The sequence below is a fragment of the Toxotes jaculatrix genome, chromosome 13 (genome assembly GCF_017976425.1).
Source record: "Toxotes jaculatrix isolate fToxJac2 chromosome 13, fToxJac2.pri, whole genome shotgun sequence".
NCBI lineage: Eukaryota > Metazoa > Chordata > Actinopteri > Toxotidae > Toxotes > Toxotes jaculatrix.
In genome coordinates, this window is record NC_054406.1 from 7,546,015 (window position 1) to 7,603,958 (window position 57,944).

General features: G+C 42.1%; 1 protein-coding gene across 1 annotated transcript; it reads right to left on the bottom strand.

Annotated features, from left to right (window-relative positions):
• Window positions 1-1,112: 1,112 nt before the first annotated feature.
• Window positions 1,113-57,273, bottom strand: efna3a (ephrin-A3a). The gene is made up of 5 exons (XM_041053737.1): window positions 57,150-57,273; window positions 8,910-9,211; window positions 8,548-8,613; window positions 6,790-6,867; window positions 1,113-1,455 (listed from the first exon to the last, which is right to left on the bottom strand). The coding sequence occupies exons 1-5, from the start codon at window positions 57,257-57,259 to the stop codon at window positions 1,337-1,339; spliced, it is 675 nt and encodes a 224-aa protein (XP_040909671.1). The 5' UTR covers window positions 57,260-57,273; the 3' UTR covers window positions 1,113-1,336.
• Between the last annotated feature and the right edge of the window lie 671 nt (window positions 57,274-57,944).

Below are 57,944 nucleotides of genomic sequence, written 5' to 3' on the forward strand. Positions count from 1 at the left end.
AAGCACATTTTTTCCTCAGGCACCTGCCGCACTCTGGCGACTGTTTGGGGTCGTTTCCATGGTGACTGTGACTGCTGTAATGGCCATCAGCACTGATTGGCTGGGAACCTCCAGAGTGGAAAAGGAACAGACGGCGTTGTCTGGGACTAAAAGGGAAACTTGCTACTGAGAGAGGTTTTGAAGAATTGTAAATTAGTAGTATTCTGAATGACTCCGCTGATTGCTGTGAGGAGAAAGGTTTGACATCCGGAAAATCTACGCCAAAGTGCTGAAGGTAAATGCATCGGAACAAAACACACATCTACCACATCTACCACGTCTAAGTGCCGTCAAATTACTAGTCCAGGGTCTGTATTTTGCTAGGGTTGTTACAGCGTGAAGGCAGAAAATGCAGACAAAGGACTAGTTCTCAGAGGGCACTTGCTATCTTCTAAGAAACGCAGGCTTTGCATCTGTACCTACCACAAAGCCGGGGGTATTTTTGATGTCTGGAGAAAATGGATTCTTGAAAGGCCTGTGGATATCCTCACAAAGTCTTTCCCTTTTCTTAAGGAACACCTTGGGCTCTTATTACCAACAGCTTGCTCACCCCAGTGTGAAAACATTCCTCAGTGTTCAGGACAGTGGCAGCAGTTCTCATCACTGACTGATTATGTAAATATCCGGTATAGCCCAGCTAAGATCAGACCAGGTACAGTTCCAGAGTCCAGCTTGCTCTTTACTACATCAAAGCTGAGTTTAATCCATCAGCATACTTAGTCCTTGGTCCAAGGCTTAAAAATCCACTCCAAAGTCCACTCCTGTTACATTTGCCACCGTCTTCAAAGCTTACAGTCACAAAAACCTTGCATTCATCAGTTTAAGACAGTGCATCTTAAATTCCTCAGATTTGATATCCATGCTACAATAAGAGTGTGTAGTCTACATCCAACTCATTACAAGTCCACTTTCTCTCTCACCTGTTGGCTGTGCGGCAGCAGCACAGAAGTCTGTTTCTGAATATTGGTTGTGGTCTCCATGTTGTGGCAAACACACCTGCATGGAATGCTGTGGTAGTCATATGATAATGATGTCCAACAACACATGGAGTGTACAAAATACACTGGTGTAAATATGACAGGAAAAAGGCCTCTCCTTTTTTTTAAAGTCCAGTAAAGTTAAGTTCAGGGATTTGTTTTTCTGTGTTCTTTCAATATTATGGTTCTGTTGCACCTCTACTTGATTCTCTTCTGTGTTTCTGCCAACTTTCACATCAAAAACTCACCGTAGGTGGATACAAAGCCCTTTGGACAAGGCGGTCCAGCTATGCATGAAGTGTCACTTTGGGTGACAGTCGCTAGGACAAGAGCACGGCACACACGAGCAGCATCGCCACGGTGAGAAGAAGGCGGTCACGTGATGGGCTGCTGCCACTGACACTTTTCTCCAGTTTGGGAACTTCAGGGTTAAATTCATCTGGAGAGAAAGGCACAGAAAGAGAAAATGAGAAAGTGAGAAAAGAGAGGAGCGTGAGCGTGAAAGAGCGAGAGAGACAGTGTGTGTGCCAGACAGAAGGAAACGAACCATTACTACATTATTAATTCATCAATCTAAAGGCAATGTGTGATGCATGCAAATCGTGCTTTAACATATGCAGAGAAAGAGACATGATGCAATTATCAACAAACCACCAATTATCATCAGCACTGCTACATATGGCCATTTCCCCTGTGGAAGGGAAAATTAAAAACACTTTTGTTTCTGATCTGTTTTTTTTTTTTTTTTTTGAGTATTCCTCTTTTCACGCTAATGATGTTTTTATCCTAGAGGGATTTCAATCAAACCAAATTACTATGGCCTTGCCATTGATTAGACACAACAGAACATTAGCTGGAGGGGAAAGATGGAGAAAGAGCTGGGAGAACACATTTTGTAATATTCGGTAAAAAGTGGATTACACTGAGTCATTATGCTCTGTCTCGACATAATGTTTCCCATTATATCTGGAGGGTTATTACATGCCAAACTAAACTAAAAGGAACCAAACAGAGCCCTGCTGCTTACAAATCCATCACCGTTTTTAGGACAACCTGGGCTAGCTGCATTATGCTAGTAAAACCTGTTTTTTTCCTATCAAGTAATCTAAGTAAGTGCAGAAGAAAGCTGCAATTTCTTACTGACGCCAGTCACATTATCCCGCATCAGACATAAAAGAGAGATGTAGGTAAAGACAAGGGGTGGTGGAAGAGTTTAAGGTCTTGAGATGTGAGATACTGATGTTAAATTTTGGAAATAATGTTGATATAACATCTTAAAATGACACTGTATAAAATGCTTGTTTTGATACAGGAAAGGATATATCTATTTAACAAATTGTGCTCCAAAACTGACAAAAATTTTGTGTTTGTCTACAAAAATCCCAATGCTTTTACTTAAAGATCTGTTTTTTTAATGTCCAGGTGCATAATAATTCTAGCCGGCATATTGTCTTCCATAAAACCACTTGGTAGAATGCCTTTAAACTGTTGTGTCACTGTGACTTTAAAGCCTTGCTTGGGGTTTGCTAAATATAATGGAGATTAATTGTCTACAAGTAAAAAACAAGGAAGGTGATAAGAGATAACAGACAGAGATGACAAACCACATGACAGCTGATGTTTGGTGAATGTACGGAATTTTGTTTTTACTCCCTCACAGAGTAAACCAGCCAGCCACTCTGGTTTGTCCTGGTTGCGTGTGACTCCAGCCCACGTCAGAATTGCTCTTAAGAAAACACAAGGTATCTGTCTGCAAAGATGATGACACACGACACTGACATTCACACCAGAGCGCACTGGGATGAACTTAAACAGAAAACACTAAGTGAAGGCAGGTGGGAGAATATAAAACCAGCACTGACTCAGGTAGGGCCCACAGGTCACAGCGGCGCCTTCACACCATCCAGTTTGTCTCGCCAAAAGGTTTCATCATACACATTTCAGTGGTAAAGTGTACAGTCTTCAACCACAAGACAAGAAACTGTTTCTGCAGAAGAAACGTGTTCTTCCTCACCTTTAAGTAAACAAGTTCATGTAGCAACAGTTCCATTTCCACAGCTGCTTTGTGAACAGATTCCTCCAGACTTGTTTGTGGTAGCCATGAGCTTTGACAATCACAAAGCTGCACAATATGCACCTCTTCAAAACTCTTGCTATTTAGGGAGGCTGCCCTTGGAAGATGAATGTGGGGGACGTCGGATGCCTCAGGCCATAACAAGTTATCAAAGGTCCTGAGTATGACACTTAACATCCCAGTACAATTGTGGGATACAGCAATCAATTTCCGAGTGCACAATCAGTCTTGTCTGTATGGGGCAGAACAACAGATGAGCATGCTAGGGCAGCGCTCCTGTCCACGGTAAATCGCCCAAGGCATTTACAGTGAGATAAGAAGCATCAGCCCTAGACTGTCGATGAGAGGAAAAAGGTTGTCTGGTCTGATAAATCCTCATGCCAACTACGCCACATCGATAGGAGACTCGCAGTGAGGCGTAAGGAACAGCAATTGTAGCAGGTTCATGCATTCATGACCATCAAGCACTACTGAGGGAATGGGTATGAAGATAAGACAATGCTCTTGGTCACAGAGAGACTTGCCCTGGAACGGTGTGAGGAACATTTAGGTGAAATCACAATGCACTGATATTGTTCCCACTACAACCTTAGGAAGTAAAGAACAGTATATGTAGAAACGAGAACGCACTCACCAACCTCTGGAAATTGTACAAAGCACTGATGTCTCTGTGTTCTTAAAGCTTACCACTGAAAATGTAAGATTTAAGACACAGAGGCTACAAGCCTGGTTTCAGACCTCTGAATTACTGCCCACATCTCTGGTACATTCAGCCCGGTGTCATGCTCATTGCTGGCTTTTTCCACCAACTGGAGAAACCTAGAAACCCAACCCAGACCGATCAAATCTTTGTGGGTGGGAGTAAGAATAGTTACCTGGTTACATCCATAAAAAATAGCAACAGAGCAATTACATCAAGTGTGGATGAGATTGAAACAGCTATAAGTTTATGTAAGATGATTTACAAACTTACTTTACTTAGGAGGCTAGGAGTGTACGTGTCTATGCTAGTGTGACAGCTCTAAAGGAAACAGAGTTTCGGTTCTTCTGGCCACTGAATGTACAGACTGCCCATACTGGATAAAGTCTTTAGGTTTGGTTGGTGTAAAGACTGATTTTGAGAAAGCCTGCTCATAACAACCCCACTCAGAACAGATGAACCAAGGATGCTAATGTCTATTGATGCATCTTAAAATGACCTGTTTCCAGTTCCAGTGTTTTCTGGTCCACTACCTAATTCATGTTTCAGGCTTTAGCCCAACACCGCTGCTGCAGACATTCAATATAGGAAGAAAGTGTTTACAGGCAAGTATGTCACAGATGGAAAAATGCAGAGTACACTAAGCTTTCCTGGAGGAAATGATAAAGTTATGATTAATTCAAGCAGGAAGCAGCAAGACTGATGCTGAATTCGTGTAGCTCATTTGTGGAAATACTGTAAGCAGTTTGCTATAAGATGCTCTACCATAACTAATCTGTGCTATTCATAATTTATGTTGAAAACAGCTACAAGCAGAACAGAGGTGTGTTGGGAGGGGTTTAGAATATAAAAAAATCAAAAGAAATCCAGTCAATTCACACTTAAAAGATAATTCCGGTTAACACTGGGGTCTTGTTTAGTGGTTTATTTTGTGTAGAGGAATCACCAAAGTAATTGTGGAGATCTGGAAACACTTTCAAGTGTGGCAAGAAAGACAAGTGAGTCAGATGATCTGACAGGTTGTAAACAAGCCAACGGTGGCCTGTTTCATAAAAGCGCTTCTCAGGCCCTGCTTACACGCACGCTGCAATGGTGGCAGCGTGCGTATTTCACAAATGATAAACTGTGATGAGTGTTTACAGCAGACACCCTGGGTAATATTTTTTTTTCTCTTCGTTTGGCTGGCCAGGGGATTTGTTTTGATCATTTTGATCATTTGAGGATGTCACCAGCAATGTTCCTAGATCTAATCAATTAACTTGGTGAGAAAAGCCACATTATTACCCACAGAAATGATGGGCAAAACTACAAAAATAGGAATTATCCTTAAAACAGCATGTTAAATAAGGAAAATGTGACGTAGAAGCAAAGCTAATAATAAAGTAACGAGGATGGCAGCAAGTCCAAACATAAGTGGAGAGAGAGGAAAGCTTTGTTGATGCTAAGCCAGTCTGTGGGCTGGTCTGGTCCTGAGGGTGAGTCAGATCGTGGGTGTCCAGCGGTCAGCAGGGCCATCAGGGGTATGGGTTGTTTTTAAATGTGTGTGTGAGTGCGCATAAATCTGTGTGTCCTGATTTTGTTATTCCTCCAAATGTATTCAGCAAAATGCATCACAACGCCGGAGGCTATGATTTTTTATGATTCCCTGCCAGTTTGAGTTTTTTATATTAAATTCTACGTAAGCTCGAGCCTGAGTTACTGCTGAGCAATTCGCCCACCACTGAGCTTTTCTTTCTTCCTCTGCCCCTTCTCTCTGCAGCCCCCTTTCTCTGCCCCCACTCTGGTTTTATCTCTTTTTCTGCCTGTTTCTCTCTCTCTGCCTTATCTGTCCCTCTTTCTGTCAGGTTTTCTCCTGCTGCATTTCTCTTTCACGGCCCCCTTCCTGTCTTTTATCTCTCTGACTTTTTCTATCTCACTTTGTTTCTCCCTCTTTACAGCCTCCCCCTGCCTCACTCTCTCCCCCTCTTTCTCTCTCTTCTATCTCTCTCACTTTTTCTGCCTTCTCATTCTGTCTCTCTCCGAAGGTACTCATTGCTGATGGCTCAAGAGCTCTTTTCACTCTGTCTCTGCTGGTCTCAGTTTCCATCTCAGGCAGGTCACACTCTCTTAGCCCTCGTCACACACTGCCTACAGCTCCCAGAAACAAGCATATTAAATGATTCCCAGCAAGAGGCTTTTGTTTGAGATGGGAATGGAGAAAGAGAAAGAAAAATAGAGGGTTTATGTAACCACTCAGCTGCACAATTGACTTGCTTGCTGACATGCTTTCTTCTTAGGTAAACATGGACCTTTCATTCCCTACAAGACCTCTACTGACCTTGTGGATTTTGTGCAGAGGAAAAAGGAAGGTTGTGTATATATGTGGTATACTGAAGGAAGCAAAGGTTTTTGTAGATTATTGCATTAAAAAAAATAGATATGATAATAGGATAATTCTAGTTTGGGTCTTACTTTCATAGTTTTGTCCATTGTTCTTGTCTTTAATAATAAGACTCTGCTCACCTCACGTCAGCAGCTGAGATCTGGGAACGTGGTGACGTCAATAAAAACAAGTCTGATGGGCTAGTACAAGCTGCTAAATATAGGTTTTAAACAACACATTAGAGTCTTGTTATGACTGAATTAATGTAACTGACGTGTGTTGAATGTAATAATAAATAGTGAAAATACTGTGCATACTGTAAATAAAGTATACACTACATATAAGAGTGTCAGCGTACGCCAGTACTGTTGAATCACTTAACTTGCAGTATTCATGGTCTTTCCCCTGTTGCACAACACTCAAAAGCAGAAAATAAAGGTTCTACTCATCACCCAGCTTTGGCCTGCGGATTTTCTTTTGCCAGCCATAGAATAAAAAACTAACAAATGGTTGCTTCCTTTCCACAATGATTGGTACACAAATCATGCTTTGCTGCCACAGCCAAATATTGACCAGCATCTGGCAATTGGCTGCTGTTCATTTTCAGCAACACAGAAACAAATGTCGAGTCACTCACCAAGGTTGTGTATTTTGATGTTTGGCCTGACTGTGTAGTCGGGAGAAGTCTGACTGGAGTCATCATCTGCCTGGGAGACTGAGAAACACACCACACAAACACACAAAGACAGAGAGACAAAAAACAATGAAGAGGAAGAAACAAAAAGCGTAGAGAGAAAAAAAGGGACAGAGAAAAGCAAAAAAAAAACACCTCATTAAAACGGCAACTCTGAGTAAAATGTACATTTTAGGCACCATTAAATTGTGAACAGTTATAGCAGCACAAGGGGGAGTAAGTGTGCCCCTGTCACTGATAAAAAACCATGAAGAAACCCTGGACTGTGAATCCTGACTTCTTCCATCTGAAGATTAAAAGCATTTGAAGCCAGTGGACAGAAATCATTATTACATTCACTGCTCGTCTAGACACTGAATTACATTCAGTCTGCATTGCCAAATTATCCATGAATGAATGATGTGTGGGTTTGTTGATGTGCATGTGTATACATCTTTGTGTATTTTCTGCTTTTTTTTTTTTTTAGCTAAATATAGGTGTCTACATGCGCCTGTGATTCTGATGCATAGTTAGAAGTATTTAAAACCACAGAGAATTTACATAGAAGCTGCCAGCAATTAATTTGCAGTTCTTCACAGATGTAAAGCATATGACATAAATATTCACATCTCTTTCTTATGTTCAAGTCTTGTAGGGGTTAAGGTGGGAAACATGCAGAGAGAACGAAAGCGGTCTGGAGGCAGCTGAAATCAGCAGCGTTTTTGATAGCAAGCTGTTAAAATGACCTTGCTGAGTAAAGGTTGTGGATCGTAAACGGACTAAATGCACCCAGGCACAGCTCAACCATTCATGCGCATACACATACACAAACATTTAAAAAAAAAAAAATTATGGCCGGCATACCACCATGTGCAGACACACACACGTGCTCAAACTCCTCCACCTCGAACACACACAGCGATGCACACAAACACACACAAAAGCAAATGGAGGCATGGCAGACACATCAATAGATTAGCCGTGACACCGGGATGGGGAGGGTGGGTGTTAAGGTGATGTGTACACAGGGGCTGACACTGGCCTAAGTGTGCGATGTATTAGTGCTGACAAGGTTAGAGGAGAGGGGGAGGCTTTCAGCACTGGGCTCCCTGATCAAAGGCCTGCAGGGGAGAGAGCAGGCTACCAGAGTAAAAATAACACACACACTATACAGAGCAGCAGGCATCAGAGAGCCAGAGAGAGAAGAAGAAGAGATAGACAGTCAGGGAGAAGGAGGGGGAGATGGTCAAGAGACCTGAGGGAGAGAAGGATGTAGAGTGACAGAGAGAAGGAGGGCAGAAAGAGCTGGATCTTGCAGCTGAATCTGTTTTTTTTTTCTTTTACATCTTTTGTACGGCTTCACGAGAGCATGTCATTCACTGAGTCAGATAGAGCATTACTGTAATAGCAGTGAGACAGAGAATAACATTAAGCCATCACTCTCAAAGCGCTGCTTCGAGGGAAAAGACGCCATCATCAAAACCTCGCCAAGACAGCACGAGGCAGAAAAGCCTCTCTCTGAGACAAGACTGTCAGATCTTAGTTTTTCTCTCCCTTTGTCTGTTTCTCTCTTTGTTTCTCTGTGTGTTTGTGTGCTTGGGAGATACAAAGAGACAGCAGGGGAGAGGAAAGTGGAGATAAAGTGACACAAAAACTGAATTGTAATTGTATTAAATGAGTGGGAGAGACCTATAGAGGTAAGACAGAGTTATTAGGTCTCACCGGTGGAGCAGCAGACGAAGACCCTCAGTCTCAGGCAGCTGTGGCCGTGGTGGTGGGTGGGCGTGGCTGAAACAGAGAGAAAACACACGCAGCATGTCAACCTTGTGCCCTCTGCAGGCCACAACACCCTGAACAATCAGCTGTGAAAACTGCAGCGCTGCAACTGAGCAAGAGCCTGTCCCCAGCTAAACTTCCAGAATCTATTAGAAACACCCACACACTGTCAATACATGAGGGTGACAGCAACTGAGAAGAGAATCTCCTCATTATAATCTCAGATTAAAATATTGAACGTGCAGTGTTCTCAGGATTTTTATGTTCATGACACTAAGCCGGGGATGGTGTTTACTGGCCTGACTTACAGATGTAGTAGTACTCCTGGCCCACATTGAACTCGTAGCCCAGTGAGAAGGCGCTGTAGCGCTGGAACTTCTCAGAGAACTTGATGGGCGCGTGAGGCGCATGTGGCCGGTTGCACTCCCAGCGTTTGAAGCCCAGCTGGGGGTCGCAGGTGCGGTAGCCGCGGTAGCTGACCATGTAGAGGATGTACTGCTCAGCCACGATGCGCTCAAGCGTCCCTCGCTGGCTGGTGTTGTAGTGAGGGCAGTAGATGTCCAGGTAGTCATTGACGCTGACCTGCACCGTGTATCCCTCCCTTCGTAGCCTGGATTAAAAATGCAGATACACAGAGGAAGAGAGACAAAGAAGTGGAATTAAAAACAAAAAAGAAATGTAGCTACGGCTGCAAATAATGAATTGTTTTATCCATTAAAGGAATATAATCTTTCCAATCTCTCCAATAACCTTTGGAGACTTGTCAACAGCATGAGGTTCGCCAGGCAACCAGACTCCAGGAAATCTCCCAGCCAAAAAATAGTCCCACACATATCCACCCATAAAACTGCAACTTGTTGTTTTTACACTTTCCAAACCAACAGAACATAACACGTTAATAAGTGAGTTTTAGAGGTGCTCATAGGTGGATTTCTGTACCTTTGGAGAGGTACCAGGCTAGCTGTTTCCTCCCTACTTCTAGTCTTTAAGCTAAGCTAAGTTAACCAGCTTCATATTTAACTGACAGATAATAGAATTGTATGAATCTTCTCATCTAACTCTTGGCAAGAAAGCTTAGATACATATTTCCCAGAATATAAAAGCAATCCTTTAACCTCACAATTATCTTTATAATTAGTCCAGTTGGCAGTTAATTGTCCAGTTAATATAACGTCATAAGATGGTCCATCCGAAATCCATGGTGATGTCTTCAGATTGTTTGTTTCTATAATAACCAACAGCCAAACCCATATAATGCTTACTTTATAATTATATTAAAGAACAGAGCAGCAAAGCCTGAGAGGAAACAATCAGCACACATTTAAAATTCTCACTTCAAAAATAACAGATTATTAAAATGTTTGTTCATTTATACTCTGGCTCTTGACCAAATAATCAATCAGCTAACCCTTACAGGTACAACTGGTAGCACAGCAGCAACACAAAGAGGCTGGAGAGCTATTGACTTCTCCTTCAGTGTATATTAACACCCTCTCTTCTTCAAGAGATTAACTATTACACCTTTGTCCACCTGCATATAAAAACACACATTCTCTCCCTAAATGCCTCCTGGCGAGAGCTGAGAACGGTGCTGAGAATGATAATCTGCACTCCTGTCTTTCTCCCCTGAGCCAGCTTCAGGCCAGGTCATTGAGGCAGAAGGAGATCCTGTCAGTGGCGATGTATGCTCTGGCCGCAGGGGAAGCGGCCTGCACACAGTACATATGATGGACCAAGCTCCCCTGGCAACAGCCGCTGATGGACGAGCAAGCTGTTAGCAGGCAAGGAAGGCCACTCAGGCTGAGCATATGTGTATGTGAGTGATGTACATGATGGTAAAGTAATCCTTTAAGACTCCCGAAAAATCAACTGAGGCGATGATGTGGTATGATTTCGTGTTCATCCGCCACGCTGTGAACTTCACTGTTTATAATACTGAGTATACTTATTATGTAAATTACACAATCTGTAATTAGACAAAGTAGAAGTCATTAGAAGGGCTCCTGCAGGTGAGCTGATGAGATGGGAATTGTCCTTGGCTGCAGTGATGTGTAACCTGCTCCAACTGGCTGTAATGACTCATTTGCACCAGTAGGTGGAGGTATTGTGCTGTATTATGTTTAAAGCCTCAAACCTCCCCTCTTTCTCCTCTGCACTCATTTCTTTTCCTCCTGGTTGTCTCCCTTTTTCTTACACATTTTCAGTTACACACATACAAAGGAGCACACACTTGCACACACTCACAACTGCCACAATGTGCGTACATATTGTACACACACACAAAGCTGGGGACACGCTCACACAAACGTATGCTTTACAATACGTTACTGGGTCAGGCCTCCATAGAGATTATCATTCAATTACAAAACCAGGATCAGAAATGTCCTAACACCTCTCTCCCTTTCTGTCTCTCTCTCTTTCTGTCTCGCCATCTTTATCACTGTGGTGCTACAACTGTTCTGTTTTTCTGCATTCTCTCCTCCACTCCCATCCTTTTTTTCATCTCCACTTCTTCTCTTCGTTTACACACATGCTGTGGCAGATGAATATCAGTTCTCTTAACCGGTTTTCTTTTGGGGCCATCAATCTTATCTGTGCTTTCTATCCCTACTGCTCAGATGTGAGATGACAGACTTTTGTCTTGCAGTGTTGCGGGAAGAGACAACACAGCTATGCTTCAAAGGGACTATATTTAGAGAGGGGGGTTGGTGGTGGTAGGGAAGGGGAGGAAGTTTGAGATGGGGGGAGAGAGGAGAGGCAAAGCTAGACAAAGAGGTACAATGGGTGTGGAATAGAGAGCATGATAAGTAGATAGAAGATGAACATTGAATGTTGAATATGAAAACATGCGATGAGGAGAATCCTGGATGCAAGTGGCATGTAGAAAGTCAGAGAGTGATGCAGTCAGTGAGAAATAGGTGAGAGCTGAATGCAAGTAGGCAAGAGCCGGAGGAAGAGAGGGCGTGTGTGTGTGTCTGAGCACTCAATAGTATTTATGGATGAAAGGCACTGGGTACTACTGAGACAGTACAACAAATGCAGCTAACTCGCCACAAGTGCATTTGTTCTTGTCATTTTAAGATTTACTAGCTGGAGAGAAAGAAAAACATGTACACGAAAGGCTAGAGATATGGGCAATAATATCTCATTTGGTGCATCCATGTGGCTTGAGTGTACAAGCCAGGAATGAATGTAGGGATCCAATGATTATAATTTTTAGATTAATCTATTGATCATTTAGTCCAGAAAACTGCTTGTTGTGTGTAATCCACAGAGGAAAAGCCAACAGAATTCAATTTATAAAATTACAAAACTGGAAAAAAAAAGAAGCAAATCCTTAAATTTGGAAATGTTTAGCTGGTTTGCTTGGTATATAACTTAAATAATCAGCAGTAATTGATTGTCAAAATTGTTGTTGATTCATTTTCTGCTATTAAACTAATTGTTTCAGCACTAGATGAACACATGACCCCATTATTTCACTGTTTTGGTTATCACTTAGACCTCGTTAGATGTAGCTAGGCAGTAGGAGGACCGTTTGTTCCAAAAGTAACGTCAGCAAGAGAGGATGCAGGAGAAGAAAGGAAGAGGAGGAGGAAAAATGACTCTGTAGGAGGAAGAGAAAGTAAGGTGTTGCAGCAAAGAAATACAGGAGGAAAGGACACTAAGAGGGTGGAGTGAGAAGAACAGGCTAGCTGGGTGAGAGGAGGCGGGGAGTCCCTCTAGGTGTATGCTGTTATATAAGCACTCCACTTAGTGGCACAAGACAGAAAGGTTGCAGGGCAGAGAGAAATGGAGGGAGGAGAGGAGACAAGAAACAGAGGAAGGGGGTGAGAGGAGATTTAATAACTTACGGTGGAGGGAGGAGGGGAATGGGTGAGAGAGGAAAATGCACTGAATGATGACAACAAAGAGAAAGGGACAGAAAGGGAGGCTGAGGCCTAGACAGAGACATAGTGCTCCCCCAGGGATGAACATATATGTGGTAAAAGTGCATAAAAAAGACTGATGGCTCTCATTCTCTCGTTGTCTCTCTTTTCCTGCACCCTCTCACTTCCTCTCTTTCCGCTGTGCATTGTCTCTGTGGTGGATTTGCTGTCTCATCATCATTTTCCTATGAGTGGGAGTGTGCAGCTAGTTAGTAAAGGCTGCACAAGCTGGTGAAGACTGCCAGGGGAGGCAGATAGCAGGGGTGAGAGAGGGAGAGAGAGAACGAGCGAGGAAGACTGAGATAAAGATAGCACCGCTGCACCTTTCACATCTAAAAAGAGTGTTTGGAGAATACTGCCGGTATCAATAAATAACAATGGTAAGTTAGCGCTCCAGCTAAAGACACTTAAAACATATGCTGGACAGAAACAGAGCATCTTTCACAACCACAGAAAATCTATAATTCCTCTAAAAAACACACAGTACACAGTAATTTTTAATAACAAAAATAAATAAAAATAGGAAAGAAAAGAAAATATTTCACTTTCCACATGAGTGATGAGTGCCAATCAGTTTTTGTTTTGCTTTGCAGAGCTTAAAACTAAACCAAATCCACGTCCTCTGTATAATAAAAAATCCAAGTCCTGGATAATAACTTTGGCAGATTGCATCAAAGTGAAAGCAGAAGCAGAATCACTGCTGACTTTCAATGAAAATAATACCAGAGCAACTGTATTTGTTTTATTTTCTCTTCTGACATGAATAGATATGAAAAGTGTAAATCCGCTGAGGTGTTCTTCACAGTCTGAAGTTAGTGCTGTTTGTTGTGCTGTGGGTTTGCCCCACATTACTGCCACGGGCTCCAACTGTTTTCAAAAATCCATTAAAAACAGCTGCAAGAGACAAGTTGTTGCTTTTGACAAACATAGTCCAACAGTGAAGTGAAAAAGACAGAAATAACTTCACACTGTGGGAAAAAAAAACACTTGTGGCTTTCAACTCTTCATAGGTATTAGTGATGATAGCAGTGTTATCCTTTTCAAATGTATATCAGCAACTGTTGGGAGACTTGCTTTTAGGGAATAACATCATAAGGGCACACCGGGAAATGAAAATGTTCCCTTTTGAAGTTTTGTGCTTTATTTGGCCAGATTTTCTTTCTCGATTCATTTTCTCGCAAAGATATCCTTTTCCCTCTTGCTTTATGTGCTTGTATATCTACAAAGCAATTACGAACAGAACTATTCTGTGTCAAAAATAGCACCAAGTCTGTGCAATGACAAAAGCATTTTTTGCATTAATGCTCTTGTTGTTGCATAGACTATCACTCTCTACACCAACTGTAAGTAATCTATGTCTAATTAAACAGTACAAGGTTGTATTTTGGTTTCTGCATTGTTTGTCATTATTTCTTGCCATGAAAAATAATTCTATTAAACTTTTTGTTAAAGTAATTATGTGAAATCTTGTACTGGCCATGTACCTACAGTTATGCTATTCCGCTGTGTTTTTCACTGTTGTAGAAGCTTCTCTCAGCAAAGATGAGGTCAGCGTGGCATCGTCATTGATGACCTTAAAAACACTCTCTCTGGGGTAATCAACATCAGCCTCATCAGGAGGATAAACTACCGATGCACGAAATGGCATGACTTAAATGCCATTTACCAATCGTCTGTTTACCACCGACAAGACTCCTCCAATCGAGTCCCCTGGCAGGGACGAGCTAAGCTCTGCTGTTTTTCTCTGTACCTCAGCACCAAAACTCATTACTCGTGCACGCACACGTGCACAAAAGACACTGACAACCATCAGACATGCAAGCAAGCGCACGCATGCACGCACACATACAAACACAATATCTCCTGTGAGTTGTCGCTGATTGAGTTAACGCTGCAATTAACAGGCCGATTTACAATGTTTCGATCCAAAATGGAGGATTGGGGGAGAAACAAGTGCTGAGCCAGTCTGTCGGAAGAGGCAGAAAGTGCAACTCTCCTCTATTACTATGAGACCACTGGGAGTCATCCACCGGTTTCCTCCGCAACCTCTGTCCACTCTGGCCTCAGAGAAATTGAGGACCATTACCTTTTCATATTTACCCATTTCTCTATAAACCTCCCCACAGTTTGTTCTCCGACCTTCCACCTTTACTTCTATCATTTGAAAAGCTCTGCCACACTTTTTTCCTTGCCCTTTTTTTAATCAGGGATTTTTTTTTTTTTTTTTTTGAAAAACGTTTTTAACATTTACCGACATCCACCCTGAGGCTCTATCCTGTAAATCTACAGTGCCAATCTATTGACCCCCAGCATCACCTACAGTACACAGCTCTGCTGAAGTAATTACAAGTCTTGCTCAAGGACATCTTGACAGCAATCACCTTTTCAAACCAATCACCTTAACAGCAGTTTATCAATTCAAACCAATCACAGGTCAGCTTTTCTGTTCCCTAACTGACCCAGTGTGGACACAGCATGTTTTCTGCTGTTTCCTAATGCTTGTGTTCAATGTACAGTAAACCAAACTGCATCCATCTGAGACAAGGGCTCATCAAATTTTAAAACACAAAACAGTGATGTTTTCTAATGAATACTGACTGTTAATATATCCACAGTGCTTTAAGATTAAACACTGAAAACTGAGTAGACACTTTCCACTGTCCACGCTGAGATGCCAATGCTTCCCAATGAATGAATCACTTCGGTAATTAATACATTTGTGTTGATGTTGCCTGGTCATGACATTCGCACTGCATGCCAACAGCAATCAGTCGAAACGAAACACTAAATGCCCAGTCGCTGCTGCTGTAGTTCGAACATGCAGACAGTTACAGATTTCAGCTTTGAAGAGATATTTTATTGATCTCCTATAAACGAAATCACTTTGCTTCCCCCTCTCAGTGGGAGGTCACGGAGCAGCTTCAGCTAAAGAACAGCATCCAGCAGCTTGTGGGGCCAATTCTTGCCGACACAGGGGCTGAGAAATGGATCTTTCAGTTAAAGGATGGTCTCTCTGCTCACTGTTCCACCCTGCAGTTCAGTTGCATGGTGTCTCTGTCTCTCCCAGCCTCGCTCCAGGCATGCCTTTAGTAAAATGGGTGGGTGGGCGGGGGGAGCTGGAGGGACCCTTTCAGAAATGTAAAGTATTAGCCAACTTAACCGAGGCAAATGTACCTATGAGAGGGTCCTGCAGTGTCACATACTGAGGAACACATAATTTCTGGCAGAACCCCTGGATTTATAGCTGGTGGAGGACATGATGCAGGGATGAGTTAGGAGCCAGGAAGAGCAGTGTAGAAGAAAAAATATCTCAGCTACTACCTGTCAGTTATTCTTTTTTTTTTTGGCATTCATTAATGAATCCTTTTGTTTATAAAACACCAGAAAATGATGAGAGATCTCTATCACAACTTCTGACAGCCCAAGGGAACATCTGCATCCAACAACTGTACAAAACAAAATATATTCAATTCACTGTGATTCAGAATACAGAAAAACAGAAAATTCTCACACTTGAGAAGCTGGAGGCAGCAAAGTGTTTGGAATTTGTTCTTGATAAATGCCTTTTAATTAATCATTTTATTATCTTATTTTTTTGTCCACTAATCAATTAATTGTTTCACTACTGTGAAACAATTGGTACACAACATTATATTTGATATTTATGTATGCTCATATTTGTCTTTACTGTGCATAGTTTTACCTCTTCAAGCCTTTAGGTTGAACTGCTCGCAACTCTTGTGCATATGAAATGTTTTAAACAGGGTCTCAGGTAGACATAGATCCATTTAAAGAAGTTATAAAGCAAAAAGTTTGGGAGACACTGGCCTAATGCAAAGGGCACTTCTCGTTTGCTAGCTGGCTCAGTGGGCATGCTTATTTGAATTGTGGCAGTGAGGGAAACAAAACTGATCATGATCAACATAATAACGCCATTTCCACAGCCCCAACCTCTGATTAAATCACTAGCAAAGCGTTATGGGTTGCTGCCAGCTCGTTTGGAGGAAATATGAACAAGCGTACATTTCATTGATTAATCTATGTGGCTTAAGCTGCTCTTTACTTTCTAGACAACCACAGAGGAAGTTTAAATATCAAACAGAAATATGGATGACACATTTGAATATTAAACTGTGGCTCTCCTCCAACTAGACTCTTTGCATAAAATAAATATAAGAGAGGCCACTAGGCATCTTTTCTTGCTTTTATTACAGTGGAATCTTTCCAAGGACCACTTGGGAATGTTTTTCTGGCAATAATTGGCCCGTGGGCTTTGAGCTTTGCATTGGTGCAGCAACTCAGACTGGCAGTAATCTGGCTTACACTTTAGCGAGCACTCAAATCTAGCAATAATACTCCCTATTTTAATGACTAAGGTTTAGTTTAATGCAAGTGGGATTTTGAGTGGCCAGAGTGCTATAGTCTCTGTGATGCCCAAAGATCTGGTCATAAATAAAACAGTGAAATGGAAAAAGAAAATGGGAATCACTTCTCTCTTAATGACGGCACACTGAAACCCTCAGAGGCATCAAGAGGTGATGTCAGACTGTGCTCACGGGCCTTAAAAAGTCATCCATCCAGCTGAGTTCTCTGTGTGATTATATCCTCTGACAAGCTGCGATAACAAGAGTCCATCTCTCTCAAGGTGAGGCTCTAATTGTATCTCACTATTAAAGGCTTGATCGCCTACATCTGCTCTCACTCTCTCCACGAGCCCACTTCTCATTTGGTGTCTCTCACCCAACCTGCTTCTGCCCCTCGTTCACCATTTATCTGCTTTGCAGAACAATGTCCTCAGATAATGAAAAACACAACTCATTCTCCTCTTTCCTTCCTTCCTTCTAGTGAAGCCTGTTCTCCCAAAAAGACGCAACATTCATAAATGGAGATAATGGACCAACCTTGTGGTAAATAATTGTGTGCATGTGTAAGGACGCAAACAAGAGCCCAAACAATATTTTATTTTACCGTTACTTAACCAGGAAGTCTTATGAGATACATAAGACTGAACCCCAAATTGCCCTGATTGTTGTGACACCAGTGTGTGAGAGTGTGAATGAGTGTCTGTATGAATGTGTGTGTGAATGGGTGAACAGTATGTAGTGTAAAGCACTTTGAGTGGTCGACCAGAATTGCCTATATAAGTGCAGCCCTCTTAACATTTTCAAGAGAGACCTGGCCAAAATGGCAACATAAGATAAATGTCACACAGTTAGGTAAGGGAAGGAGATGGCATTGAAATGAATAAAACATCTATGGCTGTGATTAATTTACAGGAGGATTAATATAAAGGAAAGAGAAAGATTTTCTTTTTCGTTGCAAAACATGAGGAGTGTGAATGAGTTGAAGATGTGTATGAATCTGGTTTGATAATTTTTTTCATTACTTCTTTTTTAGTGATCTTACAAAATGAGTTCCTTCTATTAAATAAAACACTTGCTCCATCCATTATGTTCAAAACTATTTCCAGTGGTGCCCTGGTGGCCTAACCACACAACCAAGACTACAGCTGTCAAGTAAAAAATGCCTGAAAAAAATAAATCCATCACACTGACAAAGCGGTAATTATGTACAAAATAATTAAATCAGTGCCATTTCTCTCAAACAGAACAGACATATATTTTACCACATTATCGTATATTCCTTTTTATGGTCTTTTTGCTATTCTGCTAAACATTTGTTAGGTACCTTCACCTAATGGACCTCATAACCATATGGTGCCTGCTGCAATATGTATGCAATTTGAAAAACAATGAATCATGTGCAAATTAGACAGTAAAATGGTCTAAAAATGACAATAAATGAAAGTAAACATCTTCAGCGTGCAGGAGAACAGTGAAGATGTTTAGATCTGATCTCACACGTTTTGTTATGAACCTTTTGCAATACATTTTGGAGGTAGCTGAAATGACACTCAAACTGTACAATCAACATCAACAATCAATTTCTTTTCACCTAGAATTGCTTTTTGCTACAACCGGTCCATCTGCCCAAAGTGGAAATGAGACTGCTGGAAAGAATTTTGACAAGTTCCCACCTGAGGTGTCGGGCACACCGTGGCAATTGTCACAAACCTAACTTATTACCTGTGAGAACAGACCAATTTTGATTTTGTTTGTAGTGTACTGCCTCTTAAACGTAAAGGGTGCTGGACTTAGAGAGCGAGAGAGTCAGACAGCCAGGCACAGAAAGTGCGATAGCAGAAGGGCTGTGACACACAATAGACGCTCTCATCAAGATGAATTCTCCACAGTACACGCCCTCAGCGAGGGTGCCAGGCAGCTCCTGCTAGCCCGCCGTGGACATGTCCAAAAACAAAGTGCTTATCTCGCCCATCTCCAACTGCCTGACTACTGACAGAGAAGAGGACACACTCAAGAAAAAGACTAAGAGGGTTCACACACACATACACACACACACACATCAGCCCAGTATTCATGCATCTAAATAATAAACTGACAAATAAGGCATCTGAACTGAACACCATCATGAAATATGAGCAAAATATCATGCAAAAGTAAATCCACAGAGAGGCTTGTGAGCTTCAAGACAACAGAGCCACTTCTATTATCTTTATAAAGTTCAATATGCAAGCTTTGAAGCTCAGTGTGTGAGGGGCTCGGCTTCTCTCACAGGAAGTCAACCACAGTAGGGTGTTCACTTTCAAAAACCTCACTCTTTAAGCCCTTACTCTGGGCTGGCACACATATCACTCTCTCAGCGAGCACGAAAGAGAGGAGAAAGAACAAAGGCAGGAGAGAGGGAGAAGGGGAGAGGTGGAGAAGAAGAAAGAAAGATGAAGGAAAGTAGTTCTGGGTCAGATTTAGACTGGACGATATTCAGACAGCGCCAACCTAATGGATGCCAAGAAGAATAATCTGGTCTTTTATCTCTAAGCCATGGCAACTGCATGGTTTCATGTAGGTACGCAGCCCCCCATAAAGACCACAAAACACACACACACTCGTTCACTTTCAAAACCATAAAAGAAACCTCTAAGCAAGGTGAACACAACCCCTGATTGCTGAGGCCTAATATAATTAACTTACACCTTTCTTTTAACGGATAAACATTCTCGTATTACGTCAATTCTGGCTCATAGTATCCCCATACACACCAAACATAAAGAGGCACAAATGCACAAACACTTCCTAGTGGGCCTCCATAAATAATTCACCCATTTTCTTAAAATAACCCATCGCCCTTTTAAAATATATTCTCTTTTCTTTGTGCAAACAACCCTCCAGCTCGCACAGCAGAGTGGTCATGGAGTAATTATTTACACGTTCTACCAGAGAGCACTGATAAGAGCTCGTATGGAGGGAGGGAGAGAGAGAGCTACTAGGGAGGGTAGAGTCTGCTCAGGTAGCATGTCAATCTGTGGCCCATTAGCAGGTGATGCCAGCCAGGCATGTTCAAAGCAGCTCCCAAGATACGACAGACCTTTCACTTCTGAATAATTGACTGGCCACAGCCCACATCTTCTCGCTCCCCTCCATTCTTCTCTGTCTCCTCTGCGTCACCTGCGCAGTTTCTCTCCCTCTATTGTTCTTTTTCCCCTCCACGTCCCATCTCTCTGTCTTTTGTGTTTTCTTTCATACCTTCCTCGCCTTCTGCTCTATCTTGCCTCTCCCTTCCATCACTCTTCTTCTCCCAAGGCTATGAATTGTGAAGGTTGCCGGTACATATAGGCACTTATATAACCGAGGCGATAAAGAGGGGAGCATCCTGAAAGCATTCGGTGTGAGACATCCTTGGAGAGGCGACATGTCTCACAGCACTACATGAAGTCATGAGATGGTGTATAAACAGCAGGGTACTTTTAAGGACAATTTTCGTGACATGTCAACACATTTTACGCTTTTTGGATTTGTCTTTGTCATTGCAGTTAGGGTAAGCGGTTGGTCAGAAATGACATAATGTGAAACGACAAGCAAAAAAATGCACAGCGATAACACATGAAATGAGAAGAACATGCTGAGCATGCTCAGTGAAATGCATGCAGACAGTGAAGGGAGAGAGGGACTGGGAGGACTGGGTGCAAGAGGCTGTAATGCCATAGGTTCATACTGCTTTCTGTAAAAACTTCAGGTAGATTGAGAAAAGATTTGAGTGGACAGTTGGCTGCCTTGAATCCTGAGTAGGCTCAGATGAGGCTTCACACAGATAGACCTGGAACAGAGTGAGGGATGGCAAGGGATGGGAGGGAGGTTGTCATACCACACAATAATACTCAAGGAAATCCACCTGCTCTCTCAATAGCCACAATACCTCCTCCTGAATATGGAAAGCCCCCTCTCTGGAACAACTTTGTGATGAGGCACAATACATTATCCTGAGGAATCAAATCAAATTCAAACGCCCCCCCCCTCCCGCCTCCCTTCAACGTGCAGCGCAGCATCTGGCTCGGGCCATTAATGAATGCCGCCTCATGCCATCTCCTAATGGAATTGCCTTGTCTTGGAGTTCACTGCTGTGACACCGGCTCAGCAGTGGCAAAAAGATTACTAGAAAGATTAAAAGACAGAATAAACTAGAGGCTGCATATGACAGGCAGGCAGGCCCCAAGATCACACATTAGATAATTGGTGCAAAAAAATCCCCCGTCTCTGCCTCTCCTCTGTTTTCTGCTGGGGTTTGGAAATGGTGGGCAGCAGATTCCCGCCTGGCGTGCTGTCACACCTCTGCAGTGAAAACTGTTTGAAGAGGTTGGAACAAAGCCTGTGTGGTGTATGTTATGTCTGTGTGATAATGTTTCTTTTGTGGACCCAGTGATGAGCCCAAATCCAATGGCATAGTTAGTGATTCTTCACGCAGCTGGGTAGATTTGGGAATGATGCAGCGTCGACATACACAGACAGTCGCAAATTCACACAAAGGCAAGAACACACACTTTCTTCCTCAGTCCAAAACAAACACCCTCTCACTCCACTACACATGCAAGCTTTATCTCCCTCTTTTATTGTGCCAGTGCATCTCTCTCCCTCATTTTTTTCCACTTTGCTTCACTCTACACTATCTTTCTATCTATCTACGATGTGTAGTTATCTCTCCCTCCATCTCGTCCCCTCTCAGAGCAGCCCAGCGAAGGACTTGTGCCCTTTCATAATTCATGGAGTTGTTCTTATGGCTCAGGCAGCCATGTCGGATGTGAATCTGTGCGCCTCAAAGGCTCACTCTGCCTACACCGCCTCAGCCAGAAGGGTTACTGCTCGAGCTACTGTGTTCAGGTACCATACAAGACTAAATCAACACGCTCAATCACACCTGAGTCATACAGCACATGCAGATTCTCTGCTTGCTTCAGCCTCCACAGAAAAAAACACCTTTTTTCAAAGTCAGTGTGGTATTCTTTTATGTGGCCAACAATAGGTCTGGGCAAAAATATATAATCATTTATGGCATGATGCAAGCTTTTGTCATAAAACTGTGATTAAAATCTAAAAAGAATTAGTTTTTATTTTACACATATGAACAGTTGAATGCTTAAATCTAGGTTTTGTTATTTTATATATGATTGTATTTGTGATTTTGCTTGCTTTTTCTATATTGTGATATATATATTTGATTAGTAAATATCCATAAACCTGAATTAATATATATATATATATATATATATATATATATATATATATATATATATATATATATATATATATATATATATATATATATTTTTGTGAGAGTGAAAAATACAGTAAAGTCATAAAACCAAAGCAACACGCTGAAATGTGCAGAGCAGAGGGGAACTGCAGAGTGGGTTTGTCAGTATAGAGTGACCCCTTTCACATTATACTTCGTAATTCAGCCATTGTTAACATAAAACAGCTTCAAATATCCCTGTACTGATTTCAACCATAACCTGCCCTAGTCAACCACTTCTCTGACAATACCTGTATTCTGTACATCACATTCATCGATGCTGTCGATGAATGTAAAACATTAGCAAAATTAGCAAAAATAAAATCTTTGAAGTGTACACTTGCAAGCACACATCCATGCACATGAAAAAACACACACATTTTCAAATAATGAAACACCACGAAACAATCAAAAACTCAAAGTGTTCTTGAGGTAAAATGACAGATTTGATTGGTCACTTGATTGGAAGCTGAATTAAGCTGCAGGGTGTTTGGGTCTCGCTGTTCGGATCCGCAAGTAAAATGGTGCATGTGGCAGGAAAACAAAAGATGAGAGTCTCTGCTAAACAGGCAGCTGAATTAGTATGTTCATGTGTGCTGTATACTATATACACACACAAATGCACGCACACACACACACAGATGAACACACACATTTGCCTGTGTGCAATCCCATTAAGCACACAGCACCTCCACTGCTAAGCACTCACAGCTGGGCTTTTCTTTTCTCACACACACAGCCCAGATGAGTGACAGCTTTATGGAGACGTTCTGAACACAAAAACACACTCACAGAAGCACACACACTGAACACACACTCTATCTCTTACACCCACAACCGCGCATACGCACACCCTCACACCAACACCCTCACACCAACAGAATGAAAAGGAGACTCGTTAGCCACTTTAATCAATGTTAATCACTGCAGACTCGCCTCACTGTCAAGACTGCGACAATGTGTGTCTGAGGAAGAAGGGAAGAGAAAGAGAGACGGAGCAAAACAGACCGGGGGTGGGGAGGGGGGGGGGGGGGGGGGGGGGGGGAAGACAGACTGGGTGGAGCAGGGTGGACAGAGTGTAAAAATGTGAAATGGTATCCAAAAATATACACTGCCCATGGAGCGGTGAACCCACTGCAGTTTTGATGTACTTTATCTTGTTTTTCAAGGTCTGTTTCTTGGGTCCGTGCGGCTGAGCCTCCGTGGGAGATGTGGTTGGGCCAGGCTCACGCCGACTGGGTTTAATTTCAGCCAAGGGGCCAGGAGGACAGAGAGGGAGGAGATAGAGGGCACGGAGAAGGAGGATGCGAGAGGTAGCTGGGCAGAAAGATAGAGAGAAAGGATAGGAAAAGAAGAGATGAAGGAATATAGAGGGGAAGATAAGAATTGAGTCGAATGGAGGAAGCGTGCCCAGGCATGGAGATAGTGGAGAGGTGAAATGCTTTAAGCGAGGCAGAAGAAAGGGATGCAGAAACGGAGGGAGGCAAAAGAGGGAAAATTGAAAGATGAGAGGAGAGATTATTAAGAAAAGATGTGTAATGCATAAATAACTTGTGACAAAGGGAATGGATCTGCTGAATGCACCATGGATGTGTGGAAAAAGCACAGTTTTGAAGTTGGAGCGGGGACCGGTGGAGGCCAAGGTGAAGGGAGCCCGGGGAGGAGGGAGGGAAGGAGACGGCAGATTGGGGGCAGAAAGTAACAGACAGATTGCATTTATCAATATGTAATACAAATATGGGTGTTATGAAATGGGCTTTGGCCTTCACGGTTTAACCAAAACTTTAGTGCAAAGCTTAGCCGTTGTGCAGGCAGCCAGCGGGAGCACAGACTGAATAGTAATGTCTGCGAGTGGTGATTAGAATTTCAGATAAAGACAGGCGGGCCGCTTTGCCATGATTCCTGGGCCTAATGCAGCCGGCCTGTGTAGCGAGGCATACAGGAGCTCTGAATGTGACCTTACGTGTGTAAAGATAGAATACTCTAACAGCCTAATGTACCGATATGAGGATGTGTGCCTGTGTGTGCGTGTGGATGTGGATTCATATGTACTGAAGCATGACAGAGCAACGTGATCTGATCATATTTAACATGCACAAATCGTAGTGTAAACACGTGCTGTTCAGAGCGGTAAAGCAAACTCAGGGTTAAGTGCTGACCTCGTGCACAGGTCACACTAAGTGGCTTCACATCATATTAAGTTCCAACAGACAACCGCGCGCGCACGCACGCACACACACACACGCGCACGCACGCACACGCACACTTCTATGAAGTGTGTCCGTGTGTCTGAGATTGATGGCTGTCAGTACAGAGGGATCAGCAGGAGGAGGAGAGGGAGGGAGAGGTGAGCTGTGTCAGGGTAGCAATGACAGGAAGAAGCAGATGGAGGGGCAGAGATCAGGAGAGAAGGAACAGAGAGAGGGAGAAAGAAAAACAGAAAAAAGAAAAGGAAAAAGAGAGAAAGGGACAGAGACAGAGACTGAAAAACAGAGAAAGAAAGACAGTAGGAAAAAGAGTGAGAGATAAGAAAATGACCCCGTCCCTCCCTGTCAGTCTTTATGATCATCTATTCCTCGTCTCCTCTCTATCAGCGACTCGGTAACCTTCAGCACAAGACCCAAGTAGAGATGATGAATTGAGATGGAGACAGAGAAAGGACGGAGATTAGCAAACATGGACAGATGATGAAAAATGACAAACAGAGAGGGTGAGAGAGGAACGGAGAGAGAAGTGAAGAAGGAGGAGGAGGAGGTGTTAGAGGAGGAGAAAGTTAAAAGTGGAGGGAGGAAAGGTGACATTGGGGGAGGAGTGTAGAGGAGAACAAGCCGCTGGCTTTTAGCTGGAGGACGGCCACAGGATGACATTAGAGGAACGCACTTTGGCTGCTCCTGCTGGGAGGTTCTGAACACACACACACTCTCAAGTGCATGAGCACACACAAACACACAAAGACAGGCGGGTAAACAGACACATGGACGGACAGCTCTGTAAACACACACACACACACACACATACACACAGGTAAAAATAAGCACCTAACTGGTGCTGCATACTTATGTCTCCTAACCTGTGGGGAGCTTGCCCCACCTCCCCTTCACCTCTAGTCTAGTTTGTGCTCTGGCCTGATAACCTTCATGGCAACTGGGCTAAACACACACTCGGGGTGACAGGTCTGCCTACCTGCAAAAACAATGATAACTTTGTCTGAGAGGGCTTCTGAGGCTGCTGCCAGTTCCTTACAGTACTGATACAATTATTAGCACTAAAAATGGAACATTTGACATGTTGTAATTTAAGTCAAATGAACACATTATCACACTGAAACAGAGTTGTATTTTAGTGTTAATTTTATGACAAGCAGGATATTACTTATTGCTTGGGTTAGACAGATAAATCAGCCTGCTAATATATTTGACTAATACTGGCCTTTAATTAAATATCAGATGTCAGCCAGTCACGGTTATAAAGTTAAAAAAATGGAGTTTCACGCTGCCAGATACTTGAAAAACAGACTATAAAACCTGAAGTGGCATTTATTTTATTTTCATCTTTTATTCAATCATTTAGTTGTTTAATATGTTTTTGTGAATGAATTTGTTATTTAAAAGAAGTGATGGATACCAGAATGAACTGAATGAATGAATGAATATAAACTATAAATATCAAAATTAACTATTCAATATCAACTATTCAATTCAATTAGCTCAACTCTGTGTACTACTTTTAAATAATAAAAATGGAACTGCACTTAAATTACACCTAATACACTGTTTATCACACTCTGCTATTACACTTTATTCTTCCTTTGAATTATAAATGATTAAACTTGGATGCACAAATAACTTGTATAACATTCTAATTTATTATCCATAGGGCCAAAACACCTGATTTGTGGTTCTTAGTGACTTTAACATTCATATTGACAATTTTTCCTCATACATTTACTTCTTGTTTTATTAATATTACTGGATCTTTTAATGTTGTGTATATCAGCTCCGATACACATCAGAGGAAATACTCTGAACCTGGTTTTAACTCTTGGTTTCATTATTGATTCTGTTTTCTCTGGGGATCTTTTTATTTCAGATCATAATTGTGTTCTGTTTAACTTGTCTTTTAATTTGGGTATTGTTTCTTGTCATTGTGTAATTAACTCTCACATCCTAAACCATCTCTCTGTGGCCAAGCTTTCTGTAGCCTTTTCTAAGAGCCCTGTTACTAAGTCAAATGCTGATCTTGATTCTCAAGTACAATCCTTTAATTGAGCATTGCCTTACAGTCCTTGATAAAGTTGCTCCTTCAAAGACGAGACTGGCTCCTCTGATAAATTCCCCTCCCTGGATGAACGTCTGGTTTAAAAGAACCTGTCGTTTGTGGAAATCCACCCATCTACAAGTTCTCTATCAGTATTTAAAAGAGTGTTTAATGGATTTTAATGACATGGTTAAGGATGCGAGAGCTGCAGATAATCAGATAATTCACGTAATCCCAAAATCCTGTTTGATACACATCAGTAACATTGTCTCTACAGCAACACCTGCTGTTCCAATTTTTTTCAGTTGATGAGTGCAAAAAGTTTCTTTCCATCTTTGTTGGACATATGAGTGAACATCGCTCATTCTTTTTCTGTTTCTACAGCTAAATACTGACAAAGCAAGTTCTTATTTCTGCCCCAGCTGGCACCGTCCCAAGGGTGATGGAAAGTCCTTTGCCCTTTATCATCTTCTGTTAAACCTACCCTCCGTAGCATGTACATTTTTTGGTTTGTTTCTGATTCTACGAGCTGAGGAACATCACTAAACTGTATCTATCGCTGAGATGGAGATTATTATACATGTGTTTATTTCCTCCAACCTTCATTAATGTACTTTACTTTTCATCTGTCTTTGCAATGCATCCCTGAATCGCTTACCAAAATATTGCTGCAAAGCTTCTGAGCAAGTCATCCAGGATGTCACACCAGAGGTAACACCATTCCTGATTCCTTTATACTGGCTTTCCATCAAATTCAAAATCCAGTGCAAGACTCTTGTGATTACGTTTAGAGCCTTGTGTGGTCTGGCACCTGCCTGAATTAAAGAGCTACTGCAGCCACATGCTTCCAGTAAGAATTTGAGGTCTACTGATGCAGGTTTGTTGGTTGTTCCTCACTCCCAGCTCAAAACAAAAGGAGACTGTTCTGAACTTTGGGACTGTCTCCCACTAGACTTAAGATCTCTAGATATTGTGGACACTTAAAAAACAGCTCAAGACTAATTTGTTTAGACTTGCTTATGTTTAATTTTTTTCTTTTTTTTTGTTTTGTTCTTATTTGCTTTTCTTTTTTCTTTCTTTTATTGTAAAGCACCTTGTGACGTCTGCACTTGAAAGATGCAATATAAATGAAGTGTACTTACTTGCTTTCTTTTTCCTGTACAGTAACTCATTGTATCAACATCAGTGGTTGCTTTGGCTTTGGTCAAACTCATAGAGACCAAGATAGGAACCAAACCAGAGCTGAGACAACTATTGATTAGTTGATTAGTGGACAGACAGAAAATTAATTGAAAGCATCTGTGATAATTGAAGTCATTTATCAAGCAAACGAATCTGGAGCCAGTAAATGCTTTACTGAGTATTTCATACTCTCTATTTTAAACAATTGAAAACTGAATTGTTTTAAGTTTTGGACCGTTGTTCGGACAAAAAAAAGGTATTTGACGACTTCACTCTGGGCTCTGGGAAACTGTGATGGGCATTTTTCACTTGTATCTGACTTTTTATGGACTAAACGGTTAATTGGTTAATTGGAAATTAATAGATCAACAGTTAAAATAATCCTTAGTTGCAGATTTAAACCAAACCAGTGGTCTTTCAAACCTCAGAACCTGTCAGTGTATATCCTCAAAAATAAAACACAATAAGCAACAACACAAGCTGGAAGAGCAGTACAACCTGTATTCATAAGGGAAGAACATGGCAGGAGAGAAGGGACAGTGCTGAAAAAAAGGGTGGAGGAGAGAAGAAAAACAACCTAATGAAAGGAAGGATGACTCATTCACTAATGAAAAGAGCATTACACTCCTTTTCTGAATTGCCCCCATTTTCACATGAACCACCTCAAACACACATGCACACGCGCACACAGGCCCACACACACACACACACACACACACACACACACACACACACACACACACACACACACACACACACACACACACACACACACACACACACACACACACACCAACAACAACTCAGTGCCCTTTACCTCTCCCTCGGAGCAAGGCATAAACGACTGGAGTGACAGACATAGAGAGCCGATGGGCCCCCTCCCCAGAGAGGGGAAACGCACTCATCCGTACTGATCTTAAAACAACAACCTCCCCCCTTTCCTTGCTCGCTTTTTCTTCTCCCTCTCCATCATTCCCTCCCTCTCTGCCTCCATCTCCAACACCCTGACTCTCAACCTCCCTCTGGCCTCTCTCCTAGCCTCCTCACGTATCGCGACCCCCTCTTCACATCCTCATTCCTCCCTCATTTTCATTTGCCACTCCTTATTCATCACCGTTTTTTGTTTGTCTGTGCGATTGCTCGGTGCTGGTGTGTTGTTTGTTCTTGTTTTCCCTAATACATCAGTTCTCACCCCTTCATCAGTAAACCCTGCTCTTTCAAACATTCATCTCTCACTTTCTCTCAATCATTTGATCACATTTTCATGTCAGTTTTTATGTCTCATAAATATCCAAGAAGGATCTCTGACCCTCTTCTAGTTTCTAGCACAATCAGCGTCTCTCTTCTCTGCTCATTCCTTTTCCTTCTTCACTCTTTACTTGAGATGAAAAACTTGAAGAAAATGTCAAACTGCAAGGCAGATTATTTTCTAAAAATTAAACACTAGGCCTGTATTTGTGGTTTAAGTAGAATAACCAAGGTAAAATTTGTATCAAGTATGATCACAAGCCTACTTTAAAGTAGTAGTTAAAATAAGGCAGTTACTTGTTGAATAGTCAAATGTGGCTGAAAGCTCTGAAAACTACTATGAGGACCACTGACCTTATTATTTTCCTACATACACTGCTCAGCCATTTTCCATGATCAAAACTTGACTTGGTATACTTTCTGTAAAAAATGACCAATTTAGCCCACATTTATAAAGTTGTTACATCGGTGGGTGGGGCTTTATATATAATAATGTCAAGAAAGTTTATTTTTCGTGTGCTGCAGCCTAGCGTTCCTTCCAGCTGATGCCATTAAGATGCTCACTCGACAAATGGTAAAGTAATGTCACCCCATGGTCCCACCCCCCACAGTCAACACACACCCTTTTTATGTTCTCATTCATAGTCGGACTGACCATCGGACATACTAGGACAAATCCCGGTGGGCCAAAAAAATCCATAAAGTTTTTACCTGTCAGTCTCTTTACTGGCCGCCTCTGTGAGCCTGTCATCTGGGCTGCACCTAAGAGCGTGCTCCCTGCTGACCCAGCCCAAGCACCCCCCAACTTCCCAGCTACATTGGATTCAAAATCAGCATCATAACTATTATAATGGATACAAAGTTATGTGGCGATAATGTCAAGCTGCTCCTACATTGGATCTGGTAATGTTTTGATATCTGATTGACAACCTCTAATGGTACTTCTGACAGGTCCGCAGCGTTGCTGCTTGAGCTAACATTAATTTCAGAGCTTGAGAAGATGAGCTGCTTCACAGTCTTGAATTCTGGAGGTCAGCTTATAATTATGGTTTGATATGCTTTTACTGTACCACTTACAATTACTGTCTTTATTGATAAAACATAAATGAGGTGCATTTTTACTGTTACTCCGATAATACAGATTGGAGTAACCTTTCGGATCAAGCACACACTGAGTTCTTGTGGCTTTGGCTTCAGAGTGTTTTCCACACAAAAGGTACAACCACAGACCTTAAATTACATTTGTGCATCTGTAACTTTGGCTCAGTATTTCTCATACTCATCCTGAGGTTTTGGTAGTAAAATTTAAAAAGTAACCTTTCAAAGGAGACCAGGGTTATACCCGGGTGATTCCACAGCCCTGTCCACTAGCTGTTCAACATTTACACCTCTTAACTAACTTGACTGCTAGCTACCTGTCTGAAAGTGTCAGGAGGTGACATGATGTGACCGGTGAAATTAGTTACCAAGAGAAAGACTCACCACTTTGAACAGTAAAAAGTTGCAGCCAACTCTCTATTTTTTCCAAAATCAAAATTAAACAGAGCGGCGTTGAGCATCTCTGGACACGTGTACACCAGCACGCACGCAGCATATTAATCAGACAATGGCCAAGAATGTCTTAATTGTTTGCTCAACTCTAAGAATTAAAGTCAATTAGCTACAGCTGAGTAAATCTGCCATCAACAGTTGTCATTATAGTTTGGGAAATCAGTGGCTGCCAAGAAAAACTTTCACCTCAAGCAACTTGTTTAAGACACCATTATTTATGTGAGATTATGATTTAAATATTGATAATTTAAAAATTACACTCCTTTAAATCACAGCTTCGATATAAAACTTTAACTTGCTCACCTACCTACGGTATCTTGCAATCTTTTTCTCTTTACCTCCCTCCCACCTCGTCGCTCATGCTACCCTATTCCACTTAAGAATCAATTTGGGACAGAGGTGCTCTGCCAGTGCCCTTAGTTTTCATTGTTTTCCAGTCCACATTTAAAATGGTACATAGGCAATCTCCACAAGCCTGATTCCCATCTACACTCCAGCTGAGTGAGAGAGCTTTTCTCCGCTCCATGACACCGCTGAGATGCCAGTGACGCAGTCCAGCATTTGACAAATGAGCCAGCAAATTGACTTCTCCGAGCATTCCAAACAACAAAGGCAAAACAAAACAAATCTCGCTTAACTAAATGCTGGATGAAATGGCGCAATAGAGCGCGCAGGCTATTACAAATGATTCCACTCGTGCACTCCAGCTCATCGCTCCCACCCTCTTTTTCTCTTAATCTCCTCTCCTCTCTCCACTCTCCCCCCTTCTCCTCCCTTTTTCCTGTTTCTTGCGGTTTGTGCCCCAGACGCACATTGACCCACGCGCTCTGGACCCAGTAGGGGGCCTTGTTCCTCTGCGTCGCTTCACTGCACATGACTGACGTTCTCCTTACGGGAGAAGGAGGAGGAGGAGAAGGAGGAGGTATACAAGGGGGAGGGATAGAGGGAGAAAAAGAGTCAGAGTCAGTCAGTGAAAAACAGAGCAGCCCTGAGTTCAGGGAGGAGGGAGATGGAGCTGAATGTGATTCATGATCAATGGTGCTTCTCCAATTACATTCCAATTAAAGGCAAGTCTCAAGCACGGCTCTAGTACACTGCGCCGCAGAAGAGCCTTTGACAGGCTTTGCACTGGGTATGTTATCCCCATAACAATGGCCATTTATGCAGGGGCCATCTCTCTCCTCACACACTGACTCTTAACGCACACACACACTTCCTTTGCATATCTATCCACAAATATTATGTGTATATATTTATGGAAAAATGTCCCTGCCACCAAAAGAAATGTGAGTTTATTACAGGCAGATTAAGGGCAGTTCAAAGGGCTAATGCCCTGTATTACGTCGATGCTGGTTTTACACCACCTCACAGTCAATAAAGAGCAAGAGAGATGGAGGGAAAGCAGTCGACCAGAACCTCTGGGGATAAACAGATAGGGATGGGAATTGATAAGATTTTATTGATACCATTGCCATTATCGATTCTGCTTATCGGTCTGATTCTTTAATGATTCCCGATCCATTCTCTGTGTGGAAAAAAAGTAGGCCAACACAGGTTTTCATTGTCAATGCAACCGTCTTATTATCTCCTGATAGTATCCTGAGAGCTGGCTGTATCAACAGTCTATCTGTCATCATCTAAAATGGATGAACTGTGAGAATATTTGTACAGCATTTGTTTTCATTTAGGTTTTCTTAGTTCAAAAATATCTGCTAAGCCTACCTGTGTGGTGCTAATGTTATTATAACAGGATATTTACTCTCAGCTATGGACATGCTGCTTGGTTGGGAAACAGTGGCACCTGTGCACAGAGTGTCAAATGTACGGCGTTCCTGGAATTTAAGCCCATGTTGGGTAGAAAGATGTTTCAGGATATTGCTTGTGTTTCCACTCTTGCTAGAAATGACCATTTTAAAGAGATTACAGCGTTTCCCACAAGGGTGGAGCGGAACTCATGTCATAGAGGGGGAGAGTGTAACCCGGGTTTATTTTCTGTAGCTACAATTTACACATGTCCCCTAAATGCCTCACATGCAGGGTACTGTAAGTCTCTATTCCCTTCTTAGTTACTGCAGCACATGCAACTCAAGTGTGTGGCCAAAAATTAGTTAGTTTGAAAAGACTGAAATAAGGCGTTAGGTTGAAACTGAGCAATTGTATCTGCCTGGGCAGATCTTAATCTACCTGGGCGTGCCGCCAAGTGGAGCCTATGTATGGGAAAGGCTGCTCTACAACTAGCCCTGTCATCATCTTTCTTCGTGAAATGAAGCCACACTTTGTACCGTTTCTTCCTATCGCAAGCACCTGCAAGTGTCAGGAAAATATGCTGGCATTGATAAAAGAAACCAGTACAGAAGCATAAGATTTCAAGGATTCTGATTTGGAATCGGTTCTCAAATGCAACTGGTTCTCAATTCCCAACACTATAAAGAGGGAGCGACAAGAAAGAGAAGGGAAGGAGAGGAGTTAAAAAAAAAAAAAAAAAGCCATGTTAGAGTGAAGTGAAGCATGTCTAACATGGATTGGAGCTTAAAGCTTCAAATGATTCCAATTACACTTAAGTGATCAATTAGATTGTTACACTGGTTAGATTAGAGCTGGCAGAACACAAATCACAATGAGAATCAGTCTCTCTGTGTGCAGCGACTGTAACGTGGACTGTCTAAACAACAGCAGGACATAGTGAAAGAGACACATCCAGTACATGGAAAAAACACTGAAAGAGCCGAGAAGTACAAGAACATTTAAAAGGACTTAGTCAGTCTGTGCACTGGCGAAAGAGAACACTAAGATACAGAGCTAGTGTTATATATTGGCTCTCAGTACTTTCCAGAGTAAATCTGTTTGTAACATTGAGTGTCAAAAACTGTCAAGTATTGACAGTTACCATCAAGTTGTTCAGATTCTTAGGCTTATTTATAGTTTGACCAGACATTTGATTTTTTTGATTAATCAATTAGTCTATCAAATGTCATAAAATGGTGAAAAAAAAATCATCATAATATCCCAGGAGTCAAACAATTGTTTGAAGATTTCTTCAACCAACGGTCCCAAATCCAAAGATATTCAATGTTCACCTTCAACTAGAAATTTAAAATGACGGATTAGGTGTTGTAATAATACACACACATATTGGAAATTCAGAACTTAGACTGAGTATTGTTGGATTGCGAGGAACAAAGTTCTGTCTGGATCACAACTGAGAAGCTGATTAATATCTACCTAATTGTAGCATTTGTCATTGACTTAATGATGAAACAAAATGCAAACGAAACAACAACAGTAAAAAAAAATGTAGTGTAAAGCCTATAATCATTCACAACAAAGACGGATGGCTTAGTCATCACCCTACGCTTTCTCACTCTCAGCAAACAGCATCCTGGGAGAATGGCATTTTGGACTGATCTTGTATTTAGCAGCAGAGTTAATTATCCTGTGTTACATGCTATAATGCATTATTAATGTGTACGAGCAACATGAGTCAGTGTTCTCTGGCCCACAGGGGTATTTGGCGCAATTCAAACTGCTCAGTCATTACTGATGAGAAACATGGACAGAGCCGGAGTCGAGAGGAAACTGCAGCCAGTTTCAGCCGGCTGGCTGCAGTTTAAGGCCCATATTGATTCGTGAGAAAGTTAAGAGACCTCTGACAACCCCAGTGTAAAACCAGTTCGATCAGTCTCCTTTCCTGCTACCCCTGGGCACCCCTACGTGCTGGGCAAAGGCCCTCGAACCACCCAAATTCACAGATGAGAGCGAGCTGGACACGTTCCAGTCTGTAGAACCTCACACTTCACAAAACAGGTACCAATCTCTACTGGCCCGGACAAACAGCAGGCATTGATTTGTACTGTTCACACTGGATTGTTTGAAATTAAACTGTTCATTTTTTTTATCATACAGAATATCATACATGCTTCTAGCAGTGGTAACAGCTCTAATAGTAGACATTCTTTTATCACTACAGCAGCAGTCCTATCCTGTTTTGACAAAGTTAGCAATATTATATATTTTATTAATTCTGCGGTTTAATTTTTTTTCCACTGTAATATCACATAATTAAATATTTGGCTGACAAAATGAGTAATATATTATCTGTGTGGAAGTGGAAAACACTGTAAAATAATCCTAGCTGTAGCAGCCATACCGAATTGGAGGAGATCCTATAAAGGATTGCTTGATTCTGTATCTTAATCTCAATAGATAATTGTATAGCATTGACCTGGGATTATCAAACACATCTCGTAAAGCACATGCATGGAAGCCAAAACTGACAGAGCTGCTTTGTTGTTACAATTTTCTATCTCCAAACGAATAGGCACCACATGTAGCAACCTGATTCATGAATTAAAAACCGGCCTACTTAATATGCTAATCGTGTCCTTTTAAATGAATAATCCATCATTTTCTGTCAGTTACGTTGGTTAAAACAGTGCTCATGCAGCCTGAAAGAATTACTAAAACAGTATTAATTCTACATCCACTTCTTTGCTTTGCTTGTTCCCCACGTCTGCAGGTGCTTCTTCATTTCCCCATCCTTTTTTCCTGCTCCTGCTCTTCCTCTATGCTCTCCTTAAATTACATTAAATTCAATTTCCTTGAACACAAATCGGTTGGTTGGCATGACATACATTTGTGCAGCCAGAGTGTGAACACAAACAAAACAAATTGAGCAAGGAAACAATAAGTGGGAACAATGAGCAGTGATTATAAAGCAGAATTAAACCAGTAATCCTGTGAATGTGCGTAGAACAATTAGAGAGTGAAAAGAGTTTTGACAGGCAGGTGGTTTCTTCTGCCCTCCCTGCTGTTTTGTGGGTTATGACAGGTGGCGACAGGCTTTCTGCACACCTCGGTGTCGCTCTCAAGAGGGGTACAGAATTATTGCCAAACTCGTGTTCCCATTTACCGGCAGTTTGTGCATAGCCAGTGTTCTCCAGCGAGGGGCAAATCATCCTCTCTGACAGAGACAAACAAATACACCCACGTTCTAACAGGTACATGTAAATACAGTGACACGGCCCCCTGCAATTCACCACAGAGAACAATGGATGAGGTGCACATAAAAATGGCAGCCTCTTCAATTGACATCTCTCGGTCCCCGCAGAGCCACCCCACAATCCAATTTGCACCCCACGCACTCGCTCCATTCTTTGCAAATAATTACCTGTTGGACCAAGGCTGCCCGTGTGTGTGTGTGTGTGTGTGTGTGTGTGTGTTTAAGTACCTCCCCTTGCATGTTCATGTGCAACAAAACAGAACTCCCAGAAGCAAAGAGAGATGTGAGCACACTTTCAGGCATAATGCTGAAAACAGCAAAAAAAAAGAAAGAAAGAAAGAAAGAAAGTGCACACATAATGGGGGCAGATGGACATTTTGAGTCATATGCAATACTGCAATCTGTTCCACTTGCTGGCAGCCTGCACAGCAGTCACTCTCTACAGACAAAGCTGCTAAGTACATTACTGCATTGTAGTGACTTCCCGCTAACAAGGAGGAGATCTTTTCTTAGACTTAGGGAGGGTAAAGCTTCAAAAACAACACTGAGCTGGGCAGAGTTTGGTATTTTATTCAAGTAACTGTTTCAGACTATTGATTTTTTATGTGTGTCCGTGTGGTGTTTCCCTGTGTGTCTTCAACTTAGCTGCGTGTACTTTAATTGGAGGCACTGCTTTGTATTGGTACTCCACTCCAGTACCAAGCATGAGCATATATCTTCATATTCAACCATTCTTTCTGTATTGCTGTTTGTTTTAAACCCTACTGACAGAAACAACATTAATAATGAGATGATTGCAAAATTCCAGATTATATTCACTCTCGAAAGATTCAATTATTGTTTTTTTGTTTTTTGTTTTTTTACATTTGATTCAGATGCTTTTGTCAAAAGAAACTTACATTTGCAATTTTGGGTGTCAAGATTTAGATAGGAGAAGTCCACCACCCTTATGATAAATGGCCCTCTCTTCCCCCTAATGTAGTGTGTGTGTGGTAACTACAGTATGGTTAGGAGCATTCTACCAATTTTTCACATGAAGCCCAGTTTACTTGCCTGTGTTAAAAACTGTGGAGTTTTGAAAAATGAAAATGTTTTCCAGGCAGGGATGGTTTAATGAAACACACTATCCAGTTGCATTACTGGAAATGTAGGGTCCAGCTGTTTTTAGTTTTTCATACTAGAAAACCAGAATAAAAGTTAGATGCACTACACACCCACCAAACCCTACCATCCATCCTTCCTGAACTAGAACTTATATATTGGTACTGGACTGAAGTTGTGAGTTTCAGAATCATCCAGTGTAAGCGGAAATCCTGGGGATACTGGGCTGTTCTGCTCTATTCCCTCATCTGTTTGCCTCAATACCAAAACGGGTCCCTTTGACCATGAAAAATTAACCAAATATACAGACCGTTTATCATAATTTATACCAACAGACAGCGGCAGTGAATACAGATGTTTTGTTTGAACATCTTCATTTGTGGGAACGTAGTTCTGCTGCAACTGTGATGGTGAGTAAATGGATCAATTAAGCCATTGTACAGTGAGTAGACACACACGCACAGCTTAAACATATTCTGTTCCAGTTGAACAGGTTTTCAGGAAAAGCAGACAATGCAACATCCCTGTTTGACAGGTTAGGTACCGTGCACAGCTTGTATTCATGTATGGTACAGATTGCCCTATAAACTGTCAACTTGTGGCAGAGCTCCGTGTGAGACCGACAACATGTTCTGTTGCTTTTTCCCCAGCCACCTTCAACTTCCTGAGGCACCGAACATTTTTGAAGGCAGTGCTGAAAGAGGGCAGAGAAATGCAATTACTGGTAAATAGAGACTCCCTGCTACTGCAAATTTATCCAGGGTCCAGAAATTATTCCTCACAAGCCTGCTAGAGGTGTGTGTGTTCCTGTGTGTGTGTGTGTATGTGCATGCCTGTGTGTGTGTGTGTGTGTGTGTGTGTGTGTGTGTGTGTGTGTGTGTGTGTGTGTGTGTGTGTGTGTGTGTGTGTGCGTGCGTGCGTGCGTGCGTGCGTGCTTCACACGGTGTGAATCATTGTGGCGGTGCCATTAAAGCTTATCAGACTCCAGTGGAGCTGCCAAGCTGTGGACGGCTCTCTCCTCTCCCCCTTCCAGGGTGTCTCTGAGTGGCTGTGACTGCCGGCCGTTGCCCACTCACGCGCTCCCGCTGACCCTCGCTGGCTCTTGGGCAAAAAGGCAGAAAGGCTTTGGCAGCTTGATTCTAGGAGCCTTTAAAGACAAGTCAGTCTAATCCAATTCGACCAATTCAGCGCTAATAACAGGTGGACAGGGGTGTCCAAGTTGTGGGCTGTGATAATGGCTCTGGCACATTTTGTGCCACGTTCGTCTGTCACCTCCTTTAACCTTTCGTCCTATTTTACCAACTATTTTCCTACAGCCTTCCACGAATTGCAGGTTTCCTCCAGTTCAAGTCTCTGTTCCAAGTCACCGCTTTTTCTTTTTAACACTCACAAGAGAGTGACTTGTAATGACTTGCGGCAATTGTGACAATCTTTTCCATCTCAGGGAAATGTACACTACAGACTATATTGTTCTCTGTGACAGTTCAGTCACGGACAGAACAATAGTGGAGGGAATCAAACAGCAAAGAGGCGCACAAGCAGTCAGTGGATTCAGTGGTTATCAGTGAATTTGCCGTTCTGCATTGAGGTTTTTCTCATAATGAATTTTAATCAGCTGTCACCTGCTCTGTCTTATGATTGTGTGTTACTGACAAATCCAGGGATACTGAAAAGATTTAGTCTATGTTAGAAATAACAGCCTTTTTAGCTAAATTCTACATCATTATTTTGCATTGTAATTTCATAATTAGCTCCAGTGTTTGATACATAGCCTGTAAGCTCATTCTGAAACACCATTTTCACTATTTTTCTCTCTCAGATTCACCTTGTCCACTAACCACAATAAACACACTCTAATTTGTCTCAGTGGCGCTGGTGCAGAAACATATTAACAACTGTCATTACAAAGCATTATGTTCTGTGATACATGGTACAAAGATAGCTGGCCGTCTGAAATACTGACAAAGGACAGCATGCAACATGGCTAAGCAATCATATCTACAGTATTCAGTATTGACTCCAATTCCCTGAATCCAAAACCATTGCATATTTATTCTAGACATGCAGTTGTACCTAAGATGACTAAATATCTATTAGATTGCATTCAAAATTGTCTGAAGAGCTATGATTTTACAGCTTTTCTGAGCATTTCTGAGTCGGTAAAGCACTTGTGAAAAAGCTTCCCATCTGTGTTTTTAGTCACATATAAAATAAAGTATAAATAAAATTGTGCCTTTGCCCCAGAAAAAACAGCAACTCAGTGCAATTTATATTTAAATGTTACATATGCACATATACATAAAGATTTCAGAAGAGTGTCTGGAATGACAACAAATAATGATAAAGGATTTTACATCCTTTTTCCAGAGCAGAGTGTGTGGTTGCCAGTTCTGCTAATGAAAGCAGAAATCTGCCTGGTGTTTTCTCCCAGTGTTGAAAAATGGTTTTGTTAAGGTGCAAATCAATCCTGGTTCCATCTGTTCTTGATAAATTTCACATTGATTTTTCCACTAACAAATAATAAACAGCTGCATGACAGCTGCAAACCAATTTCTTTGTATAGATGTTCTGAATATTGTTTTATTATTGAGATAAAGTATCGCCAAAATAACTACATTTACTTTTAGCAGCACTTATGCACTCACAATCAATACAAGGAGATTGCTATACACAGTATGACAGTAGAATGTCTATTGTGTTTCATTCAATATACAGTTTATTTCTTTATTTTTTAAACAGGCAGCTTCTTTTTCTCTTAGAGCAATATTTTTTGACTTAAAATTGATTTTCTAGAAAACAGTAAAATCAAAAAAAAAAAAACTTCTCATATTTCATATATCTACATTCTACAAACCTCAACAAGACAACAAGGTAAAAAATCGAGGAACAGATTCAGGCAAATAGCTGATAAAATATTTTCCAATCAAGTGATGTTGCCTGAGTTTCTTAAGCCCAACAGTCTAAGCTCTATTATGTTTATTTCGAAGTGCTTTCCAACAACCTGCAGAATTCCCCTTCGAGGTGACTGATTGTAGGTCTGTCTTGTTGTTAAAGTCATTTTTTTTAGCCTTTCTGGCTTCAGCTCCTTCCAGGTTGCGTACTGTAGCACCTCCAAAGAAAATAACCCCTTTCGCCATCTTTGAAAAGACACAAAGCCAAATTCCCTCTTTCATTAACAAACCTGGCAACCGAGCACTCAGCCACCATCACTCACTGACTGGAGAGTCAAAAATGATGCGTCCCCCTTGGCTGATCACACGGACATCACGTCTGCCAAAAATCTGCGTGTGTACAAGATGTGCTCCATGAATTATTAATTTGTGAACATTGCTGTGGTGCTTTTCCTTGTGTGCAACATTTTATCTTTTTTCTTTCACATTCATAGATGGTGACTTTCGTTGACCTTGGTGAAAACCAGGTTAGGTTTGTATTTGTCTGAATTTGTCTTGGAGATTTTGAAAATGTTTGAAAATATTCACTGTATTCAAAACAGACATACAACTGATGAACAAGCACAAGCTGAAAAGTACAAGTCTTGAACTATTTGTGGACAAATCATGATAAATAAATAATAACACACTAAAACTAAAGAACAAAAGAACAAAAGAACACAGCCACAAAGACAGCAGGTCTATCGCTGTGTATTATAAGAACAGCCATGTAATACTTTTAATAAAATGCCTTTATCGCTTCTTTGTTATGGTATTTCCATAGTCCAAGCTGAAAGAATAAGTAAGCTTATATAAAGCTGGAACCACGTGACAAAGATGGGCTTTTTTTTTCCTCTCATACTTGGCACTGGTGAAAACAGGAAGGTTGGAGAGGGCGTAATTTAGATCAGAACATCTATCGATCCATCGGTTTCTCCGATTAATTAGTCTTTTCTTGTACGCAGACTTTCTCATTCATTACAGTGAGTGCCACTAGCTGTTTCTGCTACCCTTGAGTAGTTTCAAAGTGCAAAAATACATTAGCGTGGGGTAAACTCCGATCTTTATTTGCTGTATTTTTTAAATGAAACACACCAAAAATTCTATCTATCCATCCATCTGCTTTGATCATTAATCAGCCTCAATGTGGGTTCAAATCATACTCAAACCAAAAATGCAAATCCCATACTCAATATTACAACCAGGTATTCAATCACTATAATCAATACCTCAAACAGCTGAATTAATACAAAGTTAGTGCTTGATTGGCAACATTATGATAAAGACAAGGCCCTTTATGCAAAGTCCCTTCTGAGAAGCCAATGCCTAGGTGCTAATTTTTCATATTACCTTGACTGTCAGCATCAGGCCATACATGCCACACGTCATTGATGGGGTCATGCATTTTTCATAAGGTTGTACATGTATTTTAATGAGCAGGGCTGATGAGGTGTGCTACATTGGCATGGAGGACAGCCTTCAACACTCCCTCCCATTCACCATGTTGCTCACAACCTGTCAGTCAACCACTCCAAGGCCTCCTAACGTCTGTCTCTAATAGTATCCTCGAATATCAATCACACCGAAATCTTTGCATATTTTTGCGAGATAATTAAGAGGAGATTGCAACGTGGTGCAGACGATCAATCTGCAAATCAGTGGACCAGATTAAATCCAAATTCCGACTCCGTTTCGCAGATGGCAAACTAAACAGCCTAAACTGACAGAGACGCGTTTGGATGGCATCTGGATACCCCCCTGCCGGGCGGAGGAGCCCATGTCAGTGCCTGTGTGTAATTTGGAATTAATGGGACGGTAAAACTTTTAATTCAAAATCCCAGCCTTGGGGACAAACACATTTGCATACAAATGAACACAATTTCCTGTTTGTTCGGTATGCAAATACAAAAGAAGGAACTTACAGCGGGGCTGCCAGAGTTGAACAAGCACCACGACTCTCGCCCAAGTGCAAAAAGCGCAGGCACCCAACCGAGCACTTCAAACACAGCTCTGTTTGAGAAATCAGACTATGGCAGGGGTGAGCCGAGACCATCCTGAAGGACTGCACGGTCTTTTGGGACTCAGGGTAACCTTTCTCTCCTCATCTCATTTACACCTGGAAATAACAAGTGAGGTGAGTCTTCCTCCAAACGCTAGAGGCAATTAAAGACTACTGATCTGAGGTGGAAGAAGAGAGAAAGACGCCCATCCCAGGGGCAGAATGCGGCTAAAATGCTCACAGTAAAAACTGGAATCATTTCAGTGTAATTAACAAATTACACCTCTTTAGACCTTTCATTGGGAAACACTATGAAATCTCCTGGAGTATTTTTTGTATTAATTGCAGGTTTTGCCATACAATAGACTGAGATAAGCTTTTCTGAATAATGCAAGGAATCCAAGGAATCTGTCCTCTGTGGTTTTTCAATAGAGGTTGCAGGAATGCTCTGAATGTCAATGACACTCGGGATATGAGGCTACAATCTGATAGCACATAATTCATCACTGTAAACATTAAACAGACAGAAAATGGGGGAAGTTGTTTGCATTAACATAAATGACTGGCATGCTTGGATGAGGAACAAACCTCAGCTTGTTAAATTCACCAGCCAGAGCGATCTGCTTGCCAGGTTGGATTTCGTTCAGACACTAAACAGTGCACTTAATGCCTTGGTGTGTTATGTTTGCATTGTGTGGGACTTGGCTAACTGCGGCAGCCATTACTTATTTGCAGTTACAAATACGAGTAACAGCCTGAAACGCTATTTTTCACAGCAATATCTAGCCACAGAGAGACAGTCGCAAAGTCACACCACCATACACTAAATAGCAGGATTTGTAATTAAGTCTTGGGTCATAACTGAAATGACCCAGACATCAGGCTATGTTGAAAAGCAACCCATTTCCCAATGACTTCTCATTAGTAGGCTCTGCAGCAGCTCCCCATGTACAATCCTCCCTTGGAACTCTGAAGGTGACACAGCAGTTACAGTGGACTTTGATGGGGCACTGGGGAGCTGTACTTCATATCACAGGACTGCTTCCTCTGCAGAGTAAAAGGTTTCAACAATCAGCAGCTGCACCCATTTGGGAGGAAGGAAGGAAAATCTTCCTTCTCTGGAAGGGGGAGGTTTTTTTTCTCAGTGATTTCCACACAGCCGCCGGTAGACAGGCTCCAGTTCTCTGCCAGTAAACGGAAGATTAACCTCCTCCAGATTGTTCCCGCCTGCCACAGAAATAATCCAGTCCCTAAATCATTAATTAATAGAGAGTTTTGCATCAACAGTAAATCTTGCAGATCTGCCACTGGAGCCTCTGTCGTCGCCACCTCAGTATCTGAATGCACTAAATCAGTGGGGTTAAGGGGTCTGCAACGCAAAGGTCTGCGGACACTGCAGAGAAGTAAGGAACAGTTTCAATATACCATCAGTTTATTAAATGTGAAAACTATCTGTGTGCAGATTTGTGGATATGCTCAACTGACAGGTCAGATAGGATCAAGGTGCCTCCTCACCCACCAAGCCAATCGTCCGGCCCAGGGATGGAAACCAACGCCCGCGCTGCTGGGCCTCTAGTTACCATCGGCCTGATCACATTGCGTATTCACTCACCGACTGCGGGGCTGATTAAATCTGTATTTAATTGGATCAGATCTAGTCGTGATGGAGCGCTCCCCCCGGCGTTTAACCCACGGTCCTCTGTCAAGTGAGAGGGGAAAAAAATACTGTGGGGGAATTAGGAGCGGGAAATGAATACCAATGATAGGCTGTACTAATAGCCAGCGCAGGAGGAGTGGACCACACCTGCAGGGCTCTACAGAGAGGAATCAGAGGTAGCGGCTTTTCTGTCTGTGCATATGTCTGTGTGTGTGCGTACGTGTGCCATCCCTTTCTTCCTTGATTAGTTAGACATTATGTTATTCAGGTCGTACAAAGACTTTTTTTTGGTTGATTATAAAAGCACAATGGTGATAAATCTACAGCATTCAAAAATTCTTCCCCAATCAAAACTTTAATCAATTTGTCATCACAACTCTACATGTATTTGGCGGAAAAAAGGTGGAACAAGCAAATTTGAATAATTTCTCAACAGCCAATTCAATTTTACAATTACTTCTCGATTAAGAATCCTTATCTGAGTCGAACCATAGTGTGTGTCTACACGTCTGCTGGTGTGAAGGGAAGATGTAAAGTATCTTCGAGGGGATTCACAGTGTATTTTGGATAAATCACAGGGCTTATGGAAGAAAAGCAGAAGATCTGGCGTTTAGGCTTGTGTGTTAAAATCTGAGGTGAGGTGTCTTATTGCACAGAGGCTGATGCTACATCTCAGTATAAACTGTTCAGCGGCTGTAACCGGATGCTGAAGTTTGTGAGCATATGTCAAGGGAGCATCTCAGAGAATGAGTGTATATTCAGGAATAATTCCTCCCTACAGTTTTAGATCCATCAAACACACTGCTGTTTTTAACTCTTCAGTATCTAGACTTGTTTACACAGACCACTCTCAATTTTTTGCGGCTGTGGCCTAAACTCACAAGGAAAAAGGGTCACACACATAGTAGGTAAAACCAGTCCTGTATTACTGGCCATTAAATAGCCTCACCTGAGTAATTAAAAGTTTATCACCTTGCTCAAGGGCACCGAAAGAAGGTGACATGTCTCTCTTTCAAGGCCTCACAACCACATGTTTAAAATCTATCGCTAGACAAGAGCGTCAGTGTTGGACTATTCTGCAAAATTGTTATACAGGGTGTGACTTATTTTCAGAGAAATGTTGCCTGACCTGAGCTGGTTTCTGTGAAACCTGGGTGAGGTATTCCTGCCTGTGAGGATGGACTGGTGTGTCAATCAACAGGCATGGTGCATGGCAAGTACACAGTGGTTGATAAAGATGGAGAAAAATTGCAGTTATGACAAATAAACTATGGTTAGGGTATTTTTAGAGTTAAGGCTACAAAAACACTTTACAGTTAATAGAAAGGGGACGTTAATTCCAGGCCTGTGACAGGATCCAGATTCTAGTCCTGTGCATGAAAGTCAGACATGCTAGACGGCCATCCATCACTTCCACATAAACAGCATAAGACTTCAGTATTGGCACTGAATATTCCTTTTGGATGTAAACTATGAGATGGAGAATGTTCAAACATGGACAGAAGTTCTAAAGATACCGGGATAGAATTTCTTATATTACTTTGAACAAATATATTTCTTATATTTACTCACTTTCAAGTGCCTCATTAGTGCTGCTGCCAGTCTGAACAGTTGTTATCTGGTGTTGTTATTACAGGGTGTGCTCTGACTTATTTTCAGAGAAATGTTGCCTGACCTGAGCTGGTTTCTGGAAACCTGGGTGAGGTTTCCCTGCCTGTGAGGATGGACTGGTGTGTCAATCAACAGCAAACTCAGGTCAGGGTTTATGTTATAATGATGCAAAATGACCTAATTAAGTGCCAAGTGTTTTATCATATTACAGCTGTCAGTGGTGCTAACATGGCTCAGTCAGGGCCATTAGACCACCATCAGTACCTTCTCTAAATACAAACTCACAACAAATTTACTTTTAGTGACCTCCCTCCGTCTCTACGGAGGCCATGAACAGGAGGTTAGTGATTAAAGGTGTCATTCCACCAAGTGACCTTGGAGGTCAAAGGAATCTTGGGTAAATTACCTCACACAAGGTCAGACCTATATTGAACGCCTCAGAATGAACCACAAGGTTGATTGAAAAATGGATATTTGTATACAAGCCACTGAGCAGGGGCTGGCAGTGCAGGAAAGCCTGGCTCTCTGCTCGGGTGGAAACGGGTCCTCATTAAAGGGGGACCTATTGTGCTCATTTCCAGCTCTATATTTTTATTCTGGGACTCCACTAGAGGAGATTTGCATGATTCACAGTTAGAAAAATACTGCTAAGTAACATAATTAATTGGAAATGGCAACTTGTGAAATCCATCCGCACCCAAAAAGCCCGAAACTGATCCAGAATATGAGAGTGGACAGCATGAACATCTGCAGCAACAAAGATCACAGCAGTCTCTGTTCTGTAAATATTAGGCTCTTTACCTGTTTATTGTGTGACATAATGGTGGATTTAGTCTTTCAGTCACAATCTATATATAATCTATATAAAATTATATACACACACACACACACACGATCATTTGAAAATATAACTGAAACCTAAATAACTAAAGAAACCTGTGTTATGTGTTTAGAATGAACTTGGCTCTACTCATAAATAATACATCTGATGATAGATTGCTGATGAACTGTCTAATAAAGAGGAGGCAGAGGGGGGAGGGTGAGAGGAGAAGCAAGGTTTTTGCTGACGAAGAGCAATTTATTTATTTTTTTTATAGATTTAAAAACTGAGAGCTCGCACACACAGCACGATGCAGGAATGCTAATGTCCCTGGCATTTTTGAAACTGCTGTTATCTTCCTGGCACTGCACATTAGCCAGAGATATGGTTTCCTTAGCACTAATTTACACCCATACAGCAGGCGCTGGAGGTTAGAATCAAAACTTAATGGAACTTCTAATTTGACCAAAAGTTCATTCCCGCTAGGGAAAATAAAGCCTGATAATTAAGGATTACAACCTGTTTTATTAATTGCCAAGTCAGAATGTGGAGACAGATATTAGGAAATTGCGACAACGCTGCAAGTACAACTTTCAGACAGGATTTATGTTGACAGAGACGAGAACGAGAGAGCTTGATGTTCCAATTTACATTACTCCAGATCAAATGAAAAAAATAGCGAGCGGAGATGTGAATTTGATTACACACACTCTCTCTCTCTCTTTTTTCCAATCACGACCCACAATGTTTTTAACGGCAGTCAGGGCTCCCAGGGAATAAACCTCCTGGTATTAGACCAATTTCCACAGGAGGAATCCATCATCTGCAGTCGCTGTGTGTCACACTTGCTTTTCCCATCATAAACAACGACCTCGGGCTGTATACGTTACTCTCTTCACTACATCATTTAACTCTTAACAATGTGTTCGACTGTTGTTCTCACTGTCACCATACTGTACGCCTATACTCCCCCTGCATCTCGCTGTCATTTGCTATATGAGGAATACCATATTCATTTCCCGAGCTCCCTCTTCTCTTTGGTTCCTGCGTCTCTGACAGGCCTGTTCTTGGCCCTGTCATTGACTGTCACCTGTGACACTGACTTCCACGAAAAACAGCGTGCTTGTTTCTCCCTTGCATCATGTGGTAATTGAGCATCACCTCCGTCTCTCTCTTCTTTCTCCTGATTCCCTTCCTCACCCACATGTGCACACATGCAATTTACACACACACACACACACACATACACCTGCAGCTCCTTCTTGCTGTAGATCCTGGTGCTGACAGGTGCTGGGAGGGATTTCAGAGTCCTGACACAGCGGCAGCTCAAAAATCAGTGAGTGTGTTTGAGTATGTGCGTATAATACAGAAGGAAAAAGATGTGGAGTGAGTGACAAAGACTGAGAAGTGAGTAAACTAAGATAGATAGACAGATAGACAGCAAGATGGAGAGACAGACAGACAGACAGACAGACAGACAGACAGACAGACAGACAGATAGACAGATAGATAGATAGATAGATAGATAGATAGATAGATAGATAGATAGATAGATAGATAGATAGATAGACAGTGTGAGTAAATGTTTGCTGTATCTAAATTAGCAAACGGAGCAGGTGTTGCAGGCCAGATCTCTACCTCCAGGCAGACTGATTTTGATAATGAGGGAAGAACAAACACGTCACCTCTAATAAACATGTTATGGTGAGCCAAACAAATCCTGTAAAATGCTGCACTAGCACGATAAAAAATCCACCAAATAGTGACATTTTCGGTGTTAGGCTTCCTCAGTTATATTTCCTTTCCCATTGTTGTGGTCATTACAATTTGTTTCCTGCAAATACGACTCCTGGGAATGAATGTATGTAGTTTAAAAAAATTCTGCCAATGATGCAGTTGCCTATTCTGCTCTTTTTCCTGGTTTTACAGCAGTGCCTCCAAGCTGCTTGTTCCAATACAGTACGCATGAGCACAAGAAAGGTTGAGCTCTTTAAAGATACTCTACTTCCTGACACACCATTAATATTCTCCATACACTCTTCCTCTCCTCTACATACGAATATGCCACTTCCCCCTCCTCCTCCCGTATCCCCACTTCCACTCCACTCTCTGCCTTTACATCTCTGTACTGCCTTCTATCTCCCTCCTCCATCTCCCTTTTTTTAACGCTTCCCTCCCCCAACCTTACTTTCTTCCTCTTCCTTTTGGTTATTTTTTGTCGTAACTTTTTCTACCACTCTCTCTTCCTCTTCCTCATGGGAAGTGGCACAGAATCCCTTTAAGTGCTGCAAAAGCAAATCTATTTATCATAACCATCTATCTCTTACTGTACGTATACTTTATGCTGTACAGAAAGACAGCTACACACACAAACACTGGCTGCAGAGAAAAAGAAAAAAAAAGCTTCTCTCATGTGGACTTACACCTGTACTAGAAAGACAAGTGCATGTGCAGTAAGTGAAGGGATTTCTAAATAATGATACAATATATGTGATTCACTCTCTCAATAGCAATAGAGCGATAAATTAAAGGGAGGTAAATGGGCGGTAGTGCCCACTCTCCTCCCACGCATGGCAATGCGGTTGAGCGAAGCGGTCTTTGGGGACTTCCCATTGACTCCACACAAGGTGAGAACGGAGCAGGAACAGAAGGCTGAGCAAAAACACTTCAAACGACACGGCAGGAGAGAGGGCTGCTGCTCTGCGAGGCAAATGCAACGAACAGAGAGGAAACACAGGCGTGAGGGAGAGACTGACCAAAAGAGACAGCGAGGGCCAAGACGAGGAGACAGAATCATTACACTGCTTTCACCTACAATCAATAAAACAAGCATGTATGCCCAACACACACACCAACAACCCTAACAGTGAGACATGAATACACCTTAAAAGCCACCTAATAACAGCCAGACACACACACACACAGAATGAGAGAGCGCAGCAGGACATTGATATTCTATACACCCACACACAGCATGGTGAGGATCTGGGCTTGTCTCGGTGTGTCTCCCAGTTTTACACACTATGCTGGTCTAGACACAGTCCCATGCAGCATCACGCAGGTTGTTACCACGAGAAAACATCATGTAAGTCATTTTTCTGACACATACTGAACACAAAGTACATGTCAGGTAAGAAATGTGAGTTTAATGCTATTATGAGAACACCACACGCAGATGCTTGCCGCACATAGCCCACAGCTAATGAAAAGAAGCTGAACCAACCAAATAAATACCTTAACAAGCAAAGCGTTGCAGCAGATATGGCAACCAGAGGAGAATTTGCACAGTTTTAACAGGGGAGCAAGGTGGGCATCTGACTGCTGTACATTTCATCCATTACCTGGTCATTAATAGTAAAGCATTCAAAATTTAGTGATAACAAGCAGGGCGCCGCCCCTTCTAGTCCCTCCTCAAATCACCTCCGGCAGTAACACATGCAAATAACAGACTGTACTGTATGTTTCTCTTACCAACACTGCACACTGATCCAGATATAGAAGGCAGGGGAAAGGAAGGGAAAGGAACACCCCCCCCAATGATGGAAGATACCAGTGGTGTGAGATGAGTCACGTATTGTCCATATAAATCAATGGGTGAGAACACCAGGAAGCAAAAAAAAAAGCTTGTATGAGTAGGGAGACATGATTATGCATGTGCCGTAGCTCATGTATTAACCATAACTGAATTTACACATCAAGGCAGCAAATGAATTCCAAATAGATTTTTGATGCAGACCAACACGAGACCTGATTAAATGATGAGGTTGAAGATACGGAAACATGGATGGAAAGAAAGGAGTGTGGTGCTCTGTTGTTGTACTCTGATCCGCTGACTTTTTTATTAGGTATTCGGGATTGGATGTGATTGTGACAATGACCCCTTTAAAATATAAAATGTCCCATTACCACAACCTCTCTGTGCCCAGTTGTTCCCTATAAAATGAAGGGCAGAATCAAAGCCGTCAGCAGGCTTCTCATTTTACGGGCTTTATCAAAATCTATTCTGTGAACTAGCCAAACTACATAATGAATCTAGATAACATTTTGATATTTAAAACGTTAGCGAGAGTAGCGTGCTTTTGCCATTCTCTCAACAAGATGCCTGTTGGTCAGATATAGTCCTAGCCGCCTGCACTCTAATTTTCCAACCTTGCACACTGTAGCTACACAGCTGTCGAGCAATGACTAACAGCTAACTCTACTGGACACTAAACAAGAGTCAGAATCCCTTACTTATACTTGAAAGCTGCTTTATGTAAGTTTTCTCTGCCGCAAAACGAGTTTTCTTGCTGGGAGAGGGTGGTGGTGGTGGTGGTGGTGATGATCTCACTAAATGTACAACTACAATAAGCTGGTTTGGTTTCTAATTATAGATGAACTTTGAATTTGACTGGAGGTAAAATAGTGAGAAAGCATTTGTCAGAGGCTCAGTTAAGTCCTGATGTTAAGGGGAGTACTTTTTCACCCTATTTTTCATCCATGTAATCTTAGAATTTATACAAAATATTCTCATTTCTTAAGTGTAAAGAAATTGTAGTTGTATGTGTAACATAATATGCCCAATATCAATTTTTATATAATTTTTATATATTTTGTAGGACTCACTGTATGCACAGCTTTCACAATATTGTTTACTGTCCACATTGGATGGAGGAGTGACCCCCTGGCTAAGTACTAATGGGCCAGCTGACCCCCTTCCAGATAATCTTGGCTCAAACACTGTATAATGGCTTGTGAGTACAGGTCATATTGTACAGTTTACAACAACAGTTACATGCCCTCTCCAAAAAAGTGTTTTATTTCATAACTGTACGCAGCTGCCTCACCAGGCAGAGTATTGTGATATCTGAAAATGTAAAAATCTGAGCAGCACAGCCCTCCAGCTTCCTCACAAGAATTGTACTTTCATTTTTTGCAGGTAGGTAGCTTCCTGTCCAATCCACTTACATCACACTTTCAAGCTCTAAAGACTTCACTATCATATGTGTAATAGAACAGTTTCGCTTGAAGATGTACTGATTTAAATGTTCCCTTAACAATATAAGAGGGATACATTAAGCCACTGGAGCTGTTGGCTGCTGCTGCTGAAGGGTCAAATTACTTTCAGTCATTCTGGATGCACAGAGCACTAGAGAGAGATTTCAATTTTCTTCAAATATTCTCATTACAGACACGATGGCTGCCAAAGGGTCTCAGACCTTCATATAATTACATCTTCAATAGGAAAAATCTCAATTATAACAGAATACCTAATTATTATGCAGCCCATATTTGAAATTGCCCTCACATGAAAGGAAAACTTGAGCCGTATCATCCACTAAGCTGTGAGGACAGTTTCCACTTCTCGTAACACCGCTGTTCTTAAGCACCCAAGAGCATTAGAGGGAAGACCTGTCACGGCTCAAGACCTGAAGGGAATGAACAGAGAACAAGATATGACAGAGCACAAACCTGTGTCCTCACTTGCTGCCTTTTTTATGAAGGGACACTGATAACTCTGAGGGCGCCGGGCGGTGCAAAATACCACCTCAATTGCCATACCTCAGAAGAGGCCTTCTGCTTCAATAACAAAACAAATTATTTTGACCAACTGCTGTGGCTGCCACATCGTTTTCCAGGCCATGTAGCGTAACAAGGCCCATTTCCCGAATAATCAAACTCCAGCCAGTGACCATCCACCTATCAACAGCTTTGATCTTTTTCCTACATGGCAGCCATTTCCATCATAGCAGCAATGTAATTTCCCAGTGGGTAACGGGCACTGCAGCGCAGACTCCCAGTGTAATGTACTGTGGAGCCACCATTCGGAAGTTGGAAAGCCCTCTTTGTAGAAAGCATTTGCATTCAAATCATTAAGTTTGAAATTGGTTCTACCTGTCTGGGATCAGGTCTATCTCCTGTGGGTTCCCACTGCCAGTTAGGTGTAGTTTTTATAACCTTGGAGCGCAAGGAATGCAAATGGCTTTTGATGGCGTATGAAGGGCCTAACTATGTTTTTCTTTGGACCCCTCGAACAAAGTAGCACTCCCCTTCACCTGGGGTAGCTCTTAGATGAGTCCCATGGCACCTTCCCATCAGAGCCCATGAACAGGTTCTAATGGCCCACCAAAACTGGCAATTCCTCATAATAATGAAGCAGAGCAGGCGGTGGGTGCTTTGGACCTCCAGAGGGGCCAGAGAGGATAAAGAAATAGAAACACCAAAATGGGAGACTTTATTGTGAGCTACAGTTAAAGTTTTCACTGTTTCCCTTCGGTTCATATCAGTTAAATTCCAGGTTGATTAAGTACCTCCTCCTGAGGTTTTATCTGTTTCCCCACCCACCTTTTAATTTAACTCATGTTCACTGCACTGTAGAGTCAGATTAGGGTTTATCGAGAGCAACAGCCCATAATGAACACTAATTGTTTGTGCTCTTTTCTTAAGGATGTGCAATTGTTTTCACTTAATTTTGACTATAAATGTGGACAATTCTTTACATAACTCAGATACAAAAAAAGCACATCTTCACTGATTGGATATGCTAGGTTTTTTTTTTTTTTATTAAGTTTGCTTTAAAATGTTGAGTGGTGAGACATATGGAAAAAAACAAGCGTATACAGAATCTGTAAAGCGAGCAGAATCTGAAAGTATGCTTTAATGAAAACCTCTCATTTTTATCTTTTGGAGGAATAACTTTAACAGTTTGTTAGGTCCCACAGACATATTTAAATACATTTTTCTTTCATTTTCATCTTTCAGAGGAATAAATTGCATTTTGTTTAGGTCTCATACTTATTCAAACACATCTTTTTTATGAATTTTTATCTTGTGGGGTAATGACTTACAGTTTGTTTAGGTCTAACAGATGTATTCAAACATTTTTTTTCTTTCATCTCTGCTCTGCCTCATGTTTTTTTGAACCTTTATCTTCTCTGAAGCCGCCGCTGCAGCTATACCCTGGCCTTGTTCAGTGTACACATAGTTGAGGCCTCCATGGAGCATCAACCCCAGAGCAGTGACTGACAAGCCTGTAATAATCAATTCTCAAGCATGCTGTTCCAAGGCAATACTTGATCTGAGCTTCCCGAGCTGAGCTCTGAACACCTCATGCCAATTTACTGACACCATGAAATCAAATTAAAAATGCATTTGGACATTGATCACCTGATGCACCCAGATTGATTGCTGCTCAGAAAGCAACTTTGTGTTTTGTTCAGGGGTTCAGGGTCCATTCACCTTCCCATACCATATAAATGTATTGATCTGCACACCCACACTTGGATCCATATAAACCATTAAACATCCTTTCAGTGTTTCTCCATCCATTTATGTGACTCATGCCAGATTCCAATGAGCTAAAAATGGCCAGCACACCACTTAGTGGACCAGTAAGCTTTGAGACAACACTGCAGATCTACAGCGTGAAGAAGCCAGGTGATAATGTCAAGTTAACTATCCGTTTAACTGAGCTGTTCATCAAATAAATGTTCTGGAGCCAGCTAAAGAATATCAAGCATTCAAACATTCACAAACGTGAATAGTTGAAGAGAGAAAGACTGCATTAGAGACAGGGAGACACATTTAATTCAAAAACGTATAAGATCAATTTGCACTTTTCAATCACTGTTATTCACACACTCATTTAACACGACTGCAACCAGGGGAAAAACTACACGCTATCTGATGCTGTTTGAGCTGCTTGTGTGGTACAATGGATGTGAAAGAACAAATTGAATGCCAGTGAATAAGATGCATTTGTATGCAAAACCGCCGAGGCAGCCCAGTGACAGAGCTGCAGGTGGACGTGCACGTAATCAGGTAGCAAATCCACTTGTCTCCTGTATGCTCCGTCTGAGCCACGTTGCCCAGGGCAGAGGGGCAGGTGAATGGCAGGTGTTATTGTCTCTGAGCATTGGTCCACATGAATGACCCAGCCTATGTCCACATTAGCACGGCTCAACTCCCGTGGGTATCATCTCCTCAGAAAACAGCAGCTCCAGCACATTAGGCCAAATAACCTAACATCCATTTCCGGTAAAACCCGCGCTTGCTTCCACCCTTCCTGACTTTTGGCCAACTCAATCAATCTTTCCCTCGCTTTCTTCTCCTCAAAGACAGGTCCACTTTCCACCATTCCAGCGTGTTCTCCCTCCACTCCGCCCACCTCTTCCCTACAGTTATAATCTTCACACTTTGCATGTTTTTCGTTCGCTCCATCTGTTTTCTGATTTCTCCTTCTCCATCACTCACTCTCTCTTTTCTTCATTTCTCAGTAACGATTCCCCTCACTGCAACTAAATATCTACAAACTTTTCCCTGTAGGGTGTCAAGGTTCTCCACCGCTCCGCAGGGAGCCACCTCCAAGTCTAGCTGGGTCTGCACACACCCACACAGACTGACCTGGCGGTTAATGAGCCTGTTGAGTAAGACGGCACCTCGACTCAACATTGATCACCAGGCCTCTGTACCTCGAACTCTCAGGGAAGCTATTTGTCAAGGTGATAATTTATTTTGTAGCACCAGATATGGTGTGCCGGGGATTGGGTTGTTTTTTCTTCATGTGGTCTAGGGGCCTGACAGACACCATTTCAAGTCCAAATCAGGGTCATAATGTGTAGCATGAAACACGCAGAGCTGTAACTCACTGAGGATCAGCCACAAACAGCGAAAGAAGTCTTTAATCTTGCTGAGCAGGCAAGGGAATGGCGATTTAGCAGAGGGATGTGTGGCACATTTTCAAACTCAATTCCCTGCTATTCCTTCCCACGCCAGTGCAAAGATTTTTGCTCTGGTGTCCTGCTAAGTTATAAGGATTAGTAGAGACACTGTGTGACTTAGGGAAGGAGTGGGAGAGTGAATGAAAGCTGCGCTGTTGTTTTGATCATGCTGACATGGGGTGCCAATTATGGAGATGCGGCCTGTCTAACCAGTGAGGCCAAACACCTGATGGGAAGAGGTGGCAGGAGCATGGGACGCTGCTTGTGGGTAGGCGAGGCTACCGCAGTGCACCGCTGCTCCCGCGTGCTCTCAAGATGTTCCACATCTCCCCCCTCTAATTGGCAGATGGCCTCAGATGCGAGATGATTTAATGGCCTGCGTGTGTGTTTTTTCCTGCCTCAGTCAGCCATTAGCAGGGACATCTGTAACGAGTTGGCCAGGCGCACTGCTGAGAGCGGAAGCTGAGAGCAACACTTTCTAACAGGGGGTAGTGCGGTCGTGACAAACCTGGGCGTTAATCAAAGCATTCTGAGCTATTTCTTTGGGTTATGATAATCGAGACATCTCGCTTCAAATTGTCTGAGGCAGAGGAAAATTCTATAATAAATTGTGTGATGTTGTTTACCTCAGAAAAGCTGCAAGAAAAATCAAGCAGCACAGTATTGCTGGGTATCAACTGTGTGACAATCCCCTTTGACTTTCAATACACTGGAGCAAGACATTTCTAGCTGAGCGTTATCATAAAAAGCCATTTTCATGGCTTTGGCACAAACAGCTTGGCTTCCAAGTGATCCCATTTCTTGCAGCTGTGCTGTAACCATCTGCGCTGAATGCTGCGCTCAAGGGTAGAACATTAAGGCCTCAACTAGAGTCTGGCCCTAAAGGCCTCTGGTTTCTGGCTCTGTCGCTGCCTTCATTTCTTACTTCTCCCTCCTGAGCTTGCCTCTATAACCAGAGCTGGATGAGGGAAGGAGCTGCATCGCTGAACAAGCAAGGCCTTCAGCTTGCTCTCTATGCATGTAGACAGAGATCCGTGAAGTGGCCCCAAGCCTAAGGCCTTTTAAAGCTTGATGGCCATCAGTATTCTTGCCATAGCCTCTGAGGATTTGTCTGCTACCTGCAAACTGGGTCAATTTTTGCATTATTTTAGAGATTTGTATCTCACTGTGGAGAAAGGAGAGGTTTTGCACACGCAGGCATGTAGACCCACACCTGCACTTTGTCTCGCGCTCTGATTCCCTCCCCCTCTGCCGCGTTCTCTCTCACAACAGAATTCATTAATATGAACACATATTTGTCATTTTAACACATAAACGTCAATTTAAAGCCACAAAATGCGCTAACACTGTAATGAATGACTACACTGAGCAGCGATACCCATGCTGTGAAAATCATTTTAGCACACACTGAAAGACTAATTAAAACTGATAGATTGGACTAATACTGATTATGACGTTCAAAAACCTGTGCACTTTTACAGCACTTAAATACAGCAAAGTCTCAGTTAATATCCCCTTCTCTAGTCATGTCACACTGTTGGGATTAACTGCAGTCATAAATCTAAAAGAGTTTTGAATGTGACTGTGCCATTCACACATTAACATTAATGAGGAAGTGACAGTGCTGCAGCACCACCTTGACTCTTTCCATCAGGTTTTATGGCAGTTTTCTCATTGTTTGACTCAAGGAAACCTTCAAATATTTGAATTATCCCACTTTTACATTCAATCAAATAACTTTCATACAATTTCCAATTCTAATCATCTACTGTATGTGAACGTTCAGCTGAGAGCTTGGGAGGTGAATGAGGGACCAGGAGCAGATGGGGGGGCGGTAATGAGATGCAGAAAAAAAAGGGAATTGAGGGGGACAGGCCAGCTGGTGAGACACAGTAGAAAAATAAGAGAGGGAAGAAAATAACCAAGTATGAGATAGAGAGAGGCGATAGGAGAAACCCGCATCTGAGGTGAATACAAATGGACAGAGGAGGAACACAGATGAGGATGAGGAGGAGTGGGGGGGAGGCGAAGAGGGAGGTTGTGTGAGGAGAGGAGATAAAAGAATGTGAGAAAGATGGATTCACTGTTGCCTAATGAGAAGACAAAGGCAGTAGAATCCACATCGATCTCTGCCCCACAGCAAGCTGGCTTTATAGCTCACAGGTAGAGAGAGATAGGAGAGCCTGGGGAAGCTTACCTGAGGTAAGCAACCTTACTGTTGTAGGAGGAATCTGTGTCCAAGGATAGGCTTAGATGTGTGTGTGTGTGTGTGTGAGAATACATTAATTCCTGTGTTTCTCTGTGTGTGGCAAGCATTCTTATTTATAGTGAGTGGACCTACTCATGCAGATTTATGGAAGTTTAAGCTACGTATACGAATGATGTATCTGTGCTGCATGGAAGCAGGTAGGACAATAGAACTGAAAGTGGCTAAATGAAAAGATGAGCTTAAATGAGTCATTATTGTGAAACAGCAAATGGACTAAATGTGAGACAGAAATCAAATATTTATACAGTAACCACTCTGCATGCAGGATGGAAAGAAGGGACACTGTAGAAGTAGTTTTCATCTAGTGATGCATTACTGTACTCTGATTAAACGACTAGAAAAGAAAGAAATGTCAGGTTTCGGGGTTAAATGAAGTCGCTACTTAATTAGACAGCTGTTTACTATTAAACAGGATCAGTTTGCTTATCTGACGCCTGATCTTGATAAATAACTGGCTGATCCTTGGCTTTAAATGTATTTCAGAGGCGTTTTGAGCGCTTCATGCCGTAAACAAAAGGAACACGTCGCTGCAGAGGATGACCGCTGTCTTGTAAACAAGTTATCAGCACAGGTGCGCATCAACACAAGGGAACACAAGTTAATTTGCTGTTTAACACGGTCAGGGCTGCGTTACGGCTGCAGAAAGCCACTTACAGTAGGTTTGAGCTGTTCCAGTACACCGCATGCCGGTTGCTGGCTCTCGACAGGTGCAAGTTTGTAAGCGCCAGCGTGATGAGGCTGAGAGAAAACGTTGCGAGAGCCATAATCCCTCCGGTGCTTGTCCAGCCCTGGTTCCCCTCTTTTCCTTCTGCGTCCCCGCTGCTTCTGTCCCAGGCGACGTGTCGTTCACAACATCCCACCGGTGAAAAACGCCTTTTCAAGTTCCCAGATACCTGAACGGGTTGAATCGGGGTGACTTCTAACTGATTACGTGTTCTTCAACTCAAATCCCATCGCGACGAGACCCATTTGGGCGTCTTCACTTCTGCCAAATCAGTTTGGACTTATCTCTCGCACCGGCTGCGCACTTTCAAGTCACTCCTTCTTTTGTTTGGCAAGTCTGCTTTCAGTAAAGAGGAACAATACCCGGGTTATCAGGGTTGATAAGGCAAGGCAGGCTACCACATTCAAAACTGAGAGTTGAGGTCGGTGTTTTTTGTTCATTACACTGCTTTAAAGTCGCATCCGACACGCTGGATCTCCGTTGAAAGGTCTGTGTACCTGCCGCTCCTCTCATCATTATCAACAACAGCAGCAGCAGCCGCAGCAGCAGCAGCCACACGCTGCGCACACAACGCCACAAACCCGCCCTCTGATGGCCGAGATGCGCTCACATGTCCATCTACTCTGCTGCCCCGCCCCCTCAAAACATGCTCAGTGTGCCCCTGTATTTCAACAACTGTGTGGATAAAATGTTAACCCCTAAATTAAGAGAAATGTCGTGATAAT

Coding starts and splice junctions, on each gene's coding strand:
- efna3a (XM_041053737.1), bottom strand. CDS start 57,259: ATGGCTCTCGCAACGTTTTCTCTCAGCCTCATCACGCTGGCGCTTACA. Junction 6,868..8,547: donor CTTCGTCTGCTGCTCCACCG/GTGAGACCTAAT, acceptor TGTGTTTCTCAG/TCTCCCAGGCAGATGATGAC. Junction 1,456..6,789: donor CATCAAAATACACAACCTTG/GTGAGTGACTCG, acceptor CTTTCTCTCCAG/ATGAATTTAACCCTGAAGTT.